The 72089-nt window shown below is 36.9% G+C and overlaps 3 protein-coding genes across 3 annotated transcripts; all 3 read left to right on the plus strand.

Annotated features, from left to right (window-relative positions):
- Window positions 1-12678: 12678 nt before the first annotated feature.
- On the plus strand, window positions 12679-13623 carry LOC112853661 (olfactory receptor 2W1-like). Its single transcript, XM_025917224.2, has one exon. The coding sequence runs from the start codon at window positions 12679-12681 to the stop codon at window positions 13621-13623; it is 945 nt and encodes a 314-aa protein (XP_025773009.2).
- Window positions 13624-29006: 15383 nt separating this feature from the next.
- Window positions 29007-29951, plus strand: LOC147580538 (olfactory receptor 2W1-like). Its single transcript, XM_086705908.1, has one exon. The coding sequence runs from the start codon at window positions 29007-29009 to the stop codon at window positions 29949-29951; it is 945 nt and encodes a 314-aa protein (XP_086562034.1).
- A 23612-nt stretch (window positions 29952-53563) lies between these two features.
- LOC147580539 (putative olfactory receptor 2B3) lies at window positions 53564-54505 on the plus strand. Its single transcript, XM_086705909.1, has one exon. The coding sequence runs from the start codon at window positions 53564-53566 to the stop codon at window positions 54503-54505; it is 942 nt and encodes a 313-aa protein (XP_086562035.1).
- Window positions 54506-72089: the final 17584 nt, after the last annotated feature.

Genomic DNA, 72089 nt, shown 5'->3' on the forward strand with positions numbered 1-72089 from the left:
ACCCTCCCCCGTTCATGCTCTGTCTCTCTCTGTCTCAAAAATAAATAAACGTTAAAAAATTTTTTTTTAAAAATAAATAAAAAAATAAAATCCCCTACTATTATAGTATGATTATCAATGAGTTTATGTTTGTTATTAATTAACTCATATATTGGGGTTTACTAAGTTTGGGGCATATATATTTACAATTGTTAGATAATGATGGACAGACCCCATAATAATGATAACAATGTCCATCTTCACCTCTTGTTACAGTCTCTGTTTTAAAATCTAGCTTGTCTCACAAGTATCAGAATGTATTTCTAAAAAATTGAGTGGATTAAAAAATGGGAATAAATAAAAAATCAGATTGTATTAAAAAACATTAAAGTGACTGGAAGCCAGTGGACAATATAAAATGATATCACCTGATATGCATTTGTATTTTTGTATGTTTGTTTTTTTCTTCAAAATTTTATTTAAATTCCACTATTAAACATACAGTGTAAAGTAGTTTCAGGTGTAAGATTTAGTGATTCATCACTTACATACGACATCTAGTGCTCATCACACATCTGCCCCCTTTAATGCCAATCACCCCTTTAACCCCGCCCTCCACCACCTCCCCTCAGGCAACCCTCAGTTTGTTCTATATAACCGAGTCTCTTTTATGATTTCTCTCTCTCTTCCCCCACCCATGTTTATTAATCAAGTTGCTTATATTCCCCATATGACTGGTATCATAGGTATTTCTCTTTCTCTGACAGACTTATTTGCTTAGCATAATACACTCTAGCTCTGTCCACATCATTGTAAATGGAAAGATTTCATTATTTTTTCTAATTTTTACTTAAAATGTGGATAATTGAAATATAGCGTAATACTAGTTTCAGTACTAGAATTTAGTGATCGTCTCTTACATATTAGCACCCAGTGCTCATCATAGCAAATGCCCTCCTTAATACCCATCACTCATTTAGCCCATTCCACTCACCTCCATTCATCAATCCTCAGTTTGTTCTCTATTGTTGAAAGTCTCTTATGGTTTGATTCCTTCTCTTTTGTTTTCCTTCCCATATATCCAATTGTTTGGTTTCTTAAATTTCACATGAGTGAAACCATGTGGTATTTCTCTTTCTGTGGATGTTTTATTTTGCCTAGTATAATACACTCTAGCTCCATCCACATCATAGCAAATGACAAGATTTCATTCTTTTTCATGACTAATACTCCATTATATCATATATACACCACACTTTCTTTATCCATTTATCAGTTGATGGACATTTAGGCTCATTCCTTAATTTGGCTATTGCAGATTATGCTACTATAAACATCAGCGTTCATGTGTACTTTCAAATCAGTATTTTTTATTATTTTGTGTAAATACCTAATAGTACAGGCATTGTATTGTAAAGTAATTCTACTTTTAACTGTTTGAGAAACTTCTGTACTACTCCAGAGGGGCTGCACCAGTTTGCATTCTCACCAACAGTGTAAGTAGGTTTCTTTACAAACCTACTTTACAAGTAGGTTTCTAACAATACCTGTTGTTTACTATGTTGTTCATTTTAGCCATTCTGATGGTTGTGAGGTGGTATCTCATTGTGGTTTGGATTTGTATTTCCCTGATGATGAGTGATATTGAGCATCTTTTCATGTGTCTGTTATCCACTTGGATGTCTTTGGGAAAATGTCTATTCTTGTCTCTACCCATTTCTTAACCGGATTACTTGTCATTTTCTGTTCTGAATGATAGCCTTGCTGGATAGAGTATTCTTGGCTGCACATTTTTCCATTAGGCACACTGAACATATCAAACCACTCCATTCTGACCTGCTTAGCTTCTGTGGAGAGATCTTCAGCCAGCCTCATGGATCTTCCCTTGTAAGTTATGGAATTCTTTTGTCTTGCTGCATTTAGGATTTTTTTTTCTTTATCGCTATAGTTTGTAAGTTTAACTATATCTTGGTGTTGGCCCGCTTTTGTCAACTTTGATGGGACTCTCTGTGCCTTCTGAGTTTGGTAGTCTGTTTCCTTCCCCCACATTAAGAGTAGTTTCTCTGCTCCTGTTCTTTATCTTCTTCTTCTGAGGCTCCTATGATATGAATATTATTATGGTTTAGGAAGTCACCGAGTTTTCTAAGTCTACATTCGTGATCTACTATTTTTCTTTCCTTCTTCTTTTCAGTTTCAATATTTTCCATGACTATATCTTCTATATCACTTATTCATTCCTGTTCTTCTTTCATCATTGTGGTCATTACTTCCACACAGTTTTGAAGTTCAGTTATTCCATTTTTCACTTTGGATTCTTTTTTTTTTTTAATTATTTTATCTCTGTGGTATAGTCTCCCTAAAATATTCCATCCTTTTCTCAATCCCAGAGAATATCCTTATGATTGCTGCTTTAAGTTCTCCATCAGGCATATTACTTATATCTTCTGATTAGATCTCTAGTTCTTTCCTTGGGGGTGAATTCCTCCATATTGGCAATATGTCTAGGTCTCCGTGTACTTCTGTGTGTTAGAAATCCTGTTCTGTTTCCTACTCCTGAGACTAACGGCTTTATAAAGAAGAGGTCATATAATGTCCTGAACCTGGCAGTTCAGAGAGTGTCTCTGTTGTGAGCTGCATGCACTCTGCTGCTGTGTTTTGTTTGCTTTATCCCTCTGCTCAGTCCTCTGCAGAGGCTCTCCTTGCCTGCAGTATGCAGTGTCTGGACTCTAATCAGAGTGTGGCAAGTTGTAACAAGGTGTGCTGTGGTCTGCTTATTAAATGAGACTGATGCTACTTCCACTAGAACTGAAAACTTTCAGAACTCTATGATCAGGAGACAAGGTGTGTGCAGAGCTTTCTGCTGGCCTTCTGGGAAAGGGGCCTCTAAACTATGTTTTTTAAAGACAAGTTATCACTTACTAGAGCATTATAACTCATAAATGAAATAATATAGTGGAAATTTAAGATGCTGAGAATCAGAAGCATGACATCAGCAAAATAGCAAAATAGGAGCTTTTTACCATCTTCTCCCCCAAAGAACACGGACTGTAACACAACCAACAGATGACAGTGCCTTTGTGCACTCTGGTCGTCCACCAGAGAAGTCACAGCACACCATCAGAGCAGAGATCAATTCAAGAGTGACACCCTGAATAACAGTTGCCCTATACTCCTCAGGTCACACCTATTCCATAGTGGAAGAGCCCAGCACCAAAAGAGACCTTCTCAGCCAGTGACTTCTACTTTGGGGAAATTGGGAGCATGTGAGTGAACACCCTGTTTCCCTAGCTGTGAAGAATGCTTGTGCACTCTTTGTGGGAATGTAAGTTGCCAAAGCCACCATAGAAGACACTATGGAGGTTACTCAGAAAAATAAAATTAGAACTACCGTATATCCAGCAATTCCACCTCTGGGTATTTATCTAAAGGAAATGAAAACACTAATTTGAAGATATATGCACCCCATGGTCATTGCAGCATTATTTACCAATATAGCCAAGACATAAGTGTTCATAAAGAAAATGTCATATTACATGTTTCATAAACATGTGATTATTGTGCCATAAAAAAATCAATGGAATTCTGCCACTTGTGACATGGATGATTCTTGAAGGTATTATGCTCAGTGAAATATTCAGACAGAGAAGGACCAATACCATATCACCATACCTCTGTGGGAAACCTTAAAACAAAAACAAAAACAAAACAAACAAACAAACAAAAACCAAGTTCATAGACCCAAAGAACAGAGTGGGGATTGCCAGATGTAGGGGTGGGTGAAATAAGTGAAGAGGGTCAAAATTTGTTATATAACAATTAACTCATTGTGATTTATGTTACAGAATGGTGACTGTAGTTAATACTATATTGCATTCTTGAAAGTTGCTCAGAGGTAGATCTTAAAAGTCCTCATCACAAGAAATAAAAATTAATTTGTAACTATGGATGTTCACTAGACATAACGGATGTTCACTACTTATTATGGTGATCATCATATCCCAATATTTACAAATATTAAATAATTTTGTGTGGACCTGAAATTAATACATATCAATTATATTTCAACTTAAAAATGGCAAGAAAAAGATTATCAAGGAGGAATTTTTTGCCCTACCAGATATCAGGATTTATAATAAACATGTAATAACTGACAGTATGTGGTATTGTTGCAGTAACAGACTCACTGAACACTAGAGGAGAACTGAAGGCCCAGAAACATATCAGCACCCTCACATGTGTGTGCATGTGCGCACACACACACACACACAGGACTTTGATATAATTAAGAGATATAATGACATCCCTGGACAAAGAAAAAAAATATTTCAATGAATTAAACTGAAATTTGGTTACAAAAATGAAAAACAAATTTGGATGCTCACACTCACCCATAGACATAATTTAATTCCAGGTGTATTTAGGGTATGACATTAAAATTTTTAGGAAAAATATATAGGTTAATGTCATTCTCACTTTGGGAAAAATTTCTTAAAGATTAATTAAAAGTTTCTTCTATGTTTAAATTTAGAAATTCTGGCCACCACGAGACCCATTTTTAAGTAAAATGCCAAGTAACAAACTTAGAGAAAATATTCCAGACGACACAACCAACAGAGAGTTAAAAGCAATTATAAGGACCCCTATATATTAATGATAAAAACAGAGAAGCAATGCCATAGACCTCTTGTCAGAACCTACAGATGTGCTTTTCATAGAAAGACAATTATACATAGCAATAAGTATATGAGGATATATTCAATTATTGGTTATTAGGGAAATAAAAACCAAGGTCACAACTCAATAGCACTTATAGTCTTTCAGTTGGCAATTATTTAAAAGTCTGCAAGACCGGGGCGCCTGGGTGGCGCAGTCGGTTAAGCGTCCGACTTCAGCCAGGTCACGATCTCGCGGTCCGTGAGTTCGAGCCCTGCGTCAGGCTCTGGGCTGATGGCTCGGAGCCTGGAGCCTGTTTCCGATTCTGTGTCTCCCTCTCTCTCTGCCCCTCCCCCGTTCATGCTCTGTCTCTCTCTGTCCCAAAAATAAATAAAAACGTTGAAAAAAAAAATTAAAAGTCTGCAAGACCAAGTGTTACAGAAAATGTAGATCAGTGGAATAATTTATACAAAACTAGGGTAGAGTAAATTGAAAGAACTGTTTGGGTTACAACATCTGTGAAGTTTGCTTATTCCATGACCAGCAATTCCTGTCCTAGGCATACATCCAAAAGACTTTCTTGCATACATACCCCAAGAGTCACAAACAAAATGTTCACCCTAATGTCTTTCATATGAGTCACAAACTTTCATCACCAAAAATGGCCATCAGTGAGTGAAGAGACAAAATAATTATAATATATTCACACAATGGAATATTAGAAAGTAGTGAAAACAAATGAACCACAGCTACACAAATAATATTGCATAATCTTAGTGTCAAAACATGAAATAGTGGAATAGGGAGAGTGCCAAAAGCACATATAATAGATGACACACTTTATGGAATTTCAAATAAACCAAACTTTATATGCTATGTAGACTTTGACATATGTATGTGACTGTGTTAGTGTATCACAGAACCAATTCTGTTTACAATTGCACTAAAAACAATAAGATACCTAGGAATAAACCTAACAAAAGGGGTAAAGATCTGTATGCTGAAATTATAGAAAGCTTATTTAAAATATTGAATAAGACACAAAGAAATGGAAAACCATTCCACACTCATGGATTGGAAGAACAAATATTGTTAAAATGTCGATACTACCCAAAGCAGCCTACACATTCAAAGCAATCCTTATCAAAATAACACCAGTATTTTTCACAGAGCTAGAACAACAATGCTAAAATTTGTATGGAACTGCAAAATACCCAAATAGCCAAAGTAATGTTGAAACAGAAAACCAAAGCTGGAGGCATCACAATTCTGGACTTCATGCTCTATTACAAACCTGTGATCATCATGACAGTATGGTATAGGCACAAAAACAGACAATGGAACAGAATAAAGAACCTAGAAATGGACCCACAAATGTATGGCCAAATAATCTTCAACAAGCAGAAAAGAGTATCCATTGGAAAAAAAAAAGACAGTCTCTTCAGCAAATAGTGTTGAGAAAACTGGACAGCGACAGGCAGAGAATGAACCTGGAACACTTTATTTCACCAATACAAAAACAAATTCAAAATAGGTGAAAGACCTAAGTGTGATATATGAAACGATCAAAATCATACAGGAGAAAACAGGCAACAACATCTTTGACCTGGGCTGCAGCAACTTCTTACTTGACATGTCTCTGGAGACAAGGAAAATAGAAGCAAAAATGAACTATTAGGAGCTCATCAAGATAAAAAGATTCTGCCCAGCGAAGGAAACAATCAACAAAATACCTTTTGTATTGCATAAAATTCAGCCTATTGAATGGGAAAAGATATTTGCAAATTACTTATCAGATAAAGGGTTAGTATTCAAATCTATAAAGAACTTATTAAACTTAATCCCCCCTCCAAAAAATAATAATAATCCAGTGAAGAAATGGGAAAAAGATGTGAACATAACTTTTCCAAAGAAGACATCTAGATGGCTAACAGACACATAAAAATATGCTCAACATTGCTCATCATCAGGGAAATACAAATCAAAACCACGATGAGATACCACCTCACACTTGTCAGAATGGGTAAAACTAACAACTCAGGAAATAAGAGATGTTACAGAGGATGTACAGAAAGTGTAACACTTTTGTACTGTTGGTGGGAATGCAAACTGGTGCAGCCACTCTGGAAAACAGGATGGAGGTTCCTCAAAAAGTTAAAAATAGAACTACTCAGGACCCAGAAATTACACTACTAAGAATTTATCCAAAGGATACAAAAAATGCTGATTCAAAGGGGTACATGTAGAGTTTCCAAACATGATTATGAGACTTACTGAGATAACTATGTCCCCACATTCTATTTCATACACAATTTTTTTAAAATATTTTTACATTGTGCATGAGTGATGACGCATTTCACAGAGCGGTAGCCCTTGAACTGAGACATTCTATCATTGGTCTTTCTCTTTGGTTCTGTAGTTTTGTTTCTTTGAAAGTCCTAAGTCCTATTACATAATTCAGGAAGGAAGTGTTCATAAAGAGAAGGAAAGGTATTAAATAATTTTGAATTGAATTGTATTTCTGATTTGTTGCCTCAGTGTTAATTTTTTGGGTTTTTTTTCTTTTCTTAGTGTTGAATCCCTTATTCTCATCTTTCTCCGTTCACAGGCAATGCTATGAGTACCTCCTGAGAGTACGAGGGCGATGAACGTATTAAAATCTAGATTATTTTTAGAAAAAATAGAAAATACTTATTCAAGTTATATCATGGTTTTATTCTTTTCATAATTGTTGTAGTATAAAATCCATTAATCATAATTCTTTGTGTTTTTCACTGCTATCTCTGTCAGTGAAGTAATTTATGAGCCGAACTTATGTTAAATATATCATTAAACTGCAAAAAAAGGAGAGCACAGGTACCCTAATGTTTACAGCAGCATTATTAACAATATCCAAATTATGGAAAGAGCCCAAATGTACATCGACTGATGAATGGATAAAGAACACGTGGTGTGTGGTGTGCATATATATGATGGAACTATACAGTATTATGTTAAATGAATTAAGTCAGTCAGAGAAAGACAGATATCATGTGATTTCACTCATGTTGAATTTGAGAAACAAGAGATAACATAGGGGAAGGAAAGGAAAAATAAGTTAAAAACAGGGAGGGAGGCAAACCATAAGAGACTTAAAAACAGAGAACAAATTGAGGGTTGCTGGAGGGGAAGTAGGTGGGGGGAATGGCCTGTATGGGTGATGGGCATTAAGGAGGGCACTTTTTCAATTGAACACTAGCTGTCATATGTAAGAGATGAATCACTGGGTTCTACTCCTAAAGCTAAGACTACACTGTATGCTAACTAACTTGAATTAAAATTTAAAAAAGTTATATTCTAATGGAGGTGTGTGATGAACACAAAATTCAAGGTCATTATTTCCCTGGATGGCAGGTAGGAGTAAGAGTGTAAAGACAAAGACTAGCTATAAGCCATTGGTTACATTCTAGTTCTTGAATTGAGTGGTAGGCTAAAATATTTTCATGGAACTATTTTTAATCCATCAAAAATGGAACAATGATGATATAGCTCATGAACCACAGAATTATAATGATTCTATATATTTTTAAAAGGATATATTTTCTTTCCTGCATATAAAACACCTCCTTAATGTTTCTTCAACTTTATTGATGTCTTACCCACTAAAAAAAACTCAATTAAATGTGTTATTTTTATCGATATGATTTACAATATATTTACAATCTTCAATAGTGAATTTAATACATAAATAAATTTATCTCTGAAATTAATTTCCATGGAAGAACTCTAAAGAAAAAAAAGACAAGATGAAACCCAATGTCTTCAGGAAACCTTTCTTAAAATAGTTATTTGGATAAGCCTCTGACCATATTCCAAGATTTGTTAATCACCTCTGTGGGGCACCAGTCCCCATGGTCTACACCATGTTCACATACTAGTCTTCATGCCCTACATAAACACTTCTTGGAGCACATGTACACCAGAGAAGGGCTCTCATTGTTTAACTGGGCAGAGATCCACCTACAAACGTGTCTCACAGGATTCCTCATTAAAAGACTAGAAATACCCCATCGAAAACATTCAAAAAACCAAATTCATGAACTTTTTCACCAATCCCATATTTAGTTTTTCTCCAACATCCACATTAAATAAAGACTTCACTGAATATTCGCTCAGCTGTTGCATTTAAATGCAAATGTGATTGTGGAGTTACTACAATAAAGCAGTGGCTCATCATATTTCATGGACTCAGTAACTTCCAAACAAGAATCCTTCTGTTTACCTGTGAAATGAAGGCTCATCACAATGGGAACAAGGGTATCTTTGGGCTACATATGAACATGACAGCTGTGAATTCTTCCCTCCTGAAATGTAAATATATTCCAACTTTGTTTCTAGTTTTTTCTCCATATTACCTTCAAATTATTGTTAAATATGTTTGCTCCATTTGTCTTAAATCTCATTGAACAAACTAAATGTAAGTTCATGCCATGCTATTAGAAACTGAAGTCCATACCACGGAAAATGAAAACCTATTTCAGTAAAAACATAGCATTCCTCTTTTTAAACATCTGTTTCTTCTGCTTGTGCTCTCTCATTTTTAATATCACAATGGCTTTTAAATTAAAATTACAGTAAGAGCTAAAAGTTGAGACCATGGATTAAAGCAATATGGAAAATGTTTATGAGCATAAAATGAAAAGTCCTATATTTAGATTTACTACATTAAGTTACATAATGTGTAGTTTCTGGCTTGACACTTCCAATAAGTGTACCTGAGGTCTTATGTGAGCCAAAGCTTAAACTGAGCCAGTAGTGTTTTTCACCTGCTAAACCCAATATATATTTTAGAAATTGTGTCTGCATCATGGATGCTCACTGCTTTCTTTCTTCAATGGTATAGCACATCTGCAGTACTGTGTTCACTTCTCAATTAATTAATACAAGGCATTTGATAACCCATGGTGAGTCCAATGGATAGTAACCAGAAAAGCACGGTAATGAAACTTCATACAGTGTGAACAACAGCTGACAACTATCTAGCACTTCATCTGGAGACATAAATCTAAGAGTATATTTGATAATAGGTTCTAATATTAAGGGAAACTCAAAAGACAAATAAAAAATTTAATGAGTCAAACTAAACAATATTGTCTGCAGAGGCACATTTGGGTAATCACACTATTAAAACACAAGGAGGTGGTTACTATAAACATGAGGATAGTGAATACTTTGGGAGACAAGGAAGGGTAATCTTTGGGATGAGACACAAATAGAAGCCACTGGAATGCTTAGCAAGGTTTTATTTTTTGACCTGCGTGTCAGTTATAAGAATATTCACTTTGATTCAGTGAGATTTTGGGTTTTTTTTTCTGTATCTATGCTTTACTTTATAATAAAACTGTTTTTTAAGAAGCCATGTTGAATTGACCTATTCCATAATATTTACAGAATAAAGAAAAATGGGCAGTGCCTGGGTGTTAAAGAGGCATCTCTGAGCTCAACACAAGGAGTAAGTGTGAGACTCTCTTTTAAAGGACAGTTAGGGAGCTATGAAAACAGGAATTGTGTGAATATTCGGTGGAAGACCTCCATCATAAGACAAAAAGCTGGATCATGGTTTTTGAGTCTATGTCAACTCTAAAATTCTATGGCCTTCTCAACCCAACATGGTCACCACCTGACGTAGTGAAAAAAAAAAAGCCAAGTGCATTTTGTAATCAAGGCATTTGGGGAGCTTAAGTCTTCTGTCCTCTCCAGCCTCTGAGTTTAACAGTTCACTATGTACACTGTGTTTTGGGGCACTTTTGTGTACATGTGTGTCTGTGCATTTAAAAATTATCCACATATAAAATTTTAAGCATTCCAGTTTAGCTATAGACCATCATGGTAAAATTACCAATGGGAAAAATGAGGAGAGTAAAGAAAAAAATAAAATAATAATAATTTGTGGATAGGTGAATACAACATTTAAATCTTATATTTAAATAAACTTAATTTAATAATTTATTTAAAATGTATTAAGTAAAACCAGCACAGTTGCTAGTTTTTTCACAAATACTAGCCCTCACAACTTCCTTTTGTTGAATATCATTACCTTCACTGAATATATGGAGAAGCTGGTGAACAAACAGGTTACATAACTGTCCAAGGACTCATTACTTCCGAGTATGAAAGCTGGGACTTGACACAAAGCTCTGAGTCCACATTCTGTGCAGTTAAGCATTATGCTCAACTTAGGTGACATCCTACCACATACAAACATCACGCTCATTAATTAAATTAAATTTCCATTTCCTAGTGAGAAAAACTATATTCCTACATCTTACCACTTGGTAATAATAGCTTCTTCATCATGATTATAACATTTTTAGGTTCTAAGATGCTTGTAACAATGAAATATGTATATAATTTCCTTATTTTACTGCAGTTAGCAGCAAATAAAGTTATCATGCCTTGGCTCCAAACAAACTATGAATATAAAAACCTTATTCTGAAGTTCATGGTCAGAAATTATCTGCATAAAAAATTATAAATAAAAAATTAAAAGCTGAAATAAATTAGTGGACTAATTCAGTCACTAAACACTCCATCTATTTAATAATATGATAAAGTCTTCAGAGAGTGAAATGTGTATATACTTTATCCCTTTTCTATATTCTTTCAGAATTGAAGTGAAATTTTACCTATAGAGTTCTGAAGCAACCAGAAGATCAACTCATATTATTGGTAAGTTCCATGGGGAAAAACAACTCACTGATTGTTTAATAAACGGCTTTTTGTTCAAGTTACCTATCTTATTAATTTTGCTGAATGGCCTGGAGAGTACAAGCTAACACAGTTTGTTGATGTGTATATGTGGTAACCAAATGCTTCTGGAATTAGTTCAATTTTTATCTCCACAACAAATCAATATGTCTATTTAAATGGTGTAGGGGCACCTGGGTGGCAGAGTCAGTTTAACATCTGACTTTGGTTCAAGTCATGATCTCACAGTTCTTGAGTTCAAATCCCACATCTGGCTCTGTGCTGACAGCTCAGAGCCTGGAACCTGCCTTGGATATTCTCTTCTCTCTCTCTCTCTCTCTCTCTCTCTCTCTCTCTCTCTCTCAAAAATAAAGAAACATTTATAAAAAAAACTTAAATGGTGTAACAGCAGTAACAAAAGATATTCCAAGAACTACAGGGCCACTCAGCATATAAATAATGATTCATAAGAAGGAGGATTTTTTTTTCCTGGAACCAAAAACTAATTCACAAAAAAAGTGACAAAATAACAAAATGTCCAAAATTGATACAGGAACAACAGGAATAGCAGTGTCTGAAATGTTGAATAGGAGGGAAAATATGAGGAGGAGGTTGGTGACGAGGGTGAAGATAATGTCTGGATGCAGACATATGCAAGTGATTATGGAAAGTGATTCTACTACCAAATAGTGGAGTTTATCCCAACAAAATTGCTCATTTAATGTTTTACCTCAAACTCCCCTCCTTTGATAAGGGAAATAATGGTCATCATCAAGTAATGCTTATGTCATAATTTCAAGAAGGAACAACTCAAACTATATTCCACTCCTAAATTATATTATTAAACTTATGGATTTATTCTTACTCAGAAAACATGGAACATATGTGTCATGGCATACTAAGCCTTTTCAGTGATCTGCAATTCAGTGTGGTTGGGTTTACCATAACATTTTTATTTATTTAAAAAAATTAATATTCACTTATTTTTGAGAGAGAGAGAGAGCCCACTAGTGGGGGAGATACAGAAAAAGGAGACACACAAGCTGTGAGATCATGAACTGAGCCAAAGTCAGATGCTTAATCAAGTGAGCCACCCAGTCTCCCTTACCATATTATTTTTAGAACCACGCTGATTTATGAGTACACACAGAGCATCTTTGAGCATTGGCAAAGAGTGTTAAAAGGGGTGTTCTGAATGGGAGAGAGCACAAAACAAGTGAATTTGGACACTCATGTAAACTTCAGAGATTTTTGTTCTACCTAAAGCTGATGCTATTTTTTATTACCATGGTATTATCTCCTAGACCTTTATGAGGAGTCATGAACAAAAACAATGGAAGTTCCATGACAGACTTCATCCTGCTGGGGTTTTCTGATCGGCCCCAATTAGAACACATCATCTCTGGGGTTGTCTTCATCTTCTATATTGTGACTCTGGTAGGAAACACAACCATCATCCTTGTATCTAACCTAGACAGCCAGCTCCATACTCCTATGTATTTCTTCCTATCCAATTTGTCTTTTCTGGACCTCTGTTATGCAACTAGCATTATCCCACAGATGCTGGTAAATCTATGGGGTCCAACAAAGTCTATTACCTACGGAGGGTGTGTGCTCCAATTCTTCTTTGCCCTTGATTTGGGAGCCACAGAATGTCTTCTCTTGGCTGTGATGGCCTATGATCGCTATGCCGCTGTCTGTCAACCTCTTCACTACACAGTAATAATGCACCCTCAACTTTGCCAAAAGATGGTGCTTGTTGCCTGGTTAGGTGGTCTTGGCAGTGCCTTAATCGTTTGCTCCTTGACTTTGAAGTTGCCAAGATGTGGGCACAGGGAGGTGAATAATTTTATCTGTGAGATGCCAGCATTGCTCAAGATGGCTTGTGTCTACTCAAAAGTAATTGAGGTCATTGTCTATGCTCTTGGAGTGATATTTCTTCTAGCACCTTTATCATTAATTCTCATCTCATATGCAATTATCACTCAAGCTGTCATGAAGATCAAGTCAACAGCAAGGTGGCGTAAGGTCCTTAATACATGCGGTTCCCACCTCACAGTAGTAACTCTGTTTTATGGAACAATCATTTATATGTACATGAAGCCACAGAATAGCACATCTGAAGATGAAGGGAAGTTCCTCACTCTCTTTTACACAATCGTCACACCCACCCTTAACCCTCTGATCTACACTTTAAGAAACAAGGATGTGAAGAGTGCAGTAAAAAGAATACTGTATGTGAGAAAATGGTCAGCAAAGTCATGAGTTAGATGGAAGAGAGGTAAGGAAATAACATTGACCTTTACCAACAGAAGATGAATGATTCACTTTCACAAACAGCATTTATGGGATATTTACCTTGTATCAAGAATTGTGCTATAGACGGATTTATAAACAATTAAATCAGAAGTTATAAGGAGATAGAGATGCAGACACATAAGGAAACTTGAATTCATATACTTAAAAGCCTTCAAGGCTAATCAGGAACTACAGACAAGTAAACCTAGAATTGTGAAAAGTGGTTAAGTACAGAAATATATGTACAAGGTATTAAGAAAATATTTCACATGGACATTTACTTTAATATAGGGTTACACTGGACAGTGATTTTTTTTTCTTACAGACTTTTCTTCCAGATTTTTATATGCAATGACACTACATTTTATTCACCTGTTGTTGTCATTGGGGCTTTTGTGGTGCAGATCAACTGCCCACCGATACCCATCCACCTCCTCCCTCAAGTTTTAACTGGGCCCAGGGCCCATTAAACTGGGCCCATCCTGCATATCACATTTCAAGACTGGCTTCCACCAACATAATGCCAGGAAAACAATGTGTGCAATTCCTGGGTTATCTTCTCAAATATGAAGCCGTTTATTGTTAGCCTTCTCCCTCCTGTTCCTGCTGTCTAGGATGTGAATGTGGAGAGTTTGTAGCTTTTCCAATATCCCTAAGAGGGAATGGAACAATAAGGTGTAACCACAACCACCCACCAGCAGAGAAATGCCTCTAGACTCTTAGAGCACAAAAATCTTCATTATTATTTAATATTAATTAAGCCACCTATTTTGGAGTCTCCTTTTTAGAAGCCTTAACTTTTCCCATCCATGGCCTAAAGAGGAGTTTGAGCTTTTTCCTGTAAAGTCATGCAGTCCTTGGACCAGCAACAACAGCATCACTTGGCAACTTACCAAAACTGAACAACCTTGGACCCACCCCACACTTATTCAACCAACAATACAGATGGACCCAGCAGCTGATGTTTTTAATCAACACTACAGGTGATTAGGCTAAAGTTTGAGAACTACTGTTACAGAGAATAGGGAGATGTTGAGTCTCTAAACAGAAAATGTACATAGTTTTATAGATTTTAATTGATTTCCTTCCTATAGACATGGGAAAATAAATGGGTAATAGTTTCTCAAGGCTCTTAGATAAGAGTAATGAAGGAAATGAGAAGTTTCATTAAATGAAATCAATATAAAAGGTTATTCTTCATTTAATATGATCTTTTGTTCTTTGGTTTTATAATTGCTCTCCTTGTACTGAATTATGGTGACAGTTGATGGTAATTTTGGCAAAGGAGCTTAATGCTCTTATTTGACACAACAAAAATTTAGCAATGTCTTGTTTTTTCTCTATTATTTTTTACTTTGTCTTACTGGGAAATACATTCAAATTCTGAGTATCTCTATTAGGAGAAAAAACACTTCCCTTCTCTACAAGGTGACCATTTCAGAGATTGGAAATCCTCTGCATGTGAGAGATCTCACGTTTATGGCGCTCGTGCTCTGTGATTTCAAGGCTGAGTAAGCTGCCATCTACCCAGAATATTTGGGTGTGAATATGGGGTTGTAAGTCTTCATCGTCTTTTCTCCATCATATTTAAACTTTCTGGTTTCCAGGGTTCCACAGTGAAAAACCTGAAGTTGTCATTCTTTTTTTGAGGTAACTTTAAAATTTCCAGGTGTGTAAGCCTTGATAAAAATAAGATCTGAAAGAGGATGATGATACCCAAACATATGATGATACCCAAACAGAGAAAATATAAACTTCGTGGAATTGTAAGGAGATTGAGAGGAGAACATGTAAGATGGTGACTGTCTGGCCACTGAAAATGAATATCAACTTTTCTTTGTGAAAAAAGCTGATCTCAAATTTGATAAACAAGTAGTCTGTCACTTAAAAAAACTCATACTCAACTTCTACACTCAGTTGATATCTTATCTCATGAGAAATGTCATTACAAACCTCAGAATTTGTCCTTTGAATTCCCTCCAAAACCTGCTCCTGTCACTAAAATGGCATTATCTCTTTTTATATATTTACTCGTGTAAACGTTTGAGGAAAAGACATTGGTGAAGTTTTCAATAACAGAACCTCTTATTCATGTGAGATTTTGCTGTGTCTAAATTGGCTTCTAACATGAAATACATACTCTGTAAATATCTATAGTACTATTAAGTGAATGAACCATTTTTAATAAATATACATGAAAATGTTATTATTCTACAGAACATGTCAAAGATTCATTGAGTAATAAATACTAGAGCAACATCTTCAGGCTTTTAACATTTAGGACATTTGCAAAGTAAGAAAAGGGAAAGATAGAATACATTTTTTTCATGTACATAATATTATAGATTCCATATAAGTGTGTATCTGGAAATTAAACAACAACAACAAAAAAAAGAGAGAAATAAAAAGGTTCCCAATATCTCAACCTAGAAACAGTGAATTCTACCTTTATAAGTGATTTCCTTTTAATTTCTTCCAATTCATACTAAAGTTTGTCACACTGAGTATCTGATTTCCTTCCCCAGAGTATGCATTCATGTCATATATATCACTTCCAAGAGAGAAAACCTTGGCTCCTAGAGAAGTGGCAAATCTCTTAGCAAATACACTGATGGGTAGCCCTCCAAAAAGCCACAGTACATGAATAGACACAGAGTGCAACTGTGATGTGAAAACGTCACTGGGAGGGAGTTTCTGACAATGGCAAAAAGATTGAAAACCAATGTCTCAGTGTCATAGCATGTGCTTGTCCCTGACTGCAAAGATGACTGAGATCTCCCCTGGCCCAAATCGACTGAAAAGGCAGCATACCCAGGCTCCAGCACCTCAGGAAGGTATGAATGGTCTTCTAGGTTAGTGGCTGACACCTTGGATCCAAGGACAGCCTCCGTTAATCAAGTTCAACTGCTGGAGATTCCCTGGAACTACAGAAAAATTTGACAACACCATGTATTACCACAAATTTGGGGAAACAGTCATCTTACTCTTTTTGTATTAGTTATCTACTGCCTCATAAATATTGTTTTTAGAAACTAATGGGACTGCTAGAAATGATAGATATAGGTTGAAAATCTCAACCCCACCAGTCTAAGTCTAAAAAGGCTGTAAAACTAACAGTGTTCATAATTCTATCGTCAGCAAACTTGTCCTAATTATATGAAGCTACTTCTACTCTTTGCTTTCAGTTCTGTTAAACAACGGCAGATCTGTGTCAAAAGAAAACAACTCCTTTTTGCTTTTTAGGGATACTTTTCAGAATATTATTAGCTACTTGTCATTTTTCAGAAACAGCAGCCACTTCTTAAGGAGGACACTCATTACTATCACTCTTTCATAAATCCGTACATTTTCTTTGGAGCTGAGGATTCAAGAGAAACTAGACTCTGCTTTAGGTTGCAGTGATAACATGAAAGGAAATACTCCCAGAGAGTAACTTAACTTTCACCTATTTCCTCTATGATGTTAAGCGCACATTTATAGCAGCCGTGTGAAAACTATGGGTCATGTTTTACCCCCTTGTTTGCCAACTAAAATATCAAAAGAAAACTTTCTGTCCGTTGTATCATTGTATCTTACTGGGAAGAAATGTTCCATGAACTCTGAGTACAAATATGTGGCCTATTGCTTTTCTTCGTTATCACTATTTTCCAATGTGTTCATCAGTCGCCAATGGCAGCTTTAGCAGGACGTCCAGTGTTTCCATTTTGGGCTCCCCTTCCCCAGGTATAATCTCAAATTTTCTAATCTTCAGAGTACTTGCCTATCAGTGTGCTTGCCAACCAGTAAATACTCTATATTAACTGCACTACTGCCATTTCTGCTTCAAGCCACAGGTCCCATGCTACCTTTCGGGGGATGATGCCACAGGTGCCAAGGCACTACTGGGGGCTGATGGTCCTTCGGGCATAAACCCTGACCATCCCTATCATAAGGAGGACCAGTATTTCAGACTTCTGCCCCAGCCTCGCTGGGCCTTCTAAGGAGGCACACTCCCCTGCCCTCTTTTGCATGAGACATGGGTCCCTGTGAGCCCTGCCTTCAGTCTTTGAATTGGCCTACACCACAAAATGCTCAAGGCCTGTGTGACAAGCCCACAGCTAACATCATATTCAATGGTGGATGTCCACCCTCACCACCTCTGTTCAACACAGTATTAGAAGTCAGAGCCAGAGCACCTAGGCAAGAAAAAGAAATACAGGCAAGCAAATAAGGAAGGAAGAAATAAAACTGCCTGCATATGCTGATGACATGATATCATATATAGCAAATCCTAAAGATTCCACCATAAAAGTGAGCTAGTGAACAGTTCTTTAAAGTTGCAGGGTACAAAATCAATAAACAAAAATACATCATTTTTTATGGAATAATTGTAAACTACTAGAAGGGAAATTAAGAAAAACTATCTGATTTACAATCACGTCAAAAAGAATAAATTTCACCAAGGATGTGAAAGACCTGTACTCTGAAAAGTATAAGATTGATGCAAAAAACTGAAGACACACAAATAAATGGATAGACAGTCCATACTTATGGATTGGAAAAATATTTTTTAAATGTATATACTACCCAAATCCAGCTACAAATTCAATACAGTCCCATTCATAATTCCAATGTCATTTCTCCTAGAAATACAACAAATAATTCTAACATTTTTATGGAACCAAAAAAAGCCTGGAAATGCTAAAGGAATCTTGAAAGAACAACAACATTGAAGGCATTACACACCTTAATTCCAAATTATAAATTATATTAAAAGCCATAGTAATCAAAGCCATGTGGTGTTAATACAAGAATAGACACATATATCAACAGAACAAGGGGGCATGTCAGAAATAAATTCATATTAATGGGTAATTTATGATTTGTGATTATATATATATACATATACACATATATATATATGATTTCATATACATATATACATACACACACACAGAGGTATATATATACATATACATACACACACACACACATTTATATATTTATATAGGTATGTACCCCACCACAGTGAAAACATGAATAGACTTTGAGGGCATTATGCTAAGTTAGGTAAGTCACAGAAACACACATACTGCATGATGTCACTTATATGTGGAATCTGTAAAAAAGAGTCAAACTCATTGAAACAGAGAGAAAAAAACTGGTTGATAGGGGCTGAGGGTGGGAGAAATATGGAGAAGTTTATAAACAGGTACAAACTTCAGCTTAAGGTGAATAAGGCATGAGGATCTCATGTAAAATATGGTGTCTACAGATGATAACACTATAATTTATAATTGAAATCTACTGGGAGAGTAGAACTGAAATGTTCTAACTAAATCAAAAAATAAATACATGAGGTGATGAGCCACCTGGGTGGCTCAGTCGGTTGAGTGTCCAATATCAGCTCAGGCCATGATCTTGCAGTTCATGAGTTTGAGCCCAACACCAGGCTCACTGCTGTCAGCACAGAGCCTGCTTTAGATCCACTGTCTCCTTATTTTCTGTCCCTCCCCTTCTTGTACTCTCTTAAAAATAAATAAACATTTAAGGAGTACATGAGCCTATGGATGTGTTAAATCAACTAGATGCGGGAGAGTATCTTTTCAAAGTGTATACATTTATCAAATCTCCATGATGGACACATTAAATATCTTACAATTTTATGTCTCAATTATACTTCAATAAAGCTGAATCTGAAAGAAAGAAAGAAAGAAAGAAAGAAAGAAAGAAAGAAAGAAAGAAAGAAAGAGAGAGGAGAAAAAGAAAGAGCAGCTTTAGGGAAGAGTGGTGGAGAGTGCTATTTTAGAAAAGGTGGTCCAGGAGGGTTCTCTGAGCAGAGACCTGAATAAAGCAGGGGGGTCAGTCTCAAGACATTTATGAGGAAGAGTATTCCCAGGAAGTTGCAAGGGAAATGTTTGATGTGTTTGTTAAACAGCAAGAAAGGCCTCGCAGCTGAATCCTTAGTGGCCCTCTAGCGACAGCAGCAGCAGCAGAAAAAGCACTAACCATGAGAAGGCTTGTATTTCATATCAGTTTTAGTCTAAAAGGAATTATTCAGAATTAGGAGATTCTATAAGACAACTTGCCTGGCCTATTTTTTTTTCTAATGTTAGTCAACATTCAGTTCAATATTAGCGTCAGGAGTAGAATTCAGTGATTCATCACTTACATACAATATCCAGTGTTCATGCCAAGTGTCCTCCTTAATGCCCAACACCCATCTAGCCCATCTCCCACCCACATCCCTCCATCAACCTTCAGTTTGTTCTCTATCATTAAGAGTCTTCTGTGGTTTGTTTTCCTCACTCCTGTTCCCCCCGCCATTCCCTTATGTTCACCAGTTTTGTTTCTTAAATACCACATATAAACAAAATCATACGGTATTTGTCTTTCTCTGACTTATTTCACCTAGCATAATACATCCTAGCTCCATCCACATTGTTGCAAATGGAAACTATTTCATTCTGTTTGAACGTTGAGTAATATTCCATGATATATATCTATATTGTCATATTTTCTTTATCTATTCATCAGTCAATAGACATTTGGACTCTTTCCATAATCTGACTATTTCAGATAATGCTTCTATAAATAGCGGGATGCAATTCAAATCAGCATTTTCATAAACTTTGGGAAGTACCTAACAGTGCAATTACTGAGTGGTAGGGTTTTTCTATTTTTCGTTTTCTGACAAACCTCCATACAGTTTTCTAGAGTCACTGCACCACTTTTCATTTCCACCAGCAGTTTAAGACAGTTCCCCTTTCTCTGCATCCTTGCCAACATCTGTTGTTTTATGAGTTGTTAATTTTAGTCATTCTGATAGGTGTCGGACAAGTGATGAGGTTTTTGATTTTGCATATGGTTTTGATTTGCATTTTCCTAATGATGAGTGATGTTAAGATCCTTTCATGTGTCTCTTGGCTATCTGGATGTCTTCCTTGGAAAAAAAAAGTCTATTCTTGTCTTCTGCCCATTTTTAACTGGATTTTTTGTTTTATTAGTGTTGAGTGTTATATGTTGTTTATATTTTTGGATACTAACCCTTTATCAGATATGTCATTTTCAAATATCTTCTCCTATTCTATAGGCTGCCTTTTAGTTTTGTTGGTTGTTTCCTTTTCTGTGTGGAAGCTATTTATCTTGGTGAAGTCCCAACAGTTCATGTTTCCTTTTGTTTCCCATGCCTCACAAGAATTTTCTAGTAAGACCTTGCTATGGCCAATGTCAAAGAGGTTACTGTCTTAGTTGTCCTCTAGGATTTGGATGGTTTCCTTTCTCACATTTAGGTCTTTCATCCATTTTGAATTCACTTTTGTGTATGGTGTAAGAAAGTGGTCCAGGTTCATTCTTTTGCATGTCGGTCTCCAGTTTTCCCAACACCATTTGTTGAAGAGACTGTCTTTTTTCCACTGGATATTCTTTCCTGCTTTGTTGAAGATTAGTTGACCATATGATTATGGGTCCATTTCTCATTCTCTATTCTGTTCCATTGATCTAAGTGTCTGTTTTTGTGCCACTAGCATGCTATCTTAATGATTACAGTTTTGTAACACAACCGAAAGTCTAGAATTGTAATGCCTCCAGCTTTGCTTTGCTTCTCTAGATTGCTTTGGCTATTTGGGGTCTTTTGTGGTTCCATACAAATTTTAGGATTGTTGCTACTAGCTCTGCAAAAAATGCCCACTGTATTTCGATATGGTTTAGTTGCCTTAGTATGGACATTTTAACAATATTTTCCTTTTCAATCCATGAGCATGGAATGTTTTTCCATTTCTTCATGTCATCTTCCATTTCTCTCATAGTATTCTATAGTTTTCAGAGTACATCCATTTTCCCTCTTTGGTTAGGTTTATTTGTAGTTGTCTTATGGTTTTTGGTGCAATGGTAAATGGGCTGGATTTCTTGATTTCTTTTCTGCCAGTTCATCATTTGCATAAAAAAAATGCAGAATTTTTCTGTTCACTGGTTTTGTATCTTGTGACTTCACTGAATTTGTTTATCAGTCTAGTAACTTTTTGGTGGAGTCTTTCAGGTTTCCTACATGGAGAATCATGTCATCCTTGAATAATGAAAGCTTGACTTCTTCCTTGCTGATTTGCATGCTCTTTTTGTTTTGTTTTGGTTTTTTTCTTGTTGTCTGATTGCAGAGGCTAGGATTTCTAGTACTATGTTAAGTAACACTGGTGAGAGTGGACATCCCTTCTTGTTCCTGAATGTAGAGGTACAGGTCTCAATTTTTCTCCCCTGAAGATAACATTAGCTTTGAATATTTTGTATAGGGCCTTTATTATGTATGTGGAGGTATGTTCCTTCTATCCCTACTTTATTGAGTGTTTTTATGGTGAATGGATGTTGTACTTTGTCAATTTTTTTTTCTGCATCTATTAACAGCATCCTATGGCTCTTATCCTTTCTTTTATTGATCACAACAATCACATTGATTTGCCAATATTGAAAAACTTTGCAGCAGAGGAATAACTCCCACTTGATCATGATGAATAGTTCTTTTAATGTACTGTTGGATTCTATTTGCTAGTATTTTCTTGATAACTTTTGCATTCATGTTCATCCAGGATACTGGCCTGTAATCTTCCATTTTAGTGGGGTCTTTGCCTGGTTAAAAATCAGGGAAATGCTTGCCTAATAGACGCATTTGGAAGTTTTCCTTCCATTTCTATTTTTTTGGGGATAGTTTCAGAAGAATGGCTATTAACACCTCTTTAAATATTTGGTGAACTCTCCAATGAAGTCCTCTGGCCTTGGACTTTGGTTTTCTGGGAGATTTTGTATTCCTCGTTCACTTTCCTTGATGGTTATCAGTATTTTCAGGCTTTCTATTTCTTCCTTTTTCAGCTTTGGTAATTTATATGTTTCTATAATTTTATTCATTTCTCCCAGATTTCCCAGTTTGTTGACATATAAATTTTCAAAACATTCTCTTATATTGCTTGTATTTTGGTGGTGTTACTTGTTACTTTTCCTCCCTCATATGTGATTTTATTTATGTGGGCCCTTTATCTTTTCTTCTTGATGCATCTGGTGAGGAGTTTCTCAATTTTATTCATTTTTTCAAAGAGCCACCCCTGGTTGCATTTACCTGCACTACTGTTTCTTTGGTTTCCATACCATTTATTTCTGCTCTAAACTTTATTATTTCCTTCTTTGGCTGGATTTGGGCTTCATTTGTTGTTCTTTCTCTATTTCCTTTTGGTGTAAGGCTAGGCTGTTTATTTGAGGTTGCCACTGGGTAGTATTGTTACAGAAAAAGACTCACTGAGCACTACAGGAGAATTCTAGGCCCAGAAACATACCAGCCCCCTCACATGCACACACACATATGAAGGATTTTAATAATAAAGAGATATGATGGCATCACTGGGAAAAGAAAAATATTTAATAAATTAAACTGGAATTTGGTTATTCATATGGAAAACCAAATTTGGCTCCCTATGCTCTGCCGTACAATAAATTAATTCCAGGTGTATTTAAGGCATGACTGCAAAATGATTAGGAAAAATATATACATGTAAATATCATTCTGACTCTGGAATAGAGAAGAAGGATTACTAAAGATTAATTAAGATATTCTTCCATGATTAAATTCAGAAACTCTGACCAGCAAAAGACATCTCTATTAAAGTAAAATGCTGAGGGAGCACCTGGGTGGCTCAGTCGGTTAAGCATCCAACTTTGGCTCAGGTCATGATCTCACAGTTTGTGTGCTCTAGCCCCACATCAGGCTCTGTGATGACCATTCAGAGCCTGGAACCTGCTTGAGATTCTGTGTCTCCCTCTCTCTCTGCCTCTCCCCTGATCATATTCTGTCTCTCTCTCTCCTTCAAAAATAAGTAAACATCTAAAAAGTTAAAGTAAAATGCCAAGGAAAAACTAAGAAAAAATATTGCCGGGCACACAACCAACAGAGAGTTAAAAGAAATTACACAAATCTCTAAAAATTAGTAACTAAAAAAGAGAAGCAAGGCCAAGGAACAGTTGTCAGAACTTACAAATGAGTTTTCAAAGAAGGACAATGTTACACAGCAGTAAGTATATGAAGATAAGTCAACCTCATTAGTTTTTAGGTAAATGGAAATCAAGGCTACAGCTACGTAATACTTATAAACTTTCAGTTGGCAATAATTTAAAAGTCCACTGGACCAGGTGTGGAGAAAATGTAAATCAATTGAATAATTTATACAAAACTAGGGTAGGAGAAATTGATAAAACCATTTTAGGGGGAAATATCTTATAAAGTTTGCTTATTCCATAACCAGCAATTCTTATCCTAGGCATACACCCAAAAGACCCTCTTGCATACACTATCCCAAGAGACATGAACAAAATTGTTCATCTTAACTAATGTCTTTCATATGAGTCCAAAAGTATAATCAGCCAAAATGGCCATCAGTGAGTGAGGAGACAAAATAATTATAATATGTTCACACAATGGAATGTTATACAGTAGTGGAAATAAATGAACCACAGCTACCCCTAAATATTGGATAATCTCAGTGACAAAAAGGTGAAAAAAGGAAAATGCCAAAAGAACATATAAGATATGATACCATTTGTGAAAGTTCAAATGAACTAAACTTTAAAATACATGCTATTTAGGAATCAACGTATGTGTGTGGGTGTGTCAATACATAAACTACATTCTAATACAAGTGTATAATGAACACAAAATTCAGGATCATGATTTACCAAGGGTCAGGTAGGAATAAGAATTGTAAAAGGGGAGAAGTAGCTATAAATTTAAGATCCCAGTTCTTGAATTGAGTGGTAGGCCAAAATATGTTCATGGCATTATTTTTAATCGATTGAAAAAGGAACAATGATGATATGGCTCACTTACCACAGAATTAAGATGATTCTGTAATTTTTTTTGACATATATTATCTTCTGGCAAACACAACACCTAGAAAATGCATACGTTTCTTCAACTTGATAAAAAAAAGTTGAGTGAAATGTACTAATTTTTGTAGACAGTTTACATTATATTTGAAATCTTCAATAGTAAATATAATACACAAATAAATCCATCTCTGAAATTAATTTCCATGCAAGAAATTAAAAAAAAAAAAAAAGGCAAGATGAAACCCTGTGTCTTAAGGGAACCTTTCCTAAAATAGTAGTCTGGAGAAGCGTCTGACCATAGTCTAAGATTTGTTAATCACTTCTGTGGGGCACCAGTCCCCACGGTCTACACCACATGCACCGACTAGCCTTCATGTTCTACATAAACACTTCTTGGAGCACAAGTATACCAGAGAAGGGCTCTCCTTTCATGTGCAGACATCAACCCACAAATGTGTCTAATGGGAGTGCTCACTAAAAGACTACAAATATCCCATAAAAAACACATTTACGAAACCAAATTTGTCAATTTTGCCACCGATCATGATTCTAGTTTTTCTCCAACATCCACATTAGAGACTTCACTGAATCTAAGCTCAGCTGTTGCATTTAAATCCAAATGTGATTGTGGAGTTAGTATAAGAGAGTGGTGTCTCATCAGTATTTCATGGACTCCGTAACTTGCCAAACAAGAATCCTTCTGATTACCTGTGTAAAAATGGCAATATGGGTACCTTTGGGCTACATAAGAGCATGCGAGCTGTGAATTCTTCACTCCTGAAACGTAAATATGTTCTAATATTCTTTCTAGTTTTCTTTCCACATCATTGTTACATTCAAATTATGTTTAAATATATTTGTTCCATTTGTCTTAAATTTCACTGAACAAACAAAAATGTAAGCTCATGCTGCACCTTTAGAAACTGAAGTCCAGGGGCGCCTGGGTGGCGCAGTCGGTTAAGCATCCGACTTCAGCCAGGTCACGATCTCGCGGTCCGTGAGTTCGAGCCCCGCGTCAGGCTCTGGGCTGATGGCTCAGAGCCTGGAGCCTGTTTCCGATTCTGTGTCTCCCTCTCTCTCTGCCCCTCCCCGTTCATGCTCTGTCTCTCTCTGTCCCAAAAATAAATAAACGTTGAAAAAAAAAAAAAAAAAAGAAACTAAAGTCCACACCATGAAAAATGAAAACCTGTTTCAGTGACAGTATAGCTTTCCTCTTTTTTAACATTGTTTCATCTGCTTGCACTCACAGTTTTAATTAAACATTGACTTCTAAATTAAAATGACAATGACAGCTAAATGGTGAGACCCATGGTTCAAAACAATGTGGAAAATGTTTGTAAGCATAAAATGAAAGCCCTATTTTGGATTCACAATATTAAATTACATAAGGTGTAACACTGGCTGGACACTTCCAATTAGTATACCTGGGGCCTTATGTGACCCAAAGCTTAAACTGAGCCAGTTTAGAATTACTGCTAAACCTACTTAGCATATATTTTAGAAACTGTGTGTGCATCATGAGTGTTCACTGCTTTCTTCAATGACATAGCACATCTGCAGTATTGTGTTTACGTCTCAACTAACTAATCCAAGGCATTTGATAATCCATTGTAAATCCAATGGATAGCAACCAGAGAAACATGGTAATTAAACTTCATACAGTGTGAACAACAGTTGACGACCATCTAGCACTTAATCTGGGAACACAAATCTAAGAGTGTATTCTAATATTAAAGGAAACCCAAAAGACAAAAAATTTAAGGAGCCAAACTAAACAATATTGTCTGCAGATGCACATTTGGGTAATCACACTATTAAAATACAAGGAGGTGACTACTATAAACATGAGGATAGTGAATACTATGGGAGACATGGAATGGTAGTGATTGGGACAAGTCACAAAGAGAAGCTCCTGGGGTGCTTGGCAAGGTTTTATTTCTTGATCTGCATGTTACTTATAAGAGTATTCACCTTGATTCAGTGAGCTTTTGCTTTTTGTGTTTTATTTTATAATAAAATTGTGGTTTTTAATGAAGCCATGTTGAAATGATTTCTTCCATGCTATTTCCAGAATAAAGAAAAGCAGGCTTTGCCTGAGGGTTGAAGAGGAATCTCTGAGCTCAACATAAGGAGTAAGTATGAGTCCCTCTTTATTTTTTTTATTTTTTTATTTTTTAATTTTTTTTCAACGTTTATTTATTTTTGGGACAGAGAGAGACAGAGCATGAACGGGCGAGGGGCAGAGAGAGAGGGAGACACAGAATCGGAAACAGGCTCCAGGCTCTGAGCCATCAGCCCAGAGCCCGACGCGGGGCTCGAACTCACAGACCGCGAGATCGTGACCTGGCTGAAGTCCGACGCTTAACCGACTGCGCCACCCAGGCGCCCCTATGAGTCCCTCTTTAAAAGATAGTTAGAAAGCTATGAAAACAGTTGTGTGAACATTCTGTGGAAGGCCTGCTTTGTAGGGCACAAGGCTGGATTGTGGCTTCTGAGTCTATGCCAACTCTAAAATTCTATGGCTTCCTCATTCCCAACACTATCCCAACCTGACATGGTCAAGAAAAGCCAACTGCATTTTGTAATCAATGCATTTGTGGAGCCTAAGTCCTCTGTCCTCTCCTGCCTCTGAGTTGATCAGTTCACTATGTACATTGTATTTGTGGGCACTTTTGTGTACATGAGTGTCTGTGCATTTGAAAAGTTATCCACACATAAAATTTTAACCATTCCAGTTTAGTTTTAGACCATCATGGTAATATTACCAGTGGGAAAAATGAAGAGAGTAAGGAAAAAATAAAATAGTAATAAGTTGTGGGTAGGTGAATACAATGTTTAACATTTTAGAATGAAATATGAACCAAGCACAGTTCTAGTGTTTTCACAAATACTAACCCGGACAGCCTCGCTTTGAGGAACATTACTAGTTTTACAGAATGTACAGAGAACCTGACGTACAAACAGGTTATATAACTGCCCAAGGACACTTTACTTCCCACTACTTAGCTAGGATTTCACACCAAGCTCTGAGTCCAGAATCCTTGCACTTAAGCATTATGCTCAACTTAACTGACATCCTATCACATAAAGACTTCACAATTGTTAATTAAATGAAATTTCCATTTTTATATTAAGAAAAACTGTATCTCTGTATCAGACTACTTGGTAATCACAGTTCCTTCTTCATGATTATAACATTTTCAAGTTCTAACTAAAATGCTTGTAACAGTGATATACTGTAGGTAATTTTCCTTATTTTACTGTAACTGCAACAAATAAATTTAGTATTCTTTGGCTCCAAACACACTATGAATATAAAGTACTCTAGCCAAAGTCCATGTTCTAACATTATATGCATAAAAAATTTATAAGCCAAAAATTAAAACTAAAAAATATTGTAGGTTAATTCACTCATTATTCCATACATTTAATAATATGATAAAGTATACAGAAATAGTGAAATTTATGTATTATTTATTCTTTTTCTGTATTATTTCAGAATTTAAGTCAGATTTTACCTACAGAGTTCTGAAGAGACCAGAGAATTGATCCATATGATTGGTAAATTCCAAGGGGGTAAACAACTCACTGATTGTTTAATGAACAGATTTTCATTCAAGTTACCTATCTTGCTAATCCTGCTGAATAGCCTGGTGAGTAGGAGCTAGGTGAGTAGGAGCTAACATAGGTTTTTGATATGTATATGTGGTAACCAAATGTTTCTGGAATAGGCTCCTTTTAACTCTGTAACAAATTCTAAGGCTATTTAAATGGTATAATAGCAGTCATAAAAGGTACTCAAAGCAACACATAGCCTCTGTACATGTAAATAATTGTTAATAAAAGAGACAAATTTTTTCCTGGGACCAAACAAGAGCAGTATAGTGAGGAACACCAAAATTGATACAGAAATATCAATGTCTGCATGGCTGAATGGGAGTGAAAATATGAGGAAGAGGTTGGTGGTGATGGTGATGATAATGGCTGGAATACAGACATTTGGACATAAATGTGGAAAGTGATTCTGCTACCAAATGGTGCAGCTTATCCCAGCATAATAGGTTATTTAACTTTTTACCTCAAACTCCTCTCCTTTGATGGGAAAAATTTGTCATGTCAAATGACCTAATGTCATAATTTGAAGAAGGAACAGCACTAAACATATCCTACTCTTAAATTATGTAATTAGCTTTATGGATTTATTGCTTACCCAAAATACAGAGAATCATAGGTGTCATAGCATATTAAGCCTTTTCAATTATTTACAATTCAGTGTGATTGGGTTTATCATATTATTTTTAGAACCACTCTGGTGATGAGTGAACATGCAGAAGCTATGGTCACTGAATACAAGAGTGTTAAAAGAAATGTTCCAAAGGGAGAGAGCACACAAACAAGTGAATTTGGGACACTCATGGCAAACATCAGAGATCGTATTTCTACCTAAGGTGATGCTATTTTTTTTTTTAATTACCAGGATACTGTCTTCTAGACCTTCATGAGGAGTCATGAACAAAAACAATGGAAGTTCCATGACAGACTTCATCCTGCTGGGGTTTTCTGATCGGCCCCAATTAGAACACATCATCTCTGGGGTTGTCTTCATCTTCTATATTGTGACTCTGGTAGGAAACACAACCATCATCCTTGTATCTAACCTAGACAGCCAGCTCCATACTCCTATGTATTTCTTCCTATCCAATTTGTCTTTTCTGGACCTCTGTTATGCAACTAGCATTATCCCACAGATGCTGGTAAATCTATGGGGTCCAACAAAGTCTATTACCTACGGAGGGTGTGTGCTCCAATTCTTCTTTGCCCTTGACTTGGGAGCCACAGAATGTCTTCTCTTGGCTGTGATGGCCTATGATCGCTATGCCGCTGTCTGTCAACCTCTTCACTACACAGTAATAATGCACCCTCAACTTTGCCAAAAGATGGTACTTGTCGCCTGGTTAGGTGGTCTTGGCAGTGCCTTAATTCTTTGCTCCTTGACTCTGAAACTGCCAAGATGTGGGCACCGGGAGGTGGACAATTTTTTCTGTGAGATGCCAGCATTGCTCAAGATGGCTTGTGTCTACTCAAAAGTAATTGAGGTCATTGTCTATGCTCTTGGAGTGATATTTCTTCTAGTACCTCTATTACTAATTCTAATCTCATACGCAGTTATCACTCAAGCTGTCATGAGGATCAAGTCAACAGCAAGGTGGAGTAGGGTCCTTAATACCTGTGGTTCCCACCTCACAGTAGTAACTCTGTTTTATGGAACACTCATTTATATGTACATGAAGCCACAGAATAGCACATCCCAGGATGAGGGGAAGTTCTTTACACTCTTTTACACAATTGTTACACCTACCCTTAACCCTCTGATCTACACTTTAAGAAACAAAGATGTAAAGAGTGCAGTAAACAGAATACTGTGTGCAGAAAAATGGTCAGCAAAGTCATGAGTTAGATGGACGAGAGTTAAAGAAATAACACTGACCTTTACCAAGAGAAGATGTAGCAATTCATTTATGTAAAGAGCATTTACTAGGTGTTTGCCATGTACCAAGAATTGTTGTAGGTAGTGACTTTCTAAAGAAGTAGGAAGCACAAAGAATTATAAGGAGATAGAGATGCAGTTTCATAAAGAAACTTCAATTTGTACACTTAAAAGCCTCCAAGACTAATCAGGAACTACAGATAAGTAAACATAGAATTACGAAAAGTGGTTTAGTTTAGTAATAGATGCATGTACAAGATATTAAGAAAATATTTCACATGGAATTTTATTTTAATGTATGATTACAATGGACACTGATTTCTTCTTACCAGATTTACCACTTTTATGCGAAATAATGTTCTCTTCATCCACCTGATATGTCATCAGGGATTTTGTGGTGCAGATCAACTCCCCACTAATATTCACCCAACTTCTGCCTCAATTTTTAATTGTTGCAGAGCCATCATGTGGCATATCACATTTCTTAGACTGGCCTCCACTAACACAATGCCAAGAAATTCTGAGTAGCTCTATGCTGGAGAAAAAAACACTCCACTTCTTTACAAGTTGACCATTTTCAAGAGTGGAAATCCTCTTCCTGTGAGAGTCCTCACATTACCGTGCCCTTGCACCTTGTGATATGGTGGTGGAGTTAGCTGTCATCCACCTGGGGTATTTGGGTGGGATACATGAGTTGTAAGGGTTAAAGGTATTTTCTCTCCCATCCTTAAACCTTCTAGTTCCCAGGTTTCCACAGTGAAAACATTATTTGAAGTTGTGATACTTTTGGGAATAACACTAAAATCACCAGTTTCATAGGTCTTGGTAAAAATAAAAATCTGAGAGAGGATGATGATACCAAAACATAGGAAGGCACAGAGAAAATATAAACTTCATAGTATTGTAAGGAATTTGAGAGGAGAACATATAGAATGGTGACAGTCTGGTCACTGGAAATGAATACCAACTTTTCTTTGTGAGAAAAGCTCATCCCAGTCTTGATAAACAAGTAATTTGTCATTTAAAAATCTCTTACTCAACTTTGCACTCAGTTGATATCTTGGCTCATGAGAAACATCATTACAAATATCATATATCTGTCCTTTGAATTCCCTCCAAAACCTGCCCTTGTCACTACACTGGCATTATCTAATTTTTTTATTTCTTTGTATGTTTGTTTGATAAAAAGACATTGGTGAGCTTTTCAACACCATAGAAACTCTTATTCATATGAGATTTTGCTGTGTCTATAGTGGCTTATGATAAAATTACATATTGAGTATCTGTACAATTATTAAATGAATGAATCATTTTTAAATAAAATATATGAAAATTATATTATTCTACAGAATATGATAAATGTATATGATAAATATATTTGATAAATTATAAATGATATGATATGATATGATAAATAATAATGAATGCTGGAGCAACATCTTTAGGCTTTAATGTTTAGGACATTTTGCAACACCTAAGACCTAGGAGAAGGAAAAGATAGGATAATTTTTTCTTTTAAGTGCATACATTTATGGAATCCTTGTAAGTGTGTATCAGGACATGAGGAAAACAGGAGAAATATAAGAAAACATTCTCTTTATCTCATAACCTAGAAATGATGACTGCTAACATTATAGTAGATTCCCTTTAATTTATTCCCATCCACACAAAAATTTGGGTCACACTAAGGACCTGACTTACTTACCAGTGTATGCATTCACATCACATATGTTACTCCCAAGGAAGAAAACCTTGGCTCCTAGAGAAGTGGCAAATCTCTTAGCAAATACACTGATGGGTAGCCCTCCAAAAAGCCACAGTACATGAATAGACACAGAGTGCAACTGTGATGTGAAAACGTCACTGGGAGGGAGTTTCTGACAATGGCAAAAAGATTGAAAACCAATGTCTCAGTGTCATAGCATGTGCTTGTCCCTGACTGCAAAGATGACTGAGATCTCCCCTGGCCCAAATCGACTGAAAAGGCAGCATACCCAGGCTCTAGCACCTCAGGAAGGTATGAATGGTCTTCTAGGTTAGTGGCTGACACCTTGGATCCAAGGACAGCCTCCGTTAATCAAGTTCAACTGCTGGAGATTCCCTGGAACTACAGAAAAATTTGACAACACCATGTATTACCACAAATTTGGGGAAACAGTCATCTTACTCTTTTTGTATTAGTTATCTACTGCCTCATAAATATTGTTTTTAGAAACTAACGGGACTGCTAGAAATGATAGATATAGGTTGAAAATCTCAACCCCACCAGTCTAAGTCTAAAAAGGCCATAAAACTAACAGTGTTCATAATTCTATTGTCAGCAAACTTGTCCTAATTATATGAAGCTACTTCTACTCTTTGCTTTCAGTTCTGTTAAACAACGGCAGATCTGTGTCAAAAGAAAACAACTCCTTTTTGCTTTTTAGGGATACTTTTCAGAATATTATTAGCTACTTGTCATTTTTCAGAAACAGCAGCCACTTCTTAAGGAGGACACTCATTACTATCACTCTTTCATAAATCCGTACATTTTCTTTGGAGCTGAGGATTCAAGAGAAACTAGACTCTGCTTTAGGTTGCAGTGATAACATGAAAGGAAATACTCCCAGAGAGTAACTTAACTTTCACCTATTTCCTCTATGATGTTAAGCGCACATTTATAGCAGCCGTGTGAAAACTATGGGTCATGTTTTACCCCCTTGTTTGCCAACTAAAATATCAAAAGAAAACTTTCTGTCCGTTGTATCATTGTATCTTACTGGGAAGAAATGTTCCATGAACTCTGAGTACAAATATGTGGCCTATTGCTTTTCTTCGTTATCACTATTTTCCAATGTGTTCATCAGTCGCCAATTGCAGCTTTAGCAGGACGTCCAGTGTTTCCATTTTGGCTCCCCTTCCCCAGGTATAATCTCATATTTTCTAATCTTCAGAGTACTTGCCTATCAGTGTGCTTGCCAACCAGTAAATACTCTATATTAACTGCACTACTGCCATTTCTGCTTCAAGCCACAGGTCCCATGCTACCTTTTGGGGGATGATGCCACAGGTGCCAAGGCACTACTGGGGGCTGACGGTCCTTCGGGCATAAACCCTGACCATCCCTATCATAAGGAGGACCAGTATTTCAGACTTCTGCCCCAGCCTCGCTGGGCCTTCTAAGGAGGCACACTCCCCTGCCCTCTTTTGCATGAGACATGGGTCCCTGTGAGCCCTGCCTTCAGTCTTTGAATTGGCCTACACCACAAAATGCTCAAGGCCTGTGTGACAAGCCCACAGCTAACATCATATTCAATGGTGGATGTCCACCCTCACCACCTCTGTTCAACACAGTATTAGAAGTCAGAGCCAGAGCACCTAGGCAAGAAAAAGAAATACAGGCAAGCAAATAAGGAAGGAAGAAATAAAACTGCCTGCATATGCTGATGACATGATATCATATATAGCAAATCCTAAAGATTCCACCATAAAAGTGAGCTAGTGAACAGTTCTTTAAAGTTGCAGGGTACAAAATCAATAAACAAAAATACATCATTTTTTATAGAACAATTGCAAACTACTAGAAATGGAAATTAAGAATACTAACCTCATTTACAATCACCTCAAAGAGAATAAAATATCTAGTAATAAATTTCACCAAGGATGTGAAAGTCCTGTACACTGAAAATTATAAGATTGATGCAAAAAACTGAAGACACATAAATAAATGGAAAGGCATTTCATGCTTATTAATTGGAAGAATATTTTTAAAGTGTACATACTACCTAAAGCCAGCTACAGATTCAATACAATCTCTATAAAAAATCCAATTTTAGAAATAAAAAACAAGCCTAACACTTGCATGGAACCACAAAAGAACCTGAATTGCACAAATAATCTTGAAATAACAGCAAAGTTGAAGTCGTCATACTTCTTGATTTCATACCATAATAGAAAGCCATATTAATCAAAGGCATGTGGCTATAAATATAAACATATAGATCAATGGAACAAAGAGAAATCCCAGATTTAAATAATATCATACATATACAATTAATTTGATTATATTTAATCAAATATTAATATAATCAAATATTACTCATCCATGAATACGGACATCTGCTATTGTGACAACACGAATGAACTTTGAGGGCATTATGCTAAATGAGATAAGTCAGAGACAGACAAATACTACATGATATCACTATATGTGGAATATTTTTTTTTACTTTTTTTTCAACGTTTTTATTTATTTTTGGGACAGAGAGAGACAGAGCATGAACGGGGGAGGGGCAGAGAGAGAGGGAGACACAGAATCAGAAACAGGCTCCAGGCTCTGAGCCGGGGCTCGAACTCACGGACTGCGAGATCGTGACCTGGCTGAAGTCGGACGCTTAACCGACTGCGCCACCCAGGCGCCCCTGTGGAATATTTTTAAAAAATCAAACTTCTTGAAACAAAGTAGGGAAAATGGTTGACAGGGGCTGGGGTGGTGGGGCAATAGGGAGAAGTTGGTACAGTGGCACAAACGTCAGCTAGAAGATGAATAAGGCATGAGGATCTCATGTAAAACAGTGACTACAGTTTCTAACACTGTATTTAATAATTGAAATCTGCTGACAGAGTAGAACTGAAATGTTCTCACCAAACCACAAAGATAAATATGTGAGGTTATGGATGTGTAAATTAACTAGATGGGAGAGGGTACACTTTCACAATGTATACAAATATCAAATCACCATGATGTACACATTAAATATCTTATAATTTTATGTCTCAGGTATACCTCAAGGCTTAATTTTTTTTAAAAAAGCAAAGATAATACAGAAATGGGGGAGAGTGATTGAAAGTGCTATTTTAGAAGGGGTAGTCCAGGAGGGCTTTTGAGCAGAGAACTGAATAGAACCAGGGGGTCAGTGCCAGGACGTGTATGGGGAAGAGGGTTCCCAGGAAGCTTCAAGGGATAAGTTTGATGTGTTGGCTGAATAGTAATAAAAACCATGCAGAGCAAGTGGAAGAATCCTAGAAAACCCTCTGGCAGCAGCAGTAGCAGCAGCAGCAGCAGCAGGACGAAAATAGCTCTCCATAAGAAGACCCATATTTGATATGACTTTTATTCTAAAAGTGATAATTCAGTAAAAAAAATGCTGTAAATGAGGTGCAAAATAAACTAGAGGTAGTGACAGCAAGGATTGAAGAGGCAGAGGGGAGAATAAGTGAAATAGGAGATAAACTTAGGGAAAGAGATGAAGCTGTGAAAAAGAGATAAAAAAAAATTCTAGACCAGCAGGGGACAATTAGAGAACTAAGTGATTCAATGAAAGATTATAATATACATATCAAAGGAGTTCCAGAAGAAGAAGGGAGAGAGAAAGGGGTGGAGGGTGTATTTGAATAAATCATAGCTGAGAACTTCCTCAATCTGGGGAAGAAAAGAAGTATTGAAATCCAGAGGCACAGAGAACTCCCTTCAGACATAACAGAAATTGATCTTCTGCATGACAAATCATAGTGAAACTGGAAAAATACAAAGATAAAGAGAGAATTTTGAAAGCAGCTAGGGACAAATGGGCCTTAACCTACAAGGGTAGACACATAAGGGTAGTAGCAGACCTATCTACTGAAACTTGACAGGCCAGAAAGGAATGGCGGGAAATCTTCAATATGATGAGCAGGAAAAATATGCAGTCAAGGATCCTTTATCCAGCAAGCCTGTCATTCAAAATACAAGGAGAGATAAAAGTTTTCCCAGACACACAAAAACTAAAGGAGTTCATCAACACTAAACCAGCCCTACAAGAGATCCTAAGGGGGATTCTGTGAGTTGAGTGTTGCAAAGACCACAAAGGACCAGAGATATCACTACAAGCATGAAACCTACAGATGTCAAAATGACTCTAAACCCATATCTTTCAATAATAACACTGAATGTAAATGGACTAAATGCTACAATCCAAAGAAATAGGGTATCAGAATGGATACAAACAAACAAACAAACAAGACCCATCTATTTGCTATCTACAAGAGACCCATTTTAGACCTGAGGACACTTTCAGATTGAAAGTGAGGGAATGGACAACCATCTGTCATGCTACTGGAAGTCAAAAGAAAGCTGGATTAGCCATACTTATAACAGACAAACTATATTTTAAACTGAAAACTGTAACAAGAGATGAAGGGCATTATATCATAACTATGATATCTATCCAACAAGAAGAGCTAACAATTATAAATGTTTGTCTCCAATTGGATGGTACTCAAATTTATAAATCAATTAATCACAAATAAAATCAATTTTATTGGTAAGAATGTGGCAAATTCAGGGAACTTTAATACTCCACTTTAAATACTCCATTGATTTATTTAAAATCAATAAATAAACAACAGCCCTGAATGATACACTGGGTCAGATTGACTTGACAGATATATTCAGAGATTTTAATCCTAAAGCAACAGAATACACATCTTCTCAAGTGCACATGGAACATTTTCCAAGTAAGACTACATACTGGGTCACAAAACATCCCTCAATAAATATAAAACAATTGAGATCACACCATGCACGTTTTCAGATCATAATGCTATGAAACTTGAAATCAACCACAGGAAAAGGTTTGGAAAACCTCCAAAGGCAAAACATCCTTAAATAATGAATGGATCAACCAGGCAACTAAAGAAGAAATCTAAAAATATGTGAAAACAAATGAAAATGAAAAGACAACAATCCAAACCCTTTGGGATGTAGGAAAGGCAGTCCTAAGAGGAAAATACATTGCAATCCAGGCCTATCTCAAGAATCCAGAAAAATCCCAAATACAAAATCTAACAGCACACCTAAAGAACTAGAAGCAGAACAGGAAGGAAATGCCAAGGCCAGTAGAAGAAGAGAAATAATAAAGATCAGAACATAAATAAACAGTATAGAATCAAAACGAAAGAAAAAAAGAAGGAAGGAAGGAAGGAAGGAAGGAAGGAAGGAAGGAAGGAAGGAAGGAAGGAAAGAAAGAAAGAAAGAAAGAAAGAAAGAAAGAAAGAAAGAAAGAGAAAAAGCAGAACAGATCAATGAAACTAAGAGCTGGTTTTTGATAAAATAAAGAAATTTATAAACCCCTAGTCAGATATCTCAGAAGGAAAAGAGAGAGGACCCAAATATATAAAATCACAAATGAGCAAAGGAACCAACATGGTGGAACAGCATGAATTTTTAATTTTACTTCTCATGTCCATGAAATACAGCCAGATCAACACTAAACCATCCAATGCACCTAGAAAACTGATTTGAGGATTAACACAACAATCTGCACAACATGAACCACAGAATTCAGCAGATGAGCAGCACGGAGAGGTGAACTGGGGGAGAGAGAAGCCATGGAAGGCAAGGAGCTGTTTTTGCATGCACAGGGAGGACAGAGACAGAGGGAGACAGTGGGAAAAGTACCCCCCCCCCCAAAAAAAAAAGCAGCTGGAGAGAAAGTGGAAAAGTGGAAACAGCTGCAGGGACTGAACAAAAAAGGGAGAAAGAAGAAAGGAGATGGTTTAAATTCCATTAAGACTCTATAAATAAGGGGGAGCAGAGTCTGAAACTCTGTAGCTCAATACCTGGCGGTGCTCTGGTGGGAAGGGTGACTCCCCAGGAGCAGGGAGTAAGGTCCTTGGGGTCCTTGTGCCACACAGGGAAAAGCGGTTCCCCTGATGTGAGGACACCTGTTAGAGGCTGTATGGATCCCCCAAAGTCAAGGCCCCAATGGACCCAGGACAACAATATTTGCTGGTGTTGGAACAGGGCGTTACGGTTGAAGCCTGGTGCCAGATGTGTGTTCGGATTTACCATAATCCCTGAAACACTGCTACTACATGTAGCGTAAACTTTTTCTGAGGCAGGCTGGCACCCAGCAGCAGTTTCTGGACATCATAAGCAGCACGGTCCCACGAACATTCTTGGGTGTGGCCAGCACCCAGGCATTGCTTTTTGAGACCCTCTCACAGAGGGGCAGAGAGGGTCAAAGCTGCAATCCCTCAGAAATAAGGGGTTGGGAAAAAACAGCTGCATCTGAGATATAACTCAGGAGGGAGGTGCTGTCTGGGTCTTGGTCATGAAAAGTGTAAAAGTGGGGAGTATACAGAGGCCAAAGACAAAGGACGGGTGCTTGATTGCTGATCAGGGAGGAGAAAGTTCCAATGCGAAAGACTGGGTACCTGGACGATGCCATTTTCATCTCTACCACACATGCGCATACTCATTTACAGGCACCACAACAATCCACATGAGTATGATAACCAGGGCCATCTAGTGGAGAATGGAGCCATTACACTAAGCCCCACCCAACAGGGCTAACAGCATTCTGGACAAACACAAGTCTCTCCACCTGTTTCATTTACAGATTATCAAGTGCTTCATAGCTTGAATTATATGGGAAACCAGATGTAATTTCAAACGTACTTCACTCTGTTCACTGGTCCTTTTATTGAATTTTTTTTCTTCTTTTTTTCTTCTCTTATTCGTGAATACACAAAGAGATAAAATATTTTTATTTTCCATTTTTATTAAAAAGATTTTTAATTTTTTTCTACTATAATTTTACTTTTTTGTAAATGTCTTAAATTCTATTTTACTTTTATCATTTCATTTTATTCTATTTTATTGTATTAATTTTTTCAAGTGTTTTCCCTTTTTTCCTTTTTTTATCTTTTCTTTTTATTCTTTTCTTATCTTTCCCTTGTTTTCTCTACACCATCAATCTTCAGTCATCAACCACACCAAAATACACCTAGGATCTAGCTTATTTTATTTGATTTCTTCATGTTGTTTTTAAATTTTTAATTATATATTTTTATTTTATTAATTCCTTTTTTTCCTCCAAAATGATGTAATAAAGCAATTCAAACCAAAGAAAGAACAGGAAGAAATGATAACCAGGGACTTAATCAACACATATACAAAGAAGAAGTCAGAATTGGAATTGAGAATCATGATAACAAGAATACTAGCTGGGGTTGAAAATAGATTAGAATCCCTTTCTATGGAGATAAAAGAAGTAAAAGCTACTCAGGATGAAATAAAAAATGGTATAACTCAGCTGCAATCACGAATGGATACCAAGGTGGCAAGGATGGATGACTTAAAGCAGCGAATCAATGATACAGAGGACAAACTTATGGACAAACTTATGGAGAATAATGAAGCAGAAACAAAGAAGGAGACTAAGACAAAAGAGCATGATTTAAGAATTAGAGAACCTACTGACTCATGAAAAAGGAACAACATCAGAATCATAGGGTTCCCAGAAGGAGAAGAGAGAGACAAAAAAGGGGTAGAAGGGTTATGTGAGCAAATCATAGCAGAAAACTTTCCTAACCTGGGGAAAGACACAGACATCAAAATCCAGGAAACACAGAGGACTCCCATTTGACTCAACATAAAGCAACTATCAACAAGGCATATCAGAGTCATATTCACAAAATACTCAGGCAAGGAAAGAATCATGAAAGCAGCAAGGGAAAAAAGTCCTTAATCTATAAGGGAAGACAGATCAGGTTAGCAGCAGACCTACCCACAGAAACTTGGCAGGCCAGAAGGAGTGGCAGGATATACCCATTGCGCTGAATCAGAAAACTATGCAGCCACGAATTCTTTATCCAGAGATACTGTCATTCAAAGTAGAAGTAGAGGTTAAAAGTTTCCAAGAAAAACAAAAATTAAAGAAGTTAAGGATCACTAAGCCTGCAATAAATTTTAAGGGGGACTCTCTGAGGGGAGAAAAGAAGAAGAAAAATAGACCAAGAGCAACAAAGACTAGAAGGACCAGAGAACACCACCAGAAACCCCAACTCTACAATAAACATAATGGCAATAAATTCATGTCCTTCAGTACTCACTCTAAAAATCAATGGACTAAATTCTCTAATCAAAAGACAAAGGGTAACAGAATGGATGAGAAAACAAGATCCATCTATATGCTGTTTACAAGAGACCCACTTTAGACATAAAAACACTTTCAGATTGAATGTAAGGGGATGGAGAACCATCTATCATGCTAATGGTCAACAAAAGAAAGCCGGAGTAGCCATACTTATATCAGACAATCTAGACTTTAAAATAAAGATGGTAACAAGAGATGAAGAAGGGCATTATATCATAATTAAGGGGTTATCTATCAAGAAGGCATAACAATTGTAAACATTATTCTCCAAATGTGAAAGAAGCCAAATATATAAATCAATTAATCACAAACATAAAGAAACTCATTGATAATAATACCATAATAGTAGGAGATTCAACACCCCACTTCCAGCAAAGAACAGATCATCTAAACAGAAAATCACAAGAAAACAATTGCTTTGAATGACACAGTGGACCATGTGGACTTAACAGATATATTCAGAACATTTCATCCTAAAGCAGAATATACATTCTTCTCCACTGTACATGAAATGTTCTCCAGAAGAGACCATATACTGGGACACAAATCAGCCCGAATAAGTACAAAAAGATCGAGATCATACTGTGCATATTTTCAGACCACAATGCTATGACACTGAAAATCAACCAGAAGAAAAAAATTGGAAAGGAAACAAATACTTGGAGACTGAAGAAATTAAAAATATATGGAAGCCAATGAAAATGGTAACATCACAACCCAAAACCTCTGGGACGAAGCAAAGGTGGTCATAAGAGGAAACTATATAGCAATCCAGGACTTCCTAAAGAAGGAAGATCTCAGATACACAACCTAACCTTACACTTTAAGGAGCTGGAAAAAGAATAGAAAATAGAATGCCAAACCAGCAGAGAACAGGAAATAATAAAGATTAGAGCAGAAATAAATGCTACCAAAACCAAAAAACAAAACAAAATAGAACAGATCAATGAAACCGGAAGCTGGTTATTTGAAAGAATTAACAAAATAGATAAACCACTAGGCAGTTTGATCAAAAAGAAAAAGAAAACAAACCAAATAAATAAAATCAAGAATGAAAGAGGAGAGATCACAACCAAAACAGCAAAAATGAAAACAATCATAAGAGAATATTATGAGCAATTATATGCCAATACAATAGGCAATCTTGAAGAAATGGACAAATTCCTAGAAATATATACACTACCAAAACTGAAATAGAAAGATATAGAAAATTTGAACAGACCCATAACGAATAAAGAAATAGGATTAGTAATCAAAAATCTGCCAAAAAAAAGAAAAAAAAAAGAGTCCAGGGCCACATGGCTTTCCAGGGGAATTCTACCAAACATTTTAAGGAAGAGTTACCACCCATTCTCTTGAAGGTGTTCCAAAAAATAGAAATGGAAGGAAAACTTCCAAACTCTAAGAAGCCAGCATTACCTTGATTCCAAAACCAGACAGAGCCCCCACTAAGGAGAACTATAGACCAATTTTCCTGATGATCATGGATGAAAAATCCTCAACAAGATATTAGCCAACAGGATCCAACAATACATTAAAAATATTATTCACCATGACCAAGAGGGATTTATACCTGGGATGCAGGGCTGGTTCAATATCCACAACACAATCAATGTGATTCATCCCAACAATAAAATAAAGGACAAGAACTACATGATCCTTACAATAGATGCAGAGTAAGCATTTGACAGCATACTTTCTTGATTAATACCCTCAAGAAAGTAGGGATAGAAGGAGCATACCTTGAGATCATAAAAGCCATATATGAATGACCCAACACTAATATCATCCTCAATGGGGAAAAACTGAGAGCTTTTCCCCTAAGGTCAGGAACGAGACAGGGATGTCCACTCTCACCACTGTTATTCAACATAGTATTGGAAATCTTCGCCTCTGTAATCAGACAACACAAAGAAATTAAAGGCATCCAAATCAGCCAGGAGGAGGTCAAACATTCACTCTTCATGGATGGCATGATAATCTATAAGGAAAACCCTAAAGATTCCATGAAAAAACTGCTAGAACTTATTCATGAATTCAACAAAGTTACAGGATATAAAATCAATGCACAGAAATCATTTGCATTTATATACACCAACAATGAAACAACAGAAAGAGAAACCAAGGAATCGATCCCATTTACAGTTGCACAAAAAAAAAAAAAAAAAAAAAAAAAAAAACATAAAATACCTAGGAATAAATCTAACAAAAGAGGTGAAAAATCTATACACTGAAAACTATAGAAAACTTATGAAAGAAATTGAAGAAGACACAAAAAAATGGAAAAAGGTTCCATGCTCCTGGATAGAAAGAACAAATATTATGAAAATGTCAATACTACCCAATGCAATCTACATATTGCATGAAATCCCTATCAAAATAACACCAGCATTCTTCACAGAGCTAAAATAATCCTAAAATTTGTATGGAATCAGAAAAGCCCCTGAATAGCCGAAGCAATCTTGAAAAAGAAAATGAAAGCAGGGGCATCACCATACCATATTTCAAGCTATACTGTATTACAATGTTATAATAATGAAGACAGTGAATTTTCCGTTTGAAGATGGTGGTGTAAGAGGATGCTGGGTTCACCACTTCCTGCTGATCACTTAGATTCAACCCATATCTGCCTAAATAACCCAGAAAACTGCCAGAAGACAAGCAGAACGGACTCTCCACAACCAAGCATAGACAAAGGCCCACAGTAGAAGGTAGGATGGGTGGAGAGGCGGTGCACACTACACAGACTGGCAGGAGGGAGCCAGGGCAGTGGAGGGGCAGCCTGCCCAGCAAGGCAGAGCCCCAGAGTCTGGTTTGCAAAAGTGGAGGGACTGGACTCCGTGAGTTCTGACAGCTAGTGGAACTTAACATCTGGAATGTTAAAAGTCAACATCTCTGCTCTTGGAGAATGTGGAGCGCGAGAGGACACCGGGAGGGAGAGTTGTTGAGCCCCGAGAGACAGAGCTCAGCTCAGCAGGGAACAAAGGTGCTGGCAAGTGCCATCTCCCTCTCCCATCCTCCAGCAAAATCCCAAAGGGATACAGTTTCTGTCACCGAACTTGCTTGAACCTCGCAAACACCCAACACCGTGCTTCTGTGGATCCATTCTTCTGATGGGTCTGCCTCCCTCCCAGTGCTGCAGGGCCCCTCCCACAGGGGACCACCAATGGCAAAGGGAGCTAAGCATGCCCCTCCCACCCCTGTGTACCTTGCTGATTTACCCTGGCTAATACCCAGATACCATTGAAACAGCACCACAAATCTGGCAGTGTGCAAATAGCCCAGACAGGGGCCACACCACTCCACAGTGAGTCCTGCCCCTGGAAGAAGGGAAGATAAGGTACACACCAGTCTGACTGTGGCCCCAGCGGTGGGCTGGGGACAGTCATCAGGTCTGACTGTGGCCCTGCCCACCAACACAAGTTACTCTGGACAGTACAGGGGAAGTGCCCTGCAGTTGGGAGCCACCCCAGGGAATACCCAAAATGATGAAATGGAAGAATTCTCCTCTAAAAAAATTCCAGGAAGTAGCGACAGCTAACGAATTGATCAAAAACGATTTAAGCAATATAACGGAACAAGAATTTAGAATAATAGCCATAAAATTAATCGCTGGGCTTGAAAAATGTATAGAGGAGAGCAGAGAATCTATTGATACAGAGATTAAGGAAATAAGATATGGTCATGAGGAGCTAAAAAATGCTATAAATGAGGTGCAAAATAAAATGGAGGCGACCACAGCTCAGATTGAACAGGCAGAGGAGAGAATAGGTGAATTAGAAGATAAAATTATGGAAAAACAGGAAGATGATAAAAAGAGAAAAAAAAAATAATCCAGGAGTATGAGGGTAGAATTAGAGAATTATGTGATACAATCAAACGGAACAATAACCTTATAATAGGGATTCAAAGGAGGAAAAGAGAGAGAAAGGGGCTGAAGGTGGACTTGAACAAATCATAGTTGAGAACTTCCCTGATCTGGGGAAGGAAAAAGACATTGAAATCCAAGAGGCACAAAAAACTCCCTTCAGATGTAACTTGAATCGATCTTCTGCACGACATATCATAGTGAAACTGTCAAAATACAAGGAAAAAGAGAAAATTCTGAAAGCATCTAGGGATAAACATGCTCTAACATATAAAGGGAGACCAATAAGAATAGTGACAGATCTATCTCCTGAAATTTGGCAGGCCAGTAAAGAATGGCAGGAAATGTTCAATGTGATTAACAGAAAAAATATGCAGCCGAGAATCCTTTATCCAGCAAGCCTATCATTCAAAATACAAGGAGAGATAAAGGTCTTCCCAAACAAACAGAAACTGAAGGAATTCATCACCACTAAACCAGGCCTAAAAGAGATCCTAAGGGGGATTCTGTGAGTGAAATGTATCAAGGACCACAAAGTACCAGAGACATCACTACAAGCATGAAACCTACGGACATCACAATGACTCTAAACTCATATCTTTCTATAATAACACTGAATGTAAATGGACTAAATGCACTAACCAGAAGACATAGGGTATCAGAATGGATAAAAAAAACAAGACCCATCTATTTGCTATCTACAAAAGATTCATTTAAGACCTGAGGACGCCTTCAGATTGAGACTGAGGGGATGGAGAACTATCTATCGTGTTACTGGAAGTCAAAAGAAAGCTGGAGTAGCCATACCTATATCAGGCAAACTAGACTTTAAATTAAAGGCTGTATCAAGAGACAAAGAAGGGCATTAGATAATCATTAGAGGGTCTATCCATCAGGAAGAGCTAACAATTATAAATGTCTATGCACTGAATACGGGAGCCCCCAAATATATAAAACAGTTAATCACAAACATAAGCAACCTTATTGATAAGAATGTGGTAATTGCAGGGGACTTTCATACTCCACTTACAACAATGGATAGATCATCTAGACACGGGATCAATACAGAAACAAGGCCCCTGAATGATACATTGGATCAGATGGACTTGACAGATATATTTAGAACTCTGCATCCCAAAGCAACAGAATATACTTTCTTCTCAAGTGCACATGGAACATTCTCCAAGATAGATCACATACTGGGTCACAAAACAGCCCTTCATAAGTATACAAGAATTGAAATACCATGCATACTTTCAGACCACAATGCTATGAAGCTTGAAATCAACCACAGGAAAAAGTCTGGAAAACCTCCAAAAGCATGGGGGTTAAAGAACACCCTACTAAAGAATGAGTGGGTCAACCAGGCAATTAGAGAAGAAATTTTAAAATATATGGAAACAAATGAAAATGAAACTACAACAATCCAAACGCTTTAGGATGCAGCGAAGGCAGTCCTGAGAGGAAAATACATTGTAATCCAGGACTATCTCAAGAAACAAGAAAAATCCCAAATACAAAATCTAACAGCACATCTAAAGGAAATAGAAGCAGAACAGCAAAGACACCCCAAACCCAGCAGAAGAAGAGAAATATTAAGGATCAGAACAGAAATAAGCAATATAGAATCTAAAAAAAATGTAGAGCAGATCAATGAAACCAAGAGTTGGTTTTTTGAAAAAATAAACAAAATTGACAAACCTCTAGCCAGGCTTCTCAAAAAGAAAAGGAAGATGACCCAAATAGATAAAATCATGAATGAAAATGGAATTACTACAACCAATCCCTCAGAAATACAAGCAATTATCAGGGAATACTATGAAAAATTATATACCAACAAATTGGACAACCTGGAAGAAATGGCCAAATTCCAAAGCACCCACACACTTCCAAAACTCAAACAGGAAGAAACAGAAAACTTGAACAGATCCATAACCAGCGAAGAAATTCAATCAGTTATCAAAAATTTCCCAACAAATAAGAGTCCAGTAACAGATGGCTTCCCTGGGGAATTCTATCAGACATTTAAAGCAGAGATAATACTTATCCTTCTCAAGTGTTCCAAAAAATAGAAGGAAAGGAAAAGTTCCAGACTCATCCTATGAAGCCAGCATTACTTTGATTCTCAAACCAGACAGAGACCCAGCAAAAAAAGAGAACTACAGGCCAATATTCCTGATGAATATCAATGCAAAAATTCTCAACACGATACTAGCAAATCGAATTCAACAGCATATAAAAATAATTATTCACCATGATCAAGTGGGATTCATTCCTGGGCTACAGGGCTGGTTCAACATTTGCAAATCAATCAATGTGATACATCACATTAATAAAAGAAAAGAAAAAAACCATATGATCCTTTCAATTGTTGCAGAAAAACATGTGACAAAATTCAACAACGTTTCGTAATAAAAAACCCTCAAGAAAGTGGGGATAGAAGGAACATACTTAAACATCATAAAAGCCATTTATGAAAAACTTTTCATAAATGGGGAAAAACTGAGAGCTTTCTCCCTGAGATCAGGAACATGACAGGGATGTCCACTCTCACCGCTGTTGTTTAACATAGTGTTGGAAGTTCTGGCATCAGCAATCAGACAACAAAAGGAAATCAAAGGCATCAAAATTGGCAAAGATGAAGTCAAGCTTTCACTTTTTGCAGATGACATATTATACATAGAAAGCCCGATAGACAACATAAAGTCTACTAGAACTGATACATGAATTCAGCAAAGTCATAGGATACAAAATCAATGAACAGAAATCAGTTGCATTTTTATACATAATAATAAAGCAAGAAAAACAAATACATAAACAGACCTCATTCACAATTGCACGAAGAATCATAAAATACCTAGGAATAAACCTAACCAAAGATGTAAAAGATCTGTATGCTGAAAAATATAGAAAGCTTATGAAGGAAATTGAAGAAGATGGAAATAAATGGAAAAAACATTCCATGCTCATGGATTGGAAGAATAAATATTGTCAAAATGTCAATACCACCCAAAGCTATCTACACATTCAATGCAATCCCAATCAAAATTGCACCAGCAGTCTTCTCAAATCTAGAATAAGCAATCCTAAAATTTGTATGGAACCACAAAAGACCCCAAATAGCCAAAGTAATATTGAAGAAGAAGCCCAAAGTGGGAGGCATCACAATCCCAAACTTTAGCCTCTACTACAAAGATGTAATCATCAAGACAGCATGATATTGGCACAAAAACATAGACCAATGGAATAGAATAGAAACCCCAGAACTAGACCCACAACAGTATGGCCAACTAATCTTTGACAAAGCAGGAAAGAATATACAATGGAAAAAAGACAGTCTCTTTAACAAATGGTGCTGGCAGAACTAGACAGCAACATGCAGAAGAATAAAACTAGACCACTTTCTTACACCATTCACAAAAATAAACTCAAAATGGATAAAGGACCTGAATGTGAGACAGGAAACATTCAAAACCCTAGAGGAGAAAGCAGGAAAGAACCTCTCTGACCTCAGCTGCAGCAATTTTTTACTTGACACATCTCCAAAGGCAAGGGAATTAAAAGCAAAAATAAACTATTGGGACCTCATGAAGATAAAACGCTTCTGCACTACAAAGGAAACAATCAACAAAACTAAAAGGCAACCAACGGAATGGGCAAAGATATTTGCAAATGACATATCGGGCAAAGGGCTTGTATCCAAAATCTATAAAGAAGTTACCAAACGCCATACCTGAAAAACAAAAAATCCAGTGAAGAAATGGGCAGGAAACATGAATAGTCACTTTTCTAAAGAAGACTTCCAGATGGCCAACAGTCACATGAAAAGATGCTCAACGTCGCTCCTCATCAGGGAAATACAAATCGAAACCACACTCAGATAGTACCCCACGCCAGTCAGAGTGGCTAAAATGAACAAATCAGGAGACTATAGATGCTGGAGAGGATGTGGAGAAACGGGAACCCTCTTGCACTGTTGGTAGGAATGCAAACTGGTGCAGCCACTCTGGAAAGCAGTGTGGAGCTTTCTCAAAAAATTAAAAATAGATCTACCCTATGACCCAGCAATAGTACTGCTAGGAATTTACCTAAGGGATACAGGAGTGCTGATGCACAGGGGCACTTGTACCCCAATGTTTATAGCAGCACTTTCAACAATAGCCAAATTATGGAAAGGGCCTAAATGTCCATCAACTGATGAATGGATAAAGAAATTGTGGTTTATATACGCAATGGAATACTACATGGCAATGAGAAAGAATGAAATATGGCATTTTGTAGCAACGTGGATGGAACTGGAGAGTGTGATGCTAAGTGAAATAAGCCATGCAGAGAAAGACAGATACCATATGTTTTCACTCCTGTGTGGATCCTGAGAAACTTAACAGAAGACCATAGGGGGAGGGGAAGAAAAAAAAGAGTTTAAAGAGGGAGAGAGCCAAAGCATAAGAGACTTTTAAAACAAACTGAGGGTTGATTGGGGGGTGGGAGGGAGGGGAGGGTGGGTGATGGGTATTGAGGAGAGCACCTTTTGGGATGAGCACTGGGTGTTGTATGGAAACCAATTTGACAATTTCAAATTAAGAAGAAAAGATGCTCAAAATCACTTATCATCAGGGAAATGCAAATCAAAACCATGATGAGATACCACCCCACACCTGTCAGAATGGCTAAAATTAACCACTGAGGCAGCAATAAATGTTGGTGAGGATGTGAAGAAAGGGGAACCCTCTTGCACTGTTGGTGGGAATGCAAACTGGTGCAGGCACTCTGAGGAACAGTACAGACATTCCTCAAAAAGTTACAAATAGAACTACACAACAATTCAGCAATTGCTCTGCCTGGTATTTACCCAAAGGATAAAAAAATACAGATTTGAAGGGGCACAGGCACCCCAGTATTTAGAGCAGCATTATCAACACTAGCCAACTATGTAAACAGCACAAGTGTCCGTCAACTAATGAATGGAGAAAGAAGTGATATTTATATATAATGAAATATTACTCAGGAATCAAAAAGAAAGAAATCTTGTTATTTGCAACGACATGGATGGAGCTAGAGAGTGTAATGCTAAGTGAAATAAGCCAGTCTAAGAAAGACAAATACCATATGATTTCATTCATATGTGGAATTTAAGAAACAAAAAAAAAAAATGAATTTAAGGGGGGGAAAAAGAGAGGAAAACCAAGAAGCAGCCTCTTAACTATAGAGACCAACCTATTGGTTACCAGGGGGAGGTGGTGGGAAGGATGGATGAAATAGGAAAAGGGGATTAAGAAGACAATGATCCTGGGGCACCTGGGTGGCTCAATCGGTTAAGCGTCCGACTTCAGCTCAGGTCGTGATCTCGCAGTCTGAGTTCGAGCCCCGCGTCGGGCTCTGTGCTGACAGCTCACAGCCTGGAGCCTGCTTCAGATTCTGTGTCTCCCTCTCTCTCTGGCCCTCCTCCATTCACACTCTGTCTCTGTCTCTCTCTCGAGAATAAGTAAACATTAAAAGAAATTAAAAAAAAAAAAAGAATACAATGATCCTGCAGAGTGCTTAGTAATGTACGGAATTATTGAATTACTATATTATACACCTGGAATGCATATAAGAGTATATGCCAACTGTGCTGGTTTAATATTTAATAAAAAAGAAACTCTTATAATATAAATAATGATTATATTCTCTATATATGATTTTATAATTCATAAAATGTGTTATACACAAAATAAAAATAAGTGAAAATAAATATAGTAAAATCCTAGCAAGTGATTTTAGGGTATATCTAAGCTGGTGCTCAATGCAATTTCAGTTTTCTTTATTTTTCCAAAATCTTAGGTGGGCACATATTAAATTATTAATTGCAGAAATCAACTTATCCTCAAAATCTATTCTGTTGCAATCCCCCATCATTTCTACTAGCTCTGCCCTGGTGAATTCATGCCAACCTTAAACTTCAAGATGAAAATTTACATGTGTTGAATTTGTTTGATACAATTATTTAAGCTGCATATCCCTAGCAGGTGTAGTCTAAACACCTGCATACAAATTTCAAGGAACAATAGGAACACTTCTTTCCATAAACACGAAGTGTGGGCTCACTCTTTGACCATGAGACCATTTAACGGATTTGGGCTATAAGTTCATTTAGCCTTGTGCTGTCCTGAGGAAACATCTCTAAACTCATTATTCGTGGTTTAAGTTTCATGTCTAGCATCTTCCCCCTAGCTTTAACATTTGTGAACCACCTGTGTGCCTGTGTTACCCTGCCAGTGCAGTTGGGAATAGAGTTCATTATTTCCTCTCTGGACACAATGACCAATTAAACTGGAGGGACCCTGGAATCCCTAGGGCCAAGATAGAGGACAAGGCAATGTGGGAATAGGTAGCCCTTTCTTAAAGGGCTCTGCTGATGTTGTAGATATCTATGAAATCAGCTTCCCACTGTAAACTCTGCTAGGAATGTGGTGAGCAGAGCCAGTGTCAATCAAACATATACCCCAGTGACTGAACACATACTATAATCCATTTTTATTTCATCCTAAGGAATGTTGTCATGTTCTCTGTTCATTATGCAGCCCAGGTTCTGTGCTAATATCATTCCAATCTGTGGGGAACAGGTCAATGAATAAGAATATCACAAGGGTTGACAGCTTAAAGAGGCTCTGCATTTATCAACCTTCTCTGAAACATGCACACAGAAAGACAGGGGTATCTCTCTGACACTTGGAAGGAAGGTGAGTGTCGAGTGCAGCAGGACTCTAAGTGATGTCCCTTGCTCACTTCACCCATGTCCTTGTCTCTGGCTAAGTAATCACTGTTCAGTTTGTTTCCTAGGAATCTTAAAATAGATGTCAACTATTTTCAGTGATTCAAACAACCTTAGTTATTATTTCATCCTTCAGAATGCACCTTTGACCATCTTATCTCCATGCATTAGAACTGTCAGTAGGATGTTTTTAAGCAAAAGAAAGAAAGAAAGAAAGAAAGAAAGAAAGAAAGAAAGAAAGAAAGAAAGAAAGAAAGAAAGAAAGAAAGAAAGAATTAGTGGCATTTAAGGTTTCTCTTGATTACTGCAGGATATATGAATGGGAAAGAGGTAAGATGACAGCAAAATGAATGTGTGCTTGTCAAGAGGTGAGTCCACTTTTCTGATAATGGAAAAGAGCAATCGGAATGAGCAGATCACACTGACATATGACACGTGGGTAGAGCAGAACACGTGAAAATTGGAGAAAATACAGTTGCTGAGTAGAGTCCTCTTATGGCCCATACCCTTCAGGTAAGCCAGTACCTGCTATTAACCATTGACTTGACTTCCATTTACTGGAAACCATGTTCTCAGTATTATGGTAGAAGCAAAGAAAAAGTGACATATATGTTTAATAATTTCACATTATAAAATTATGAACTTACAATAAGCATTGGCACAACCAACAGTAATTTGGTTGTCTGTTCTTCTGCTATCTGCACCAAGCCGAGACAATGGCCCATCATGACGTTAATGATTAGTGTTAATGATGGATTTCAGTGATACTCCAAGTGATGAGAAACTCACACTCAGTGAAGCTTGCTGTCCCCAGCACCGCCCTGACTTCTGACGTGTGGACTGCCTCATTTGACTTCACAGGACCTCTTACTATCAGTAGAGCGATTTGTTCTAAATGTGGCGCAAGGATGTTCACACTGCACTCATAATCACACAGCTCAGAATAAATGCAGGCAGGTGGTACATCCAGAGACTGTGTTCCTAACAGCTAACTTTTAAAGGTGATTTTTTCTAACTTTACCAAATGATTAGACATGTGACATTTCCTGGTTATTTTGATTTCTGTTTCTTATTGATAGAAAAATCATATATCTTTTCTCTTTTTAAATTTGCTTTATTTTTTTCTTCCTCAATTGCTCACTTAAGTCAATTGCTCACTTTTAATTGGATTTCTGGTCTTGTCTCATAATTATTATATAACAATTCTGTATGTTTTAAGATAGTCATCATTTTTGCCATAATCACCACACATTTTTTTCCATCTTGCATTTATATTTTATCTTTATGTATCATAATTTTTCCTATGAAAAATTCAAATTTGCATGTAAACCAAAGTCATATCTCATTTCCTCTGCATTTTCCCACAAAGGTGTATTGCTGTTAATTGCCAAGGAATAATGTGCATCTGTAGCTAAAACGCTGAAATTTAACCCACATATAATGGAAGGAGTTAAATTCTTCACACCTTCTCTCCTCAAGCTGCTGCAGGTGCACAGTGGCCGTGCTTCTCCTACTGTAAAAGCTGTTCCACCCAGTCTGAGGTAGGTCTCTCCTTCCCACGTTACCCTCCTTTACAGTGCCCTGTTCTCTGCCTAGCAGCACTCACTATGTTTATGCTTATAAATTTCAATGCTGTAAGTCCTATTAAAGACGCTGCATTTAAAAACACAGGGTGGACTGAGAAACTTAGGTGCACTTGGATTGTATCACTACTTAACTGATAACCTCCACACACTGAGGAAAATCAACTTGACTATTTCATTCTTGCTGTTCTGTTGGCATATAAGCACTGCCATGTGGTCTTCAATCAGTCTTGCTGTGTTCTCTGTGTACTCGGGGGGATATACAGCATAGAAAAAAGAATGGCCACAGGTCCTGACTTTGAGTCTTGGTTTCACCACTACTGGGTATGCAGAGTATTCGTGCTCACGGAGTCATAACAGCAATAAAATGTGGATTTTCTCGTGTCTGCCACATGTCAGTGAAGCAATGATTAATCAGGTGATAATCTGATATGGGGACTAAGGAGTGCACCTGTTTTGATGAGCTCATGTGTGGAAGTGCCAATCACTATATTGTACAACAGAATATAATGGACACCTGAAGATACTTTGTGTACACGTAACAAAACAGAGAAAAATTGAAATGTCTTAGGCATTTACAATTGTCTGTGCTCCATGAACATAAGTTTATATACTTTGTTATTCAAAAGTAATGATTTACTTCATAAAGTAAGTTAAACATAGCTGCTAAGACAGACAATATGCTAAAACACAACAATATGTTTATATTTATATATATTTTTACTATATATATGTATAATTTATTGTTAATTGGCTTCCATACTACACCCAGTGCTCACACCAAGTGCCCTCCCAATGCCTATCACCCACTTTTCCCTCTCCCCAACCCCCCATCAACCCTCAGTTTGCTCACTGTATTTGAGAGTCTTTTATGGTTTGCCTCCCTCCCTCTCTGTTTGTAACTTTCCCCCCTCTTCCCTTTCCCCATACTCTTCTATTAAGTTTCTCAGGATCCACATAGGAGTGAAAACATATGGTATCTGTCTTTCTCCACCTGACTTATTTCACTTAGCATAATACCCTCCAGTTCCATCCACATTGCTACAAATGGCCAGATTTCATTCTTTCTCATTGACAAGTAGTATTCCATTGTATATATAAACCACGTTTTCTTTATCCATTCATCAGTTGATGGACATTCAGGCTCTTTCCATAATTTGGCTATTGTTGAAGGTGCTGCTATAAACATTGGTGTATATGTGCCCCTATGCGTCAGTACTCTTGTATCCCTTGGGTAAATTCCTAGCAGTGCTATTGCTGGGTCATAGGGTAGTTCTATTTTTAATTTAAGAGAATCATATTATATTTCACAAACTATAAATTTCTGGTAGCTTATGATTACTATCAATTATGTTTGGTGTTGAATCATTCATTATAATTAACCTAAGTTATTTCAGTTTCAATAAGAGTATTCAATAATTATCTACTACTTTTCTTTTTTATATTTTTAGGAAGAAATATAAATGAGTCATCATGAATTGGGCTAATGAGAGCTCCGCAAGAGAGTTTATACTACTTGGCTTCTCAGACAGGCCCTGGCTACAAATGCCCCTGTTTGTGCTTCTATTAATATCATATACATTCACCATCTTTGGCAATGTGTCCATCATGATGGTGTGCATTCTGGATCCCAAACTTCATACACCCATGTATTTCTTCCTCACTAATCTCTCCATCTTAGATCTGTGCTATACCACAAGCACAGTCCCTCATATGTTGACAAATATTTGTCGCAACAAAAAGACCATCAGCTATGGTGGCTGTGTAGCACAGCTCATCATCTTCCTGGCCCTGGGAGCTACTGAGTGTCTCCTTCTGGCTGTCATGTCCTTTGACAGATATGTGGCAGTCTGCAAACCCCTGCACTATGTAGTTATTATGAATCATTGGTTCTGCGTAAGGGTGGTAGCCTTCTCGTGGTTCACTGGCTTTGGTAATTCAGTGTTGCAGTCTTCCTTGACCCTTAACATGCCACGCTGTGGTCGCCAGGAAGTGGACCACTTTTTCTGTGAGGTGCCTGCCCTTCTCAAGTTGTCGTGTGCTGACACAAAGCCTATTGAGTCTGAGCTCTTTTTCTTTAGTGTATTAATTCTGCTAATTCCAGTGACATTGATCCTCATTTCCTATGGCTTTATAGCTCAAGCAGTGTTGAGAATCAGGTCAGCAGAAGGACGACGAAAAGCTTTTGGGACATGTGGGTCCCACATGGTTGTAGTGTCTCTCTTTTTTGGTACAGGCATCTACATGTATCTACAACCACCTTCATCCACCTCTAAGGACTGGGGAAAGATGGTTTCCCTCTTCTATGGGATCATTACACCCATGTTGAACCCCCTTATCTACAGCCTTAGAAATAAAGATATGAAGGAGGCCTTCAAGAGGGTGATGCCAAAAATCTTTTTCTGTAAGAAGTAAGTAGCCCATTGTGATGAAAGTCCTCTAAGTTTCTATCCTTGCAAGTGGTGATAACGTTTGAACTGATTTTCCTACTTTCCAGGCTCTTGTGATTTCATTGAATTCTCCCCACAGTTAGAAATGTCCTCCTCTGTTCAAAGGCAACACTGAGATACCTTTTCTAAGTTAAAAATTTCATTGCTTTCCAGAAGTTCCCCCAATGCACTCTGTTCCTTGAGGATACTTGGATGGTTGATCTTCCTGTTTATATACGATCTGTTCTAGTATCACTTTGTGTACCATCTTACTGTACCATCTTAGTTTGTGATTTCTACACCTTTATCATTAAATAGACTATGATCTCAAGCCAAAAATTTCCCATCAGCACGAAGGCCTCGGTCACTTCACCCTCACACCCCCTGATAAATCCATTGTGTGTTCCTTCCAGAGCTGCTTGCTGTGTGTAGACTGCCTCCAATCTAGTGGGCTCCAACTAGTTAGGTGTGCACATCTCATACTAGAGACTTGAAATGTCAGCTGAGCTTCATTTCCTGCTCTATTCTTTTTTTTTTTAGTGGTTATTTATTTTTGAGAGAGAGAGAGAGAGAGAAAGCGTGCACAAGTGAGGGAGGGGCAGGGAAGGAAACACAGAATCTGAAGCAGGCTCCAGGCTCTGAGCTGGCAGCATAGAGACTGAGGTGGGGCTCAAGACATTGTGCTCAAATCCACTAATCGTGAGATCATGACCTGATCCGAAGGTGGATGCTTAACCGACTGAGACACCCAGGCACCCCTTTCCTGCTCCATTTTTAATTCATCCTTCTATTCCCCAGCAATAGAATTTCTCTTTTTTTTCTCCTTTGTTCAAATCCTGATTTGTCTCAAGTTCTGCCATAAGCATGAGGGAACTTCTCTAAATTATCATGCTAATTATTTGTAGAAATGTTAACAGTAATCTTTTTTCTAACAGTGATCTGAATTAATTCATTCCTTGGGCTGTCACTCAATAAATGTTTATTTTCATTAGATAGCTCTAGACCATAGGAAAAATGATCAACATTTCCTCCTGAAAAAATATTCTATTGAAGAAAATGCCCTTAAAGTCAGATAATATTTTCATATTAAATAAATTTAGTTTAATAGTATTAAAATATGGAGTAAAAAAAACACAACCATAAATTGAACCTGGAAATGTTGTCTGAAAAGTTTAGGGTGTATCCAGTTAGCAAATCAGAATAATTTCAGCATAGAAGGTGCAGCATCAGTCGAAAATAACTGCAAACATATGTACAGAATATGGCTCTTATATAATGTTTACGTGGCATTTCAAATAAATGGGAAAGGGAACAACTTTAAATCTATGGTGTTTAAAAAGTTGCTTTTCTCAAAAAAAAATAAGAAGAAATTTAAGATGGAAAGAGAAATGAAAACAATTACATTTGTCATACATGTACTTTTTTAAAATTTCCAAACCACCATATCCATTGTCTTCTATTGTTGAGTATGTGATAAGTATTTCCAACTCAACACATCTAGGGCAAACATCTTCTCTTCTGTTGCGACAAAGACCTCTTCTAAAGCTCACTATTTTACCGAAGGCAGTCACCTATTGTCTACGTGTGCAAATCAGAAACCATGGATCCTATCGTACACCATAGCCTCCATCATTTTCCATATAGAAACCATTACTAAGACATCCAATCATTTCTCTTTGCTACCTTCCATCTCTCCGTGGCTTCCTTTTTCACACTTCTACTATCACCATCCTTCACCTAGGCTTGCTGATTATCCAATTCACCTGTATAGATTCCTCCTGATGCTCTATAATGCACTTTAGAAAATATAGCCACCAACAGTGCAAGAAGGTTCCCCTTTCTCCACATCCTCGCCAACACCTGTTGTTTCTTGTGTTGTTGATTTTCACCATTCTGACAGCTGTGAGGTGATAGCTCATTGTAGTTTTGATTTTTAATTCCCTGAGAAATGTAGTCAGAATACACACTCACACACACACACACACACACACACACACACACACACATACAGGATGGTATACATACATACATACATATATTCATACATATATTCGTACATATTTATGTATATGTACATAAATATATACATATTTATATATATACAATTTATATATATATACAATATATATATACAATATATATACAATAATATATACAATTTATATATATACAAATATATATACATATTTATGTATATATATACATAAATATGTACGAATATATATGTGTGTGTGTATATATATATATATATATATATATATATATATATATATATGTAATTGAGTCTGAGCTCTTTTTCTTTAGTGTATTAATTCTGCTAATTCCAGTGACATTGATTCTCATTTTATATGGCTTTATAGCTCAAGCGGTATTGATCACACACACACACACACACACACACACACACACACACACACAGCAATATTACTCATCCACAAAAAAGAATATCTTGCTATTTGCAGTGACAAGAATGGAGCAAGAGATTATGCTAAGCAAAATAAGTCAGTTAGAGAAAGACAAATAACATGATTATTCATATGTGGAATTTAAGAAATAAATGAGCAAAGGGACACAAAGAGAGACAGAGGCAAACCAAGAAGCGGACTCTTAACTATAGAGAACACACTGGTGGTTACTAGAGAGGAGGTGGAGGGATGGGCTCAATACATAATGGGGATTAAGGAGGGCAATTACTGTCATGAGAACTGGGTATTGTATGGAAGTGTCAATTCACTGTATTTGACACCTGAAACTGATATTACACTGTATGTTAACTAACTGAAGATTAAATTAAAACTTAAAAAAAAAAAAGAAAGAAAATTCAGCCAGAGTGCTCATTCCAAGTGCAAATACAATTATTCCACTCTCCCCACTTGCACTATAGATCATCAGTGGCTTTCTGTTGCTCACTAGATAGAGACAAATGTTCACTCCCTGCCTTGCAGACCGCTCTGTCCCTTGCAGTCATCCTACTTCTGTAAAGCACAGGACATCTGAGCATGCCAATTCTTCTACATGGAATACTCTTCCCACAGATCCTTACCTAGCTCCTAATTGTTCAGACCTCACCCTTTATCTAGGGAATCTTTTTTTTTATATCCCTGAGTCAGTCAAATATCCACAAATTTACTCATCATGTGCCTCTCCTGCTTGTGGCATTTTTACTTTTTAGTGATCACGTAATAATGTCTGCACCTACTGCTAACCTGTAAGCTCCATGAGAGTAAGAACAAAGTTTGGTTTGCTCAACAAAACATTCACAGCACTTAGTTCTGAAGGCAGAAAATTAAAACACCAAGTTATCAAAACCTGGGTAATTTCAACTTATATGCAATTTTCACTTATTCTGTAAAGAGAATTTTCAGAAATGTGAAGTCCTCTAGGGCCAGGGACCCTGGTTGTAAAAAAGTCCATGGTGGGATATAAGCGTAAATTCTCAAAGCCTAAAGAAATTGTATTTCCCTGTAAAAATGAAAATGAAATTACCCACATATGCTCATTAATAGTCTTTTCTATTTTAAAAATAAATGCATTGCCTATAGTTTAGTAAAAGTGGTTTTATGGGGGAAAAATCCATCCTTAAATTTACGGTATATAAAGCTCATCTTTCTTGGTGTATTACTTTATTCCTCTTTCCTATTAATGGAGATTTATATTTTTTCTTATTTTTTTAAATTTTTAAAAATATTTATTTTTGTGAAAGAGAGAGAGAGAGAGAGACAGAGAGAGAGAGAGAGAGAGAGAGAGAGAGAATGAACAAGCAGGGAAGGGGCAGAGAGACATGGGGACACAGAATCCGAAGAAGGCTCCAGGCTCTGAGCTGTCAGCACAGAGCCTAACATGGGGCTCAAACTCACAAACTATGAAATCATGACCTGAGCTGAAGCTGGACACTAAACACCTGAGTCACACAGGTGCCCCTTCTTTTTCTTATTTTCATGTGCTTTGTATCCCAAGACTATACCAGGATTCTATAAAATATAACTTAAATAGTTGCACAGTGAATTTCACAATGGAGGCATGTTAAAATGAATTTAACCTTTTCTCTATTGTTGAACATTTGTATTTTGGTCACTCTAAATACTACTACAAGGAATTCTACACTTTCTGCACAAGAAATATGTGTCCATATGTCAGCTTAGAAATAGAATTTCTATTTTGAGTATTATTGAGTCAAATTACAAATTACTTAGAAGACCCAAGAATTAATAGATATTGCCAAAGTTCCCTACAGAAATTTTATAGCATTCCATTTTCCCACTTGCATTGTATTTAGTAAATGAAAATAATTGCTTCATGACCTTTTGCTAAATCGGGGAATTTTTATCTTTTTATACATTTGCCAATTTTAGAGGCAGAAATATTATCAAGTTATCGTTTTTTAATTCCTTGAATATTTTGGAAATATTTTTCATACATGATATAAACTAGAGATGCTCATATATATTTGATTTCCTGCCACCCTCTTGGCAAATGGTAAAATTGTACCTCCCAGTTCTTTGAATGTAGTTCAGGATTTTTAATTTGCTTTACCAATAAAATGTGAGTAGAAATTATGTGAGTCACTTTCTGATGATGACTTTAAGATCTGGTGCACACCCTGTCATAACCTCCATCCTCCTGCCAATCACAACAAGGAATGTTCCAGAGAGAGTTTTCTGTCTGTTATATTCTAGATTGAGGGGACAATATGGATACCAATCTAGATTGAGGGGATAATACTTTGTCTCAAGACAAAGTAGCATGAATGAGAAATAAACCTTTGTTATTTAATAGCAGTGAGATCTCTGAGCTCCTTGTTTCTACATTATAATGTAGCTTATCCTGAGTATAGAAATTGACACCAGTAATGGGGTTTTGATGTTAAGGGGGAAAAAATGAAAATAGGAGACATTAGCATAAAGTTCAGGTGGCAGATGGTGAGGGCACTGTTACTAAAGATTGGAACCACAGTGGTTCATGTTATAGAGTAAAAAAAAAAAAAGAAAAAAGAAATGGTGAAAGTATCACCTGCAATAATTTGAAAGGTGGATAAGGAATGCAATGATTGTAATTCTAAAAAGGGTGAAAAGCATTATTTATTACTATTGGATACATTTGACAAGATATTCCTGAAAAAACTCAGAAACAATATTTGTTTTCATGTGAAAATAAGATAATTAACAATTCAAGAACTTGATAGGTTAGAAAAGACAAATAACCTTTTAGTGCCAGATAGTAATATATAATGTGAAGACATTCTTTGAGAAACAAAGTCCAATTAATTTCTTTAATGCTTATTTATTTTTGAGAGAGAGACAGAGTGCAAGGCAGGAGGGGCAGAGAGAGAAGGAGAAGCAGACTCTGAAACAGGCTCCAGGCTTTGAGCTGTCAGCACAGAGCCCGATGTGGGGCTTGAACTCACAAACTGCGAGATCATGACCTGAACCAAAGTTGAACACTTAACTGACTGAGCCACCCAGGCACCCCACAAAGTCCGCTTGAAATATAATCTCTAGTGAATAACTGATTTAAGGAAGTAGCAAGTAGCTGTTATTAAACTTTCTGAGTGTATTAAAATAGCTCCAAATATACCCTTTCAGTTGAAATAACTGGCTCCAGGAAAGGAGACTAAGGGGAAAGTGAAAAGAGAATAAGCTTATCCCAATGAAGTCTAACAGGCTCCATATGCCTATGACTAGACATACAGAGAAAGCCATGTCTTGACTACAACTGCAGATGTGGCCATTGGAGCGTGGAATACACTGAAATCAAATACATGAAAATCTGACTACATTTTAGAGAGATTTATACCACCAAGTAAAGCATGAATATGGATTCAAGAAGCTTCTGACTGTTTGAGACTTAAAATAATCCCTGGACTCCAACCTTCATTAAGTGGGAAGTAAGCTGAAATTCTCAGTTGTTCTCTTCAGATTTATACACAGGATAAGGGACCTCAGAAAGAGTAGAGCCAACAGTTATGAAGAACATATGCAACCATTTCCCTACTGATGGGTGGAACTCTTCACAACTGCCCAGTAGTTTTCAGAATTTCTAGACTTGTGAATTCTATCTCTGAATTTTCTCTTTCTGAATGGAAGTGTTTATACTGGGCACCTTCTTCCAGTTCTACCTATTAAATTTTGAGCATGTGGAGAACACACAATTATCTATTCAGTTCGCAGATCTCTGAGGCAAGAGACTTTAAGCCTGACCACAAATTTTTGGTTTCCTTCTTCCTTCTGGCCATTTGGTAGAATTACAGTTTTCTCATACAGTGGACTAGGTTATGGTCTGTGACTAGCTTTGGTAATAAGTGTGAGTTAAACCAATTTCTAAACTTCTGGGAAGAAATTTGAAGAGCTACTGTGTGTTTTGCAAAATTTATTTCTTTTTATCACAACAATTTAGAATATTTTGCATAGTGTCTAATCTAACAACTTGGATCCCTAATGGAGAACAAAGCCCACAGCCAGTATTCAAGGGGCTTCAAACAAGAGCAAAGATGTAAATCTTTATTGGTTTTAGCCAAAGTAATTTTGAGCTTCTTGATTAATATGTTATTGGCCATTTCTTTTCCATAATAACGTTATGGAGGAATGCTTGCAGGTAGGCAGCAGGAAAAGTCAGAAAATAAACCTATATTGGGAATGTGACCCTCATGTTTTATATACCTACATATATAATAAAGTACTAGAAATAAAATCACTAACAAGTTTGTTTGTTAAGATACATGGTAGGATATCAGGACATTTGTATTCTAGTATTCATATTTTTTCTGCATTTTTATTTAATTATTCAATTTATTTTTTGGTATTTCAGTTAGTTAATATAAAGTGCAATATTGGTTTCAGAAGTAGAATTCAAGGGATTCATCACTTACATACAACACCCAGGGTTCATAACAGGTGCCCTCCTTAATACCCATCATCCATATATCCCATTCCACCACCCACTTCCCTCCATCAGCCCTCAGTTTGTTCTTTATCATTAGGAGACTCTTATTGTTTATTTCCCTTTCTTCTCTTCTCCACTTCCCATATAGTTATCATTCTTGTTTCTTAAATTCAACAAATGAGTGAAATTATATATTTGTCTTTCTCTGATTGGTTTTGCCTAGCATTATATATTCTAGTTCTAGTCACATCATTCAAATGGCAAGCTTTCTTTTTTTCTCTTTACTGATGGCTGATTAATATTCCACTGTGTGTGTATATGTATTTGTGTGTGTGTGTGTGTGTGTGTGTGTGTATATGCACGTGTGTGTGTGTGTATGTGTGTGTGTGTATCTCACATCTTCTTTATCCATTCATCATTTGATGGACATTTGGGCTCTTTCCATAGTTGGGCTATTTTTAAATTGCACCATATAGTTACTTGACTGTCAGAAAAAAAGTCTAATAATACAAAACTAGTGTTGTTTCTTTTTTCCTTGAAGATTTTTCCATTGATGTTTAATTGTTCCCTACCAATACTATCTTAGAATCATAATAGTCTAAATTTGAATCATATTTTAAACAATTGATAGGGAAATAACTATTAGACTTACATAAATGTAAATTCTGCAATTAATACCAGGGAATTGAATGAAAGTGGTCAAAAGATACAAACTTTTAGTTATAAGATAAATAACTACTCGGCGTGTAATGTACAACATGGTGACTACAGTTAACACTGTTGTGTAGTATATTTGAGAGTTATGAAGAGAATACATCCTAAAAGTTCTCATTACAAGTAAAAAGCTTTTAGTTTGTTTTTTTGTTTAATATATATGAGATGATGGATGTTAACTAAACTTACTGTGGTAATTATTTTGCAATATATGTAAGTGAAGTTATAATGCCATATACCTTAAACTTATGAAATACTGTAAATTAATTATATCTCAATAAAACTAGAATAAAAAATATCACACACACTGCCTTAATGACACCTAAAATTTGTCTGCTTTCCTGGGATAAGTGCACATCAAAAAGCAGGATGTTATAGGGCTTTATTTTCCTAACATATATCAATCATCTACTATAAAAATGGATTTTGATAATTACTGAGTAGTAATTAGTGAAAAAAATAGGCACAGTTTCTGCTTTCACAGAATTTATTGTCTAGTGTGGGAAGAAGAACAATCATACTAAACACGTAATATAAGAAATCCATAAAACTAGGTTGGAGAGCTAACATGGCAGCATAGTAGGAGGACCCTACTCATCTTATCCCTTAAACACAACTATATAACTATCAAATCATTCTGAATATTCAGGAATTGACCTGAGGACTGAGAAAAAAAAAACTCCACAGCTAGAGGGAGAGAAGAGGTCACATGGAGGAAGGTAAGAAGTGCGGAGTGATTTTTTGTGGGAGAAATGGATCATGGATGCTGCATAAGGGAGGGAGCCATGGTTTGGGATAAAGGTGAGAGGGAGAGGAGCACATGAAGAGAACACTTCCCCAAATCCATTGGCTGGGAAAATGAGATGGACTGATTTTTGTATTTGCAACGAGTGGGGTTTGAATTGAAGTTTTTTTTTTTTTTTTTAATTTTTTTTTTCAACATTTATTTACTTTTGGGACAGAGAGAGACAGAGCATGAACGGGGGAGGGGCAGAGAGAGAGGGAGACACAGAATTGGAAACAGGCTCCAGGCTCTGAGCCATCAGCCCAGAGCCCGACGCGGGGCTCGAACTCACGGAGCGCGAGATCGTGACCTGGCTGAAGTCGGACGCTTAACCGACTGCGCCACCCAGGCGCCCCTGAATTGAAGTTTTAAAGGTCAGCAGGCTTGACTGTAATAGAGCCCTGAAGGCACTGCCCTAGGTGTGGACAGAAGTGGGACAAACATAAGACCACCTGGGGCACAGAAGTGGGGGGATTATTCTCTCTACTTAGAGTAATGTACCTGAGAGGTAGCATTTGTGGACGTGTCTCTCTGGGAACGAAGGAGATAGTGGGTACCATTTCCTTCCCTCAACCCTCAGCATAAAGTAGCTTCTGTCAACAGCATAGCACTGAGACTGGCTGCCTAACCTTCTTACACAAAGTCCTGAACCCCCATTCTCTGCCTGTATTACCCTACTCAGGCAAGTGTATCTCAGTCCCAGTGTAGCAGGACCTTTCCCCAGAAGACCAGCAGAACTCCTGACCCACTCCACATCTTCTGTCCAGAGACTTGTGCAAGACCTCATTTCTACTGAAAGTAGCATCAAGTCTCAATTAACAGATATAGACCAGAGCAAACCTAGTTAAAACTCATTACACTCTGACCGAGGACCAAATGCTGCCCATAGCAGGCAAGGAGAGCCTCTGCTGACTACTGACCTGAGGGACAGAGAAGCCAAAACACAGCAAGCAGAGTGCACAGAACACATACCAGAGACACTTGCTGAAGTACAGGCCCTGGACACTATATGACCTCTTCTTCATAAAGCCATTACTTTCAGGAGCAGGAAACATAATGGGCTTTTCTAACAGAGAAGACAGAGACTTAGACAAAGTGCCAATAGGGAGGAATTCACCCCAAACGAAAGAGGAAGATAATGCTACAGCCGAAGATCTAAGTGAAACAGATATATGCAACATGTCTGATGAAAAATTTAAAGCGACAATCATAAGGATACTCACTGGGCTTGAGGAAAGAATGGAGGACTTCAGGATGTCTTACTGCAGAGATAAAAGAGTTGAAAGAACAATCAGTCAGAAATGAAGAATTCAATAAATGAGATTCAAAGCAGACCTGATGTAATGACCATGAGGATGGAAGAAGCAGAGGGATGAATATGTGGCAAGGAGACAGAATAATGGAAAACAACCTGAACAAATGGGAGAAAGAATAATTATGGAAGACATGAGTAGACTTAGGAAACATAGTCCAACAAACATATTTGTGTAATAGAAGCCCCAGGAGAAGAAGAGAGAAAAAGAGGGAAAGAAAATTTATCTGAAGAAAGAATAGCTGAAAATTTCCCTAATCTGATGAAGAAAACAGACATCTAGATCCAGAAGTCACAGAGAACTACCATAAAAATCAATAAAATCAGGCCAAAATGAATATATATTGTAATTAAATTTGCAAAATATGCCAATAATGAAAAAAATCTTAAAAGCATCATGTTTGATGTTAAAAGCATCAAGACAACTAAAGTCCCTAACTTACAAGGGAAGACCCATGAGTCTGGCTGCAGATTTCTCAACAGAAACCTGGCAGGCCAGAAGTCACTGGTATAATACATTCGATGTGTTAGTAGGGAAAAATCTGCATCCAGGAATACTCTAGAGAGCAAGGCTGTCATTCAGACTAGGACAGAAAAAGACTTTCCCACACCAAGAAAAACTAAAGTAGTTTGTGACCACTGAACCAGACTTAAAGAAACATTAAAGAGAACTCTTTCAATGGAAAGGAAAGACCAAAAGGGACAAAGACAAGAAAAGAAAAGAGCCAATCACCAGAAACAATGAAAAAAAAACAACAAGTAATGAAATGGTACTAAATACTTAACAATAATTACTTTCATGCAAATAGACTAAACACTCCAATCAAAAGACATTCTGACAGAGTTTCAGAATGAATAAAAAAATAAGACCCATCTATATCCTCCCTACAAGAGATTCATTTTATTTTACTATTTTATTTTATTTTATTTTATTTTATTTTATTTTTATTTTAAGATTATTTTTAAATAATCCCTACACCCAATGTGGAGTTCAAACCCAAAGCCCTGAGATCAAGAGTTACATGCTCCACTGGCTGAGCCAGCAAGGTGTCCCACAAGAGATTCCTTTTAGACCTAAACAGACCTTCAGATTGAAACTAAGGGGACAGAGAAAAATTTATCATGCAAATGGATATCAAAAGAAAACTGGAGTAGCAATACTTATATCAGACAAACTATATTTCAAACCAAAAACTATAAGAGATGAAGAAGGGCACTATATCATAAAAAAGGGAACTACCCAACAAGAAGGTATAACAATTGTAAATATTTATGCCCCCCAACTTTCCCAAATATGTAAGTCAATAAATAACAAACATAAAGGAACTCATTGCTAATAATACAGTAATAGTAGGGGACTTCAACACCCCACTTACATCAATGCACATCGTCTAAGAGCAGAAAATAAACAAGAAAACAATGGTTTTGATTGACACATTGGATGAGATGGACTAAACAGATATATTCAGAACATTTCATCTTAAAGCACCAGAATACACATTCTTTTCAAGTGAAATTGGAATATTCTCCATAATGGATCACATACCGGGTCACAAATCAGCCCTCAACAAGTACCAAAAATTGAGATCATACCATGCATGGTTTCTGACTACATCACTCTGAAACTTGAAGTCAACCACAAGAAAAAAATTGGGAAGGCCACAAATCCATGGAGGTTACACAACAGGCTACTAAATAATGAATGGGTCACCCAGGAAATCAAAGAAATTTAATGAATCCATGCACCACAGATGCTTGTTGGAAATGGTTGCTGCCAGCAGGGGGAACAGAGGACCCAGGGCTGCCTGGAAGGTGGGATGCAGGCAGTGAGAGCACCTCTTGGGCACCCAAGTTTTGTGCAGGCAGTGGAGGTTCATCCCTGAACAGGAAGCTGGTTGGACTCCTAGTAACAGTGGCACCAGTTGGGGCCCCAAGCAGCTGGGGGCATTGTCCCAGAAGCAGCTCGTGGTTGGGTTTGTCCAATAAATAAGATACTGTGGTTGTTTTATTGTGAAAAACACATGGCCCAAAAAACTGCTGGAACTAATACACAAATTAAGTAAAGTCACAGGATGCAAAACCAAAGTATAGAAATCTGTTGCATTTCTATACACCAATGATGAAGTAGCAGAAAGAGAAATTAAGGAGTCAATACCATTTACAACTACACCAAAAACAATAAGACACCTAGGAATAAACCTAATCAAAGAAGTGAAAGACCTGTACTCTGAAAACTATAAAACTGATGAAAGAAATTCAAGATGACACAAGGAAATGGAAATACATTCCATGCTCATGGATTGGAAAAACAAATATTGTTAAAATGTCTATACTACACAAAGCAATCCACATATTTAAAGCAATCTCTATCAGAAAGAATACCAATGGAATTTTTCACAGAGCTAGAACAATCCTGAAATTGGTATGCAACCCCCAAAGACCCTGAATATCCAAAGTAATGTTGAAGGAGAAAAGTAAAGCTGGCAGCATCACAATTCTAACTTCAAGTTCTACTACAAAACAATATGGGTCTGGCACTAAAATAGACACATAGATAAATGGAACAGAATAGAAAACCCAGCAAAGGACCCACTACTATATGGTTAATGAATCTTCCACAAAGCAGTAAAGAATATCCAATGTGAAAAAGACAGTCTCTTTAAAAAATGGTGTTGGCAAAACTGGAACATACATAAAAACTTGGAGGGGTGTCTGAGTGGCTCAGTTGGTTAAGTACCCAATCCTTGATTTTGGCTCAGGTCATGATCTCACATTTTGTGAGATCAAGCCCTATGTCAGGCTCTGCGCTGACAGCATGGAGCCTATTTGGGATTCTCTCTCTCTCTCTCTCTCTCTCTCTCTCTCTCTCTCTTTCTCTCTCTCTCTCTCTCTGTCCCTCCCCTCTCTCTCTCTTAAAATAAATACATACATACATACATACACACACAAACAAACAAACATGAAAAAAGTTCTAAATAAAAATTTGGAAAGAAAAACATTATAAAACAGAATAGCAAAAAAACAGTCATCTGATTTTAAATTGTGCAAAGTATCTAAATAGACTTTTTAAGTTTCTGTTTTTTAAATTTAAATTATAATTAGGTAACACACAATGTAATGTTATGTTCAGGTCTACAATAAATATAGTGATTTGACACTTCCATACAGCACTTGGTGCTCATCAAAACAAAGACACTCCTTAATCCCAATCACCTATTTCACACATCCCCACACACACCTCCCCTCTGGTAACCATCAGTTTGTTCTCTATAGTTGAGAGTCTGTTTCCTGGTTAGCCTCTCTATTTTTATTCCCTTTGCTTATTGTTTTGTTTTTTTAATTCCACCTATGAGTGAAATCATATACTTGTCTTTATCTCATTGATTTTTTCTGCTTAGCATAAGACATTGTAGCTCCATCCATGTCACTGCAAATCACAAGATTTCATTCTTTTTGATGGCCAAGTGTTATTCCATTGTATATGTATACCACATCTTCTTTATCCATTCATCAGTGGATGGACATCTGGGCTCTATCGGCTATTGTTGATAATGCTACTATAAACATTGGCATGCATCTGCTCCTTTGAATCTGTATTTTGTAAACTTTGAGTAAATAACCTAGTAGTGCAATTGCTGGGTCATAGGGTAGTTCTATTTTTAATTTTTTGAGGAATCCCATACTGTTTTCCAGAGTGGCTGCACAAGTTTGCATTCCCACCAACAGTGCAAGAGGGTTCCTCTTTCTCTACATGCTCACCACAATCTTGTTCATGAGTTGTAAAGTTTAGCCATTCTGACAGGTGTGAAGTAGTATCTCATGTAGTTTTGATTTGTATTTCCCTGATAATGAGTGATGTTGAGGATCTTTTTATGTGTCTGTTAACCACCTGGATGTTTTCTTTGGAAAAATGTCTATTCATGTCTTCTGCCCATTTCATAACTGGGTTTTTTTTAGGTTTATTTAATTATTTTGAGAGAGAGAGAGAGCAAGCATGAGCAGGAGAGGGGCAGAGAGAGATGGAGAGAGAGAGACTCCCAAGCAGGCTCTGCACCACCAGCATGGAGCCCAACATGGGACTCGAACTCATGAACCATGAGATTATGACCTGAGTTCAAACCATTAGTCAGTTGTCCAACTGACTGAGCCACTCAGGCACCCCTTATTTGTTTTTTGGGTGTTGAGTCTGGTAATTTCCTTATAGATTTTTGATATTAACGCCTTATCAGATATGTCATTTCCAAATATCTTCTCCTATTCCGAAGGTTGCCTTTTAGTTTTGTTGCTATGCTGAAGTTTTTTTCATTTTGAAGTAGTCCCAATGTTTATTTTTACCTTTGTTTACCTTTCTCAGAGAGATATCTGGAAAATGTTGCTATGGCTGAAAAATAGGTTGTTGCCTGTGTTCTTCTCTGGGATTTTTATGGTTTCAGGTCTCACATTTAGGTCTTTAATCCATTTTGAGTTTGTGTTTGGTAAAAGCAAATTGTGCAGTTTTATTCTTGTGCATGTAGCTGACCAGTTTTCCTAACACCATTTGTTAATAAGACCATTTATTAATTTGAAGTTCAGAATTGTGATGCCACCAGGTTTACTTTTGTTTTTCAAGATTGGGCTATTTGGGATCTTTTGTGGTCTCATGTCAATTTTAGGACTGTTTATTCTAGCCCTGAGAAAAATGCTGGTGGTATTTTAATAGGGATTACATTAAATGTGTAGATTGCTTTAGGTCATATAGACATTTTAACAATGCTTGTTCTTCCAATCCATGAGCATGGAATATTTTTCCATTTCTTTGTGTCCTCTTCAATTTCTTTCATCAATGTTTTATAGTTTTCAAAGTATAATTCTTTTCCCTCTTTGGTTAGGTTTATTCATAGGTGTCTTATGGTTTTTGGTATAATTGTAAATGGGCTGGATTCCTTCATTCCTTTCTGCTGCTTCATTATTGGTGTATGTGGAGGTATGTTCCCTCCAACCCTACTTTGTTGGTGACTTTTTTTCATGAGTGGATATCGTACTTTGTCAAATTATGCATATACTGAGAGGATCATATGGTTCTTATAACTTCTTTTATTAATGTGGTACATCACATTGATTGATTGTCGAATATTGAACCACCTTTGCCACCAAGGAATAAATCCAACTTGATCATGGTGAATTATTCCTTTAATGTACTGTTGGATTCAGTTTGCTAGTATTTTAATGAGAATTTTTGCATCAGTGTTCATCAGTGACACTTGCCTGTAGTTGTATTTTTTAGCGGGTCTTTGGTTTTGGAATCAAGGTAATGCTGGGCTCAAATGAATGAATTTGGTAGTGTTCCTTCCATTTTCCTTTTTGGGGATAGTTAGAGAAATATAGGTATTAACTCTTCTTTAAATGTTTTATAGAATTTGCCTGTGAAGCCATCTGGTCCTGGACTTTTGTATGTTGGGATATTTTTGATTACCGATTCAGTTCTTTTTCTGGTTATGGGTCTGTTTGAGTTTTATATTTTTCTTGTTTCAGTTTTGGTAGTGTATATATTTTTTAAAATGTATCCATTTCTTCCAGGTTGTCCAAATTATTGGTGTAAAATTTTTCATAATATTCTCTCAAAATTGTTTTTCTGTGGTGTTGATTGTTATTTCTCTTCTCCTGTTTGTGATTTTATTTATTTGGTTCCTTTCTGTCTTCTTTTTTATAAGTCTGGCTAGGGTTTCTTAAATTTTATTAAATTTTTTAAAGAACCAGTTCCTGGTTTTATTGATCTATTTTTTCTATATCATTTATTTTTGCTCTAATGTTCAATATTTCCCTTCTTCTGCTGGCTTTATGCTTTGTTTGTTGTTATTTTCTAGCTCCTTTAGGTGCAAGTTTAGGTTGATTTTATGAGTTTCTCTTGCTTCTTAATGTAGGCATATATTGCTATCTACTTCCCTTTTAGACTACTTTTGATGTATCCCATTGGTTTTGGACCATCGTGTTTTGATTTTCATTTGTTTCCCATGCATTTTTATTTCCTCTCTGATTTCCTGGTTGATCCATTCATTGTTAGGTAGCATGTTGTTTAAAACTCCATGTATTTGTGGTCTCTCATTTTTTTTTTTTTTTTGTGGCTGGAAAAGATGCATGGTATGATCTCGACCTTCTTGTACTTGTTGAGGGCTGATATGTGACCCAATATTTGATCTATTCTGGAAAATGCTCCAGGTGCACTGAATGAGGATGTGTATTCTCCTGCTTTAGGATGAAATGTTCTTTTAAAAAATATAATAATATTTACTCTTTTTGGGAGAGCACAAGTGAGAGAGGGGGAAAGAGAGTGCCACAGATGATCCAAAGCAGGCTGTGTGCTGACAGACTGACAGCAGTGATCCTGATGTAGGGCTCAAACTCATGAATCACACAATCATGACCTGAGCTGAAGTTGGACACTCAACTGACTGAGCCACCCAGGTGCCCTAGGATGAAATGTTCTGAATATATCTATCATCTCCATCTGGTCCAGTGTGTCACTCAAAGCAATTGTTTCCTTGTTGATTTTTCAGCTTAGATGATCTGTTTATTTTTATAAGTGGGGGTGTTCAAGTCTCCTACTCTTATTGTATCATTATCAATGAGTTCCTTCATTTTTATTATTAATTCTGTTATATATGTGTGTCCTTCCATGTTGGAGACATAAATATTTACAATTATTAGATCTTCCTGTTGGATAGTCCCTTTTATTAATGATATAGTGTCCCTCTTCACTGTTACATTCTTTGGTTTAAAAATCTAGTTTGTCTGATATAGAGAATGCTACCCTTGGTATCTTTTGCCTTCCATCTGCACGATAACTGTTTCTCCATCATCTCACTTTCAATATGCAGGGGCCTTTAGGTCTAAAATGAGCTTCTTGTTGGCACCATTGGAGGGTTTCATTGTTTGTTCTTTATCCATTCTGACACCGAATGTATTTTGATTGGAATATTTAGTCCATTTATAGTCAGAGTCATTATTTGTAGATATTAACTGCCATTTTGTTACCTGTTTTTTCATTGTTTCTGGAGACTTTCTCTATTCCTTTCTTGTCTTTATCACTTTTGGTCTTCCCACTGAAAGTGTGCTCTTTAATATTTCTTTCAGCCTTATTTAGTGGTCATGAGCTCCTTCAGGTTTTATTATGAGAAAGCCTTTTTCTCTCCTTTTCTGAATGATAGATTTACCAGATACAGTATTCCTGGTTGCAGACTTTTCCCCATTCAGCATGTTTAGTATATCATTCCAATTCTTTCTCCCTTGCCAAGTTTCTGTGGAGAGATCTGCAGCCAGCCTTATGGGTTTTCCCTTTTAAGTTAGGGACTTCATTTGTCTTGTTACTTTTAGGACTTTGTCTTTATTGCTATATTTTACAAATTTAATTACAATATGTATTAATGTTAGCCTTTTTATGTTGTTTTTTTATTGGAGTTCTCTGTGCTTCCTGGATTTGGATGTGTGTTTCCTTCCCCAGATTAGCGAAGTTTTTAACTATTATTTCCTTAAATAAATTTCTCTGTCTCTTTTTCTCTCTTTTCTTCCTCTGGGACTCCTGTAATACAAATGTTATTACTAAGTCTATTGTCATGTTGCATAATTATTCTTTCTTTTCTTCAGCTTCTTTATTTTCCATTATTTTGTCTTCTAGGTCACTTATTTATTCCACTGCTTCTTCAATCCTGTGTTGGTTGCATCACTTCTGTTTGAAATCTCATTTATTGAAGTTTTCATTTCTGACTGCTTGTTGTTTTTTTTTATCTGTGCAGTAAAGGACTCCCTGTAGTCTTCCATTCCTTTCTCGATCCCAGTGAGTATCCTTATGATAATTGCCATAAATTTTCCATTAGGAATATTATATCTTTTCACTAGGATCTCTGG

Source organism: Puma concolor, chromosome B2 (assembly GCF_028749965.1).
Source record: "Puma concolor isolate L17-30 chromosome B2, mPumCon1.1.hap2, whole genome shotgun sequence".
Lineage (NCBI taxonomy): Eukaryota > Metazoa > Chordata > Mammalia > Carnivora > Felidae > Puma > Puma concolor.

Excerpts from the sequence above, each read along its gene's own strand:
- LOC112853661 (XM_025917224.2), top strand. The coding sequence starts at position 12,679 with ATGAACAAAAACAATGGAAGTTCCATGACAGACTTCATCCTGCTGGGG.
- LOC147580538 (XM_086705908.1), top strand. The coding sequence starts at position 29,007 with ATGAACAAAAACAATGGAAGTTCCATGACAGACTTCATCCTGCTGGGG.
- LOC147580539 (XM_086705909.1), top strand. The coding sequence starts at position 53,564 with ATGAATTGGGCTAATGAGAGCTCCGCAAGAGAGTTTATACTACTTGGC.